Source organism: Misgurnus anguillicaudatus, chromosome 22 (assembly GCF_027580225.2).
Source record: "Misgurnus anguillicaudatus chromosome 22, ASM2758022v2, whole genome shotgun sequence".
Classification (NCBI taxonomy): Eukaryota; Metazoa; Chordata; class Actinopteri; order Cypriniformes; family Cobitidae; genus Misgurnus; species Misgurnus anguillicaudatus.
In genome coordinates this window covers 16325913-16397805 of record NC_073358.2, presented here as the reverse complement: position 1 = coordinate 16397805, position 71893 = coordinate 16325913, and the positions used below count along the sequence as shown (strand labels likewise).

Here is a 71893-nt window from a genome sequence, read left to right as displayed (position 1 = left end):
GCATGAAAAGTCATATTTCAGCCTGAAACGTTGATTTTTCACTCTAAACTGCTTTTCTGAGCTGGAAATCACTTTAAACGGCTTGTTTCATCGTTAGAATGCTCCTGTAAGCATTTTAAGCAGAGTTGTGCACTTTTGCATGAAAAGTCATATTTCAGCCTGAAACGTTGATTTTTCACTCTAAACTGCTTTTCTGAGCTGGAAATCACTTTAAACGGCTTAGAATGCTCCTGTAAGCATTTTAAGCAGAGTTGTGCACTTTTGCATGAAAAGTCATATTTCAGCCTGAAACGTTGATTTTTCACTCTAAACTGCTTTTCTGAGCTGGAAATCACTTTAAACGGCTTAGAATGCTCCTGTAAGCATTTTAAGCAGAGTTGTGCACTTTTGCATGAAAAGTCACATTTCAGCCTGAAACGTTGATTTTTCACTCTAAACTGCTTTTCTGAGCTGGAAATCACTTTAAACGGCTTAGAATGCTCCTGTAAGCATTTTAAGCAGAGTTGGGCACTTTTGCATGAAAAGTCACATTTCAGCCTGAAACGTTGATTTTTGCCTCTAAACTGCTTTTCTGAGCTGGAAATCACTTTAAACTGCTTGTTTCATCGTTAGAATGCTCCTGTAAGCATTTTAAGCAGAGTTGTGCACTTTTGCATGAAAAGTCATATTTCAGCCTGAAACGTTGATTTTTCACTCTAAACTGCTTTTCTGAGCTGGAAATCACTTTAAACGGCTTAGAATGCTCCTGTAAGCATTTTAAGCAGAGTTGTGCACTTTTGCATGAAAAGTCATATTTCAGCCTGAAACGTTGATTTTTCACTCTAAACTGCTTTTCTGAGCTGGAAATCACTTTAAACGGCTTAGAATGCTCCTGTAAGCATTTTAAGCAGAGTTGTGCACTTTTGCATGAAAAGTCACATTTCAGCCTGAAACGTTGATTTTTGCCTCTAAACTGCTTTTCTGAGCTGGAAATCACTTTAAACTGCTTGTTTCATCGTTAGAATGCTCCTGTAAGCATTTTAAGCAGAGTTGTGCACTTTTGCATGAAAAGTCATATTTCAGCCTGAAACGTTGATTTTTCACTCTAAACTGCTTTTCTGAGCTGGAAATCACTTTAAACGGCTTAGAATGCTCCTGTAAGCATTTTAAGCAGAGTTGTGCACTTTTGCATGAAAAGTCATATTTCAGCCTGAAACGTTGATTTTTCACTCTAAACTGCTTTTCTGAGCTGGAAATCACTTTAAACGGCTTAGAATGCTCCTGTAAGCATTTTAAGCAGAGTTGGGCACTTTTGCATGAAAAGTCACATTTCAGCCTGAAACGTTGATTTTTCACTCTAAACTGCTTTTCTGAGCTGGAAATCACTTTAAACTGCTTGTTTCATCGTTAGAATGCTCCTGTAAGCATTTTAAGCAGAGTTGTGCACTTTTGCATGAAAAGTCATATTTCAGCCTGAAACGTTGATTTTTCACTCTAAACTGCTTTTCTGAGCTGGAAATCACTTTAAACGGCTTAGAATGCTCCTGTAAGCATTTTAAGCAGAGTTGTGCACTTTTGCATGAAAAGTCATATTTCAGCCTGAAACGTTGATTTTTCACTCTAAACTGCTTTTCTGAGCTGGAAATCACTTTAAACGGCTTAGAATGCTCCTGTAAGCATTTTAAGCAGAGTTGGGCACTTTTGCATGAAAAGTCACATTTCAGCCTGAAACGTTGATTTTTGCCTCTAAACTGCTTTTCTGAGCTGGAAATCACTTTAAACGGCTTAGAATGCTCCTGTAAGCATTTTAAGCAGAGTTGTGCACTTTTGCATGAAAAGTCATATTTCAGCCTGAAACGTTGATTTTTCACTCTAAACTGCTTTTCTGAGCTGGAAATCACTTTAAACGGCTTAGAATGCTCCTGTAAGCATTTTAAGCAGAGTTGTGCACTTTTGCATGAAAAGTCATATTTCAGCCTGAAACGTTGATTTTTCACTCTAAACTGCTTTTCTGAGCTGGAAATCACTTTAAACGGCTTAGAATGCTCCTGTAAGCATTTTAAGCAGAGTTGTGCACTTTTGCATGAAAAGTCATATTTCAGCCTGAAACGTTGATTTTTCACTCTAAACTGCTTTTCTGAGCTGGAAATCACTTTAAACGGCTTGTTTCATCGTTAGAATGCTCCTGTAAGCATTTTAAGCAGAGTTGTGCACTTTTGCATGAAAAGTCATATTTCAGCCTGAAACGTTGATTTTTCACTCTAAACTGCTTTTCTGAGCTGGAAATCACTTTAAACGGCTTAGAATGCTCCTGTAAGCATTTTAAGCAGAGTTGTGCACTTTTGCATGAAAAGTCATATTTCAGCCTGAAACGTTGATTTTTCACTCTAAACTGCTTTTCTGAGCTGGAAATCACTTTAAACGGCTTAGAATGCTCCTGTAAGCATTTTAAGCAGAGTTGTGCACTTTTGCATGAAAAGTCATATTTCAGCCTGAAACGTTGATTTTTCACTCTAAACTGCTTTTCTGAGCTGGAAATCACTTTAAACGGCTTAGAATGCTCCTGTAAGCATTTTAAGCAGAGTTGTGCACTTTTGCATGAAAAGTCATATTTCAGCCTGAAACGTTGATTTTTCACTCTAAACTGCTTTTCTGAGCTGGAAATCACTTTAAACGGCTTAGAATGCTCCTGTAAGCATTTTAAGCAGAGTTGTGCACTTTTGCATGAAAAGTCACATTTCAGCCTGAAACGTTGATTTTTCACTCTAAACTGCTTTTCTGAGCTGGAAATCACTTTAAACGGCTTGTTTCATCGTTAGAATGCTCCTGTAAGCATTTTAAGCAGAGTTGTGCACTTTTGCATGAAAAGTCATATTTCAGCCTGAAACGTTGATTTTTCACTCTAAACTGCTTTTCTGAGCTGGAAATCACTTTAAACGGCTTGTTTCATCGTTAGAATGCTCCTGTAAGCATTTTAAGCAGAGTTGTGCACTTTTGCATGAAAAGTGACATTTCAGCCTGAAACGTTGATTTTTCACTCTAAACTGCTTTTCTGAGCTGGAAATCACTTTAAACGGCTTGTTTCATCGTTAGAATGCTCCTGTAAGCATTTTAAGCAGAGTTGTGCACTTTTGCATGAAAAGTGACATTTCAGCCTGAAACGTTGATTTTTCACTCTAAACTGCTTTTCTGAGCTGGAAATCACTTTAAACGGCTTGTTTCATCGTTAGAATGCTCCTGTAAGCATTTTAAGCAGAGTTGTGCACTTTTGCATGAAAAGTGACATTTCAGCCTGAAACGTTGATTTTTCTCTCTAAACTGCTTTTCTGAGCTGGAAATCACTTTAAACGGCTTAGAATGCTCCTGTAAGCATTTTAAGCAGAGTTGTGCACTTTTGCATGAAAAGTGACATTTCAGCCTGAAACGTTGATTTTTCACTCTAAACTGCTTTTCTGAGCTGGAAATCACTTTAAACGGCTTGTTTCATCGTTAGAATGCTCCTGTAAGCATTTTAAGCAGAGTTGTGCACTTTTGCATGAAAAGTGACATTTCAGCCTGAAACGTTGATTTTTCTCTCTAAACTGCTTTTCTGAGCTGGAAATCACTTTAAACGGCTTGTTTCATCGTTAGAATGCTCCTGTAAGCATTTTAAGCAGAGTTGTGCACTTTTGCATGAAAAGTGACATTTCAGCCTGAAACGTTGATTTTTCACTCTAAACTGCTTTTCTGAGCTGGAAATCACTTTAAACGGCTTGTTTCATCGTTAGAATGCTCCTGTGAGCTTTTTAAGCAGAGTTGTGCACTTTTGCATGAAAAGTGACATTTCAGCCTGAAACGTTGATTTTTCACTCTAAACTGCTTTTCTGAGCTGGAAATCACTTTAAACGGCTTGTTTCATCGTTAGAATGCTCCTGTGAGCTTTTTAAGCAGAGTTGTGCACTTTTGCATGAAAAGTGACATTTCAGCCTGAAACGTTGATTTTTCACTCTAAACTGCTTTTCTGAGCTGGAAATCACTTTAAACGGCTTGTTTCATCGTTAGAATGCTCCTGTGAGCTTTTTAAGCAGAGTTGTGCACTTTTGCATGAAAAGTGACATTTCAGCCTGAAACGTTGATTTTTCACTCTAAACTGCTTTTCTGAGCTGGAAATCACTTTAAACGGCTTGTTTCATCGTTAGAATGCTCCTGTGAGCTTTTTAAGCAGAGTTGTGCACTTTTGCATGAAAAGTGACATTTCAGCCTGAAACGTTGATTTTTCACTCTAAACTGCTTTTCTGAGCTGGAAATCACTTTAAACGGCTTGTTTCATCGTTAGAATGCTCCTGAGAGCTTTTTAAGCAGAGTTGTGCACTTTTGCATGAAAAGTGACATTTCAGCCTGAAACGTTGATTTTTCTCTCTAAACTGCTTTTCTGAGCTGGAAATCACTTTAAACGGCTTGTTTCATCGTTAGAATGCTCCTGAGAGCTTTTTAAGCAGAGTTGTGCACTTTTGCATGAAAAGTGACATTTCAGCCTGAAACGTTGATTTTTCACTCTAAACTGCTTTTCTGAGCTGGAAATCACTTTAAACGGCTTGTTTCATCGTTAGAATGCTCCTGTGAGCTTTTTAAGCAGAGTTGTGCACTTTTGCATGAAAAGTGACATTTCAGCCTGAAACGTTGATTTTTCACTCTAAACTGCTTTTCTGAGCTGGAAATCACTTTAAACGGCTTGTTTCATCGTTAGAATGCTCCTGTGAGCTTTTTAAGCAGAGTTGTGCACTTTTGCATGAAAAGTGACATTTCAGCCTGAAACGTTGATTTTTCACTCTAAACTGCTTTTCTGAGCTGGAAATCACTTTAAACGGCTTGTTTCATCGTTAGAATGCTCCTGAGAGCTTTTTAAGCAGAGTTGTGCACTTTTGCATGAAAAGTGACATTTCAGCCTGAAACGTTGATTTTTCTCTCTAAACTGCTTTTCTGAGCTGGAAATCACTTTAAACGGCTTGTTTCATCGTTAGAATGCTCCTGAGAGCTTTTTAAGCAGAGTTGTGCACTTTTGCATGAAAAGTGACATTTCAGCCTGAAACGTTGATTTTTCACTCTAAACTGCTTTTCTGAGCTGGAAATCACTTTAAACGGCTTGTTTCATCGTTAGAATGCTCCTGTGAGCTTTTTAAGCAGAGTTGTGCACTTTTGCATGAAAAGTGACATTTCAGCCTGAAACGTTGATTTTTCACTCTAAACTGCTTTTCTGAGCTGGAAATCACTTTAAACGGCTTGTTTCATCGTTAGAATGCTCCTGTGAGCTTTTTAAGCAGAGTTGTGCACTTTTGCATGAAAAGTGACATTTCAGCCTGAAACGTTGATTTTTCACTCTAAACTGCTTTTCTGAGCTGGAAATCACTTTAAACGGCTTGTTTCATCGTTAGAATGCTCCTGTGAGCTTTTTAAGCAGAGTTGTGCACTTTTGCATGAAAAGTGACATTTCAGCCTGAAACGTTGATTTTTCTCTCTAAACTGCTTTTCTGAGCTGGAAATCACTTTAAACGGCTTGTTTCATCGTTAGAATGCTCCTGTAAGCATTTTAAGCAGAGTTGTGCACTTTTGCATGAAAAGTGACATTTCAGCCTGAAACGTTGATTTTTCTCTCTAAACTGCTTTTCTGAGCTGGAAATCACTTTAAACGGCTTGTTTCATCGTTAGAATGCTCCTGAGAGCTTTTTAAGCAGAGTTGTGCACTTTTGCATGAAAAGTGACATTTCAGCCTGAAACGTTGATTTTTCACTCTAAACTGCTTTTCTGAGCTGGAAATCACTTTAAACGGCTTGTTTCATCGTTAGAATGCTCCTGTAAGCATTTTAAGCAGAGTTGTGCACTTTTGCATGAAAAGTGACATTTCAGCCTGAAACGTTGATTTTTCACTCTAAACTGCTTTTCTGAGCTGGAAATCACTTTAAACGGCTTGTTTCATCGTTAGAATGCTCCTGTGAGCTTTTTAAGCAGAGTTGTGCACTTTTGCATGAAAAGTGACATTTCAGCCTGAAACGTTGATTTTTCTCTCTAAACTGCTTTTCTGAGCTGGAAATCACTTTAAACGGCTTAGCTTAGAATGCTCCTGTAAGCATTTTAAGCAGAGTTGTGCACTTTTGCATGAAAAGTCACATTTCAGCCTGAAACGTTGATTTTTCACTCTAAACTGCTTTTCTGAGCTGGAAATCACTTTAAACGGCTTAGAATGCTCCTGTAAGCATTTTAAGCAGAGTTGTGCACTTTTGCATGAAAAGTCACATTTCAGCCTGAAACGTTGATTTTTCACTCTAAACTGCTTTTCTGAGCTGGAAATCACTTTAAACGGCTTGTTTCATCGTTAGAATGCTCCTGTAAGCATTTTAAGCAGAGTTGTGCACTTTTGCATGAAAAGTCACATTTCAGCCTGAAACGTTGATTTTTCACTCTAAACTGCTTTTCTGAGCTGGAAATCACTTTTAACATCGTTAGAATGCTCCTGTAAGCATTTTAAGCAGAGTTGTGCACTTTTGCATGAAAAGTCACATTTCAGCCTGAAACGTTGATTTTTCACTCTAAACTGCTTTTCTGAGCTGGAAATCACTTTTAACAGCTTAGAATGCTCCTGTAAGCATTTTAAGCAGAGTTGTGCACTTTTGCATGAAAAGTCACATTTCAGCCTGAAACGTTGATTTTTCACTCTAAACTGCTTTTCTGAGCTGGAAATCACTTTAAACGGCTTATCGTTAGAATGCTCCTGTGAGCATTTTAAGCAGAGTTGTGCACTTTTGCATGAAAAGTCACATTTCAGCCTGAAACGTTGATTTTTCACTCTAAACTGCTTTTCTGAGCTGGAAATCACTTTAAACGGCTTGTTTCATCGTTAGAATGCTCCTGTAAGCATTTTAAGCAGAGTTGTGCACTTTTGCATGAAAAGTGACATTTCAGCCTGAAACGTTGATTTTTCACTCTAAACTGCTTTTCTGAGCTGGAAATCACTTTAAACGGCTTGTTTCATCGTTAGAATGCTCCTGTGAGCATTTTAAGCAGAGTTGTGCACTTTTGCATGAAAAGTGACATTTCAGCCTGAAACGTTGATTTTTCTCTCTAAACTGCTTTTCTGAGCTGGAAATCACTTTAAACGGCTTGTTTCATCGTTAGAATGCTCCTGTGAGCTTTTTAAGCAGAGTTGTGCACTTTTGCATGAAAAGTGACATTTCAGCCTGAAACGTTGATTTTTCACTCTAAACTGCTTTTCTGAGCTGGAAATCACTTTAAACGGCTTGTTTCATCGTTAGAATGCTCCTGAGAGCTTTTTAAGCAGAGTTGTGCACTTTTGCATGAAAAGTGACATTTCAGCCTGAAACGTTGATTTTTCACTCTAAACTGCTTTTCTGAGCTGGAAATCACTTTAAACGGCTTGTTTCATCGTTAGAATGCTCCTGAGAGCTTTTTAAGCAGAGTTGTGCACTTTTGCATGAAAAGTGACATTTCAGCCTGAAACGTTGATTTTTCTCTCTAAACTGCTTTTCTGAGCTGGAAATCACTTTAAACGGCTTGTTTCATCGTTAGAATGCTCCTGTGAGCTTTTTAAGCAGAGTTGTGCACTTTTGCATGAAAAGTGACATTTCAGCCTGAAACGTTGATTTTTCACTCTAAACTGCTTTTCTGAGCTGGAAATCACTTTAAACGGCTTGTTTCATCGTTAGAATGCTCCTGTGAGCTTTTTAAGCAGAGTTGTGCACTTTTGCATGAAAAGTGACATTTCAGCCTGAAACGTTGATTTTTCTCTCTAAACTGCTTTTCTGAGCTGGAAATCACTTTAAACGGCTTGTTTCATCGTTAGAATGCTCCTGTGAGCTTTTTAAGCAGAGTTGTGCACTTTTGCATGAAAAGTGACATTTCAGCCTGAAACGTTGATTTTTCTCTCTAAACTGCTTTTCTGAGCTGGAAATCACTTTAAACGGCTTGTTTCATCGTTAGAATGCTCCTGTGAGCTTTTTAAGCAGAGTTGTGCACTTTTGCATGAAAAGTGACATTTCAGCCTGAAACGTTGATTTTTCACTCTAAACTGCTTTTCTGAGCTGGAAATCACTTTAAACGGCTTGTTTCATCGTTAGAATGCTCCTGTGAGCTTTTTAAGCAGAGTTGTGCACTTTTGCATGAAAAGTGACATTTCAGCCTGAAACGTTGATTTTTCACTCTAAACTGCTTTTCTGAGCTGGAAATCACTTTAAACGGCTTGTTTCATCGTTAGAATGCTCCTGTGAGCTTTTTAAGCAGAGTTGTGCACTTTTGCATGAAAAGTGACATTTCAGCCTGAAACGTTGATTTTTCTCTCTAAACTGCTTTTCTGAGCTGGAAATCACTTTAAACGGCTTGTTTCATCGTTAGAATGCTCCTGTGAGCTTTTTAAGCAGAGTTGTGCACTTTTGCATGAAAAGTGACATTTCAGCCTGAAACGTTGATTTTTCACTCTAAACTGCTAACTGCTTTTCTGAGCTGGAAATCACTTTAAACGGCTTGTTTCATCGTTAGAATGCTCCTGTGAGCTTTTTAAGCAGAGTTGTGCACTTTTGCATGAAAAGTGACATTTCAGCCTGAAACGTTGATTTTTCACTCTAAACTGCTTTTCTGAGCTGGAAATCACTTTAAACGGCTTGTTTCATCGTTAGAATGCTCCTGTGAGCTTTTTAAGCAGAGTTGTGCACTTTTGCATGAAAAGTGACATTTCAGCCTGAAACGTTGATTTTTCACTCTAAACTGCTTTTCTGAGCTGGAAATCACTTTAAACGGCTTGTTTCATCGTTAGAATGCTCCTGTGAGCTTTTTAAGCAGAGTTGTGCACTTTTGCATGAAAAGTGACATTTCAGCCTGAAACGTTGATTTTTCAATCTAAACTGCTTTTCTGAGCTGGAAATCACTTTAAACGGCTTGTTTCATCGTTAGAATGCTCCTGTGAGCTTTTTAAGCAGAGTTGTGCACTTTTGCATGAAAAGTGACATTTCAGCCTGAAACGTTGATTTTTCTCTCTAAACTGCTTTTCTGAGCTGGAAATCACTTTAAACGGCTTGTTTCATCGTTAGAATGCTCCTGTGAGCTTTTTAAGCAGAGTTGTGCACTTTTGCATGAAAAGTGACATTTCAGCCTGAAACGTTGATTTTTCTCTCTAAACTGCTTTTCTGAGCTGGAAATCACTTTAAACGGCTTGTTTCATCGTTAGAATGCTCCTGAGAGCTTTTTAAGCAGAGTTGTGCACTTTTGCATGAAAAGTGACATTTCAGCCTGAAACGTTGATTTTTCACTCTAAACTGCTTTTCTGAGCTGGAAATCACTTTAAACGGCTTGTTTCATCGTTAGAATGCTCCTGTGAGCTTTTTAAGCAGAGTTGTGCACTTTTGCATGAAAAGTGACATTTCAGCCTGAAACGTTGATTTTTCACTCTAAACTGCTTTTCTGAGCTGGAAATCACTTTAAACGGCTTGTTTCATCGTTAGAATGCTCCTGTGAGCTTTTTAAGCAGAGTTGTGCACTTTTGCATGAAAAGTGACATTTCAGCCTGAAACGTTGATTTTTCTCTCTAAACTGCTTTTCTGAGCTGGAAATCACTTTAAACGGCTTGTTTCATCGTTAGAATGCTCCTGAGAGCTTTTTAAGCAGAGTTGTGCACTTTTGCATGAAAAGTGACATTTCAGCCTGAAACGTTGATTTTTCTCTCTAAACTGCTTTTCTGAGCTGGAAATCACTTTAAACGGCTTGTTTCATCGTTAGAATGCTCCTGTGAGCTTTTTAAGCAGAGTTGTGCACTTTTGCATGAAAAGTGACATTTCAGCCTGAAACGTTGATTTTTCTCTCTAAACTGCTTTTCTGAGCTGGAAATCACTTTAAACGGCTTGTTTCATCGTTAGAATGCTCCTGTGAGCTTTTTAAGCAGAGTTGTGCACTTTTGCATGAAAAGTGACATTTCAGCCTGAAACGTTGATTTTTCTCTCTAAACTGCTTTTCTGAGCTGGAAATCACTTTAAACGGCTTGTTTCATCGTTAGAATGCTCCTGTGAGCTTTTTAAGCAGAGTTGTGCACTTTTGCATGAAAAGTGACATTTCAGCCTGAAACGTTGATTTTTCACTCTAAACTGCTTTTCTGAGCTGGAAATCACTTTAAACGGCTTGTTTCATCGTTAGAATGCTCCTGTGAGCTTTTTAAGCAGAGTTGTGCACTTTTGCATGAAAAGTGACATTTCAGCCTGAAACGTTGATTTTTCACTCTAAACTGCTTTTCTGAGCTGGAAATCACTTTAAACGGCTTGTTTCATCGTTAGAATGCTCCTGTGAGCTTTTTAAGCAGAGTTGTGCACTTTTGCATGAAAAGTGACATTTCAGCCTGAAACGTTGATTTTTCTCTCTAAACTGCTTTTCTGAGCTGGAAATCACTTTAAACGGCTTGTTTCATCGTTAGAATGCTCCTGTGAGCTTTTTAAGCAGAGTTGTGCACTTTTGCATGAAAAGTGACATTTCAGCCTGAAACGTTGATTTTTCACTCTAAACTGCTTTTCTGAGCTGGAAATCACTTTAAACGGCTTGTTTCATCGTTAGAATGCTCCTGTGAGCTTTTTAAGCAGAGTTGTGCACTTTTGCATGAAAAGTGACATTTCAGCCTGAAACGTTGATTTTTCACTCTAAACTGCTTTTCTGAGCTGGAAATCACTTTAAACGGCTTGTTTCATCGTTAGAATGCTCCTGAGAGCTTTTTAAGCAGAGTTGTGCACTTTTGCATGAAAAGTGACATTTCAGCCTGAAACGTTGATTTTTCTCTCTAAACTGCTTTTCTGAGCTGGAAATCACTTTAAACGGCTTGTTTCATCGTTAGAATGCTCCTGAGAGCTTTTTAAGCAGAGTTGTGCACTTTTGCATGAAAAGTGACATTTCAGCCTGAAACGTTGATTTTTCACTCTAAACTGCTTTTCTGAGCTGGAAATCACTTTAAACGGCTTGTTTCATCGTTAGAATGCTCCTGTGAGCTTTTTAAGCAGAGTTGTGCACTTTTGCATGAAAAGTGACATTTCAGCCTGAAACGTTGATTTTTCTCTCTAAACTGCTTTTCTGAGCTGGAAATCACTTTAAACGGCTTGTTTCATCGTTAGAATGCTCCTGTGAGCTTTTTAAGCAGAGTTGTGCACTTTTGCATGAAAAGTGACATTTCAGCCTGAAACGTTGATTTTTCACTCTAAACTGCTTTTCTGAGCTGGAAATCACTTTAAACGGCTTGTTTCATCGTTAGAATGCTCCTGTGAGCTTTTTAAGCAGAGTTGTGCACTTTTGCATGAAAAGTGACATTTCAGCCTGAAACGTTGATTTTTCTCTCTAAACTGCTTTTCTGAGCTGGAAATCACTTTAAACGGCTTGTTTCATCGTTAGAATGCTCCTGAGAGCTTTTTAAGCAGAGTTGTGCACTTTTGCATGAAAAGTGACATTTCAGCCTGAAACGTTGATTTTTCTCTCTAAACTGCTTTTCTGAGCTGGAAATCACTTTAAACGGCTTGTTTCATCGTTAGAATGCTCCTGAGAGCTTTTTAAGCAGAGTTGTGCACTTTTGCATGAAAAGTGACATTTCAGCCTGAAACGTTGATTTTTCTCTCTAAACTGCTTTTCTGAGCTGGAAATCACTTTAAACGGCTTGTTTCATCGTTAGAATGCTCCTGTGAGCTTTTTAAGCAGAGTTGTGCACTTTTGCATGAAAAGTGACATTTCAGCCTGAAACGTTGATTTTTCTCTCTAAACTGCTTTTCTGAGCTGGAAATCACTTTAAACGGCTTGTTTCATCGTTAGAATGCTCCTGTGAGCTTTTTAAGCAGAGTTGTGCACTTTTGCATGAAAAGTGACATTTCAGCCTGAAACGTTGATTTTTCTCTCTAAACTGCTTTTCTGAGCTGGAAATCACTTTAAACGGCTTGTTTCATCGTTAGAATGCTCCTGTGAGCTTTTTAAGCAGAGTTGTGCACTTTTGCATGAAAAGTGACATTTCAGCCTGAAACGTTGATTTTTCACTCTAAACTGCTTTTCTGAGCTGGAAATCACTTTAAACGGCTTGTTTCATCGTTAGAATGCTCCTGTGAGCTTTTTAAGCAGAGTTGTGCACTTTTGCATGAAAAGTGACATTTCAGCCTGAAACGTTGATTTTTCACTCTAAACTGCTTTTCTGAGCTGGAAATCACTTTAAACGGCTTGTTTCATCGTTAGAATGCTCCTGTGAGCTTTTTAAGCAGAGTTGTGCACTTTTGCATGAAAAGTGACATTTCAGCCTGAAACGTTGATTTTTCACTCTAAACTGCTTTTCTGAGCTGGAAATCACTTTAAACGGCTTGTTTCATCGTTAGAATGCTCCTGTGAGCTTTTTAAGCAGAGTTGTGCACTTTTGCATGAAAAGTGACATTTCAGCCTGAAACGTTGATTTTTCACTCTAAACTGCTTTTCTGAGCTGGAAATCACTTTAAACGGCTTGTTTCATCGTTAGAATGCTCCTGTGAGCTTTTTAAGCAGAGTTGTGCACTTTTGCATGAAAAGTGACATTTCAGCCTGAAACGTTGATTTTTCTCTCTAAACTGCTTTTCTGAGCTGGAAATCACTTTAAACGGCTTGTTTCATCGTTAGAATGCTCCTGAGAGCTTTTTAAGCAGAGTTGTGCACTTTTGCATGAAAAGTGACATTTCAGCCTGAAACGTTGATTTTTCACTCTAAACTGCTTTTCTGAGCTGGAAATCACTTTAAACGGCTTGTTTCATCGTTAGAATGCTCCTGTGAGCTTTTTAAGCAGAGTTGTGCACTTTTGCATGAAAAGTGACATTTCAGCCTGAAACGTTGATTTTTCACTCTAAACTGCTTTTCTGAGCTGGAAATCACTTTAAACGGCTTGTTTCATCGTTAGAATGCTCCTGTGAGCTTTTTAAGCAGAGTTGTGCACTTTTGCATGAAAAGTGACATTTCAGCCTGAAACGTTGATTTTTCTCTCTAAACTGCTTTTCTGAGCTGGAAATCACTTTAAACGGCTTGTTTCATCGTTAGAATGCTCCTGTGAGCTTTTTAAGCAGAGTTGTGCACTTTTGCATGAAAAGTGACATTTCAGCCTGAAACGTTGATTTTTCTCTCTAAACTGCTTTTCTGAGCTGGAAATCACTTTAAACGGCTTGTTTCATCGTTAGAATGCTCCTGTGAGCTTTTTAAGCAGAGTTGTGCACTTTTGCATGAAAAGTGACATTTCAGCCTGAAACGTTGATTTTTCACTCTAAACTGCTTTTCTGAGCTGGAAATCACTTTAAACGGCTTGTTTCATCGTTAGAATGCTCCTGTGAGCTTTTTAAGCAGAGTTGTGCACTTTTGCATGAAAAGTGACATTTCAGCCTGAAACGTTGATTTTTCACTCTAAACTGCTTTTCTGAGCTGGAAATCACTTTAAACGGCTTGTTTCATCGTTAGAATGCTCCTGTGAGCTTTTTAAGCAGAGTTGTGCACTTTTGCATGAAAAGTGACATTTCAGCCTGAAACGTTGATTTTTCACTCTAAACTGCTTTTCTGAGCTGGAAATCACTTTAAACGGCTTGTTTCATCGTTAGAATGCTCCTGTGAGCTTTTTAAGCAGAGTTGTGCACTTTTGCATGAAAAGTGACATTTCAGCCTGAAACGTTGATTTTTCTCTCTAAACTGCTTTTCTGAGCTGGAAATCACTTTAAACGGCTTGTTTCATCGTTAGAATGCTCCTGTGAGCTTTTTAAGCAGAGTTGTGCACTTTTGCATGAAAAGTGACATTTCAGCCTGAAACGTTGATTTTTCTCTCTAAACTGCTTTTCTGAGCTGGAAATCACTTTTAACAGCTTAGAATGCTCCTGTAAGCATTTTAAGCAGAGTTGTGCACTTTTGCATGAAAAGTCACATTTCAGCCTGAAACGTTGATTTTTCACTCTAAACTGCTTTTCTGAGCTGGAAATCACTTTAAACGGCTTGTTTCATCGTTAGAATGCTCCTGTGAGCTTTTTAAGCAGAGTTGTGCACTTTTGCATGAAAAGTGACATTTCAGCCTGAAACGTTGATTTTTCTCTCTAAACTGCTTTTCTGAGCTGGAAATCACTTTAAACAGCTTAGAATGCTCCTGTAAGCATTTTAAGCAGAGTTGTGCACTTTTGCATGAAAAGTCACATTTCAGCCTGAAACGTTGATTTTTCACTCTAAACTGCTTTTCTGAGCTGGAAATCACTTTAAACGGCTTAGAATGCTCCTGTAAGCATTTTAAGCAGAGTTGTGCACTTTTGCATGAAAAGTGACATTTCAGCCTGAAACGTTGATTTTTCACTCTAAACTGCTTTTCTGAGCTGGAAATCACTTTAAACGGCTTGTTTCATCGTTAGAATGCTCCTGTAAGCATTTTAAGCAGAGTTGTGCACTTTTGCATGAAAAGTGACATTTCAGCCTGAAACGTTGATTTTTCACTCTAAACTGCTTTTCTGAGCTGGAAATCACTTTAACAGCTTAGAATGCTCCTGTAAGCATTTTAAGCAGAGTTGTGCACTTTTGCATGAAAAGTCACATTTCAGCCTGAAACGTTGATTTTCACTCTAAACTGCTTTTCTGAGCTGGAAATCACTTTTAACAGCTTAGAATGCTCCTGTAAGCATTTTAAGCAGAGTTGTGCACTTTTGCATGAAAAGTCACATTTCAGCCTGAAACGTTGATTTTTCTCTCTAAACTGCTTTTCTGAGCTGGAAATCACTTTAAACGGCTTAGAATGCTCCTGTAAGCATTTTAAGCAGAGTTGTGCACTTTTGCATGAAAAGTGACATTTCAGCCTGAAACGTTGATTTTTCACTCTAAACTGCTTTTCTGAGCTGGAAATCACTTTAAACGGCTTGTTTCATCGTTAGAATGCTCCTGTGAGCTTTTTAAGCAGAGTTGTGCACTTTTGCATGAAAAGTGACATTTCAGCCTGAAACGTTGATTTTTCACTCTAAACTGCTTTTCTGAGCTGGAAATCACTTTTAACAGCTTAGAATGCTCCTGTAAGCATTTTAAGCAGAGTTGTGCACTTTTGCATGAAAAGTCACATTTCAGCCTGAAACGTTGATTTTTCACTCTAAACTGCTTTTCTGAGCTGGAAATCACTTTAAACGGCTTGTTTCATCGTTAGAATGCTCCTGTGAGCTTTTTAAGCAGAGTTGTGCACTTTTGCATGAAAAGTGACATTTCAGCCTGAAACGTTGATTTTTCACTCTAAACTGCTTTTCTGAGCTGGAAATCACTTTAAACGGCTTGTTTCATCGTTAGAATGCTCCTGTGAGCTTTTTAAGCAGAGTTGTGCACTTTTGCATGAAAAGTGACATTTCAGCCTGAAACGTTGATTTTTCACTCTAAACTGCTTTTCTGAGCTGGAAATCACTTTAAACGGCTTGTTTCATCGTTAGAATGCTCCTGAGAGCTTTTTAAGCAGAGTTGTGCACTTTTGCATGAAAAGTGACATTTCAGCCTGAAACGTTGATTTTTCTCTCTAAACTGCTTTTCTGAGCTGGAAATCACTTTAAACGGCTTGTTTCATCGTTAGAATGCTCCTGTGAGCTTTTTAAGCAGAGTTGTGCACTTTTGCATGAAAAGTGACATTTCAGCCTGAAACGTTGATTTTTCACTCTAAACTGCTTTTCTGAGCTGGAAATCACTTTAAACGGCTTGTTTCATCGTTAGAATGCTCCTGAGAGCTTTTTAAGCAGAGTTGTGCACTTTTGCATGAAAAGTGACATTTCAGCCTGAAACGTTGATTTTTCACTCTAAACTGCTTTTCTGAGCTGGAAATCACTTTAAACGGCTTGTTTCATCGTTAGAATGCTCCTGTGAGCTTTTTAAGCAGAGTTGTGCACTTTTGCATGAAAAGTGACATTTCAGCCTGAAACGTTGATTTTTCTCTCTAAACTGCTTTTCTGAGCTGGAAATCACTTTAAACGGCTTGTTTCATCGTTAGAATGCTCCTGTGAGCTTTTTAAGCAGAGTTGTGCACTTTTGCATGAAAAGTGACATTTCAGCCTGAAACGTTGATTTTTCACTCTAAACTGCTTTTCTGAGCTGGAAATCACTTTAAACGGCTTGTTTCATCGTTAGAATGCTCCTGTGAGCTTTTTAAGCAGAGTTGTGCACTTTTGCATGAAAAGTGACATTTCAGCCTGAAACGTTGATTTTTCACTCTAAACTGCTTTTCTGAGCTGGAAATCACTTTAAACGGCTTGTTTCATCGTTAGAATGCTCCTGTGAGCTTTTTAAGCAGAGTTGTGCACTTTTGCATGAAAAGTGACATTTCAGCCTGAAACGTTGATTTTTCTCTCTAAACTGCTTTTCTGAGCTGGAAATCACTTTAAACGGCTTGTTTCATCGTTAGAATGCTCCTGTGAGCTTTTTAAGCAGAGTTGTGCACTTTTGCATGAAAAGTGACATTTCAGCCTGAAACGTTGATTTTTCACTCTAAACTGCTTTTCTGAGCTGGAAATCACTTTAAACGGCTTGTTTCATCGTTAGAATGCTCCTGAGAGCTTTTTAAGCAGAGTTGTGCACTTTTGCATGAAAAGTGACATTTCAGCCTGAAACGTTGATTTTTCACTCTAAACTGCTTTTCTGAGCTGGAAATCACTTTAAACGGCTTGTTTCATCGTTAGAATGCTCCTGTGAGCTTTTTAAGCAGAGTTGTGCACTTTTGCATGAAAAGTGACATTTCAGCCTGAAACGTTGATTTTTCACTCTAAACTGCTTTTCTGAGCTGGAAATCACTTTAAACGGCTTGTTTCATCGTTAGAATGCTCCTGTGAGCTTTTTAAGCAGAGTTGTGCACTTTTGCATGAAAAGTGACATTTCAGCCTGAAACGTTGATTTTTCACTCTAAACTGCTTTTCTGAGCTGGAAATCACTTTAAACGGCTTGTTTCATCGTTAGAATGCTCCTGTGAGCTTTTTAAGCAGAGTTGTGCACTTTTGCATGAAAAGTGACATTTCAGCCTGAAACGTTGATTTTTCTCTCTAAACTGCTTTTCTGAGCTGGAAATCACTTTAAACGGCTTGTTTCATCGTTAGAATGCTCCTGTGAGCTTTTTAAGCAGAGTTGTGCACTTTTGCATGAAAAGTGACATTTCAGCCTGAAACGTTGATTTTTCTCTCTAAACTGCTTTTCTGAGCTGGAAATCACTTTAAACGGCTTGTTTCATCGTTAGAATGCTCCTGTGAGCTTTTTAAGCAGAGTTGTGCACTTTTGCATGAAAAGTGACATTTCAGCCTGAAACGTTGATTTTTCACTCTAAACTGCTTTTCTGAGCTGGAAATCACTTTAAACGGCTTGTTTCATCGTTAGAATGCTCCTGAGAGCTTTTTAAGCAGAGTTGTGCACTTTTGCATGAAAAGTGACATTTCAGCCTGAAACGTTGATTTTTCTCTCTAAACTGCTTTTCTGAGCTGGAAATCACTTTAAACGGCTTGTTTCATCGTTAGAATGCTCCTGTGAGCTTTTTAAGCAGAGTTGTGCACTTTTGCATGAAAAGTGACATTTCAGCCTGAAACGTTGATTTTTCACTCTAAACTGCTTTTCTGAGCTGGAAATCACTTTAAACGGCTTGTTTCATCGTTAGAATGCTCCTGAGAGCTTTTTAAGCAGAGTTGTGCACTTTTGCATGAAAAGTGACATTTCAGCCTGAAACGTTGATTTTTCTCTCTAAACTGCTTTTCTGAGCTGGAAATCACTTTAAACGGCTTGTTTCATCGTTAGAATGCTCCTGAGAGCTTTTTAAGCAGAGTTGTGCACTTTTGCATGAAAAGTGACATTTCAGCCTGAAACGTTGATTTTTCTCTCTAAACTGCTTTTCTGAGCTGGAAATCACTTTAAACGGCTTGTTTCATCGTTAGAATGCTCCTGAGAGCTTTTTAAGCAGAGTTGTGCACTTTTGCATGAAAAGTGACATTTCAGCCTGAAACGTTGATTTTTCTCTCTAAACTGCTTTTCTGAGCTGGAAATCACTTTAAACGGCTTGTTTCATCGTTAGAATGCTCCTGTGAGCTTTTTAAGCAGAGTTGTGCACTTTTGCATGAAAAGTGACATTTCAGCCTGAAACGTTGATTTTTCTCTCTAAACTGCTTTTCTGAGCTGGAAATCACTTTAAACGGCTTGTTTCATCGTTAGAATGCTCCTGAGAGCTTTTTAAGCAGAGTTGTGCACTTTTGCATGAAAAGTGACATTTCAGCCTGAAACGTTGATTTTTCTCTCTAAACTGCTTTTCTGAGCTGGAAATCACTTTAAACGGCTTGTTTCATCGTTAGAATGCTCCTGTGAGCTTTTTAAGCAGAGTTGTGCACTTTTGCATGAAAAGTGACATTTCAGCCTGAAACGTTGATTTTTCACTCTAAACTGCTTTTCTGAGCTGGAAATCACTTTAAACGGCTTGTTTCATCGTTAGAATGCTCCTGTGAGCTTTTTAAGCAGAGTTGTGCACTTTTGCATGAAAAGTGACATTTCAGCCTGAAACGTTGATTTTTCTCTCTAAACTGCTTTTCTGAGCTGGAAATCACTTTAAACGGCTTGTTTCATCGTTAGAATGCTCCTGAGAGCTTTTTAAGCAGAGTTGTGCACTTTTGCATGAAAAGTGACATTTCAGCCTGAAACGTTGATTTTTCACTCTAAACTGCTTTTCTGAGCTGGAAATCACTTTAAACGGCTTGTTTCATCGTTAGAATGCTCCTGTGAGCTTTTTAAGCAGAGTTGTGCACTTTTGCATGAAAAGTGACATTTCAGCCTGAAACGTTGATTTTTCACTCTAAACTGCTTTTCTGAGCTGGAAATCACTTTAAACGGCTTGTTTCATCGTTAGAATGCTCCTGTGAGCTTTTTAAGCAGAGTTGTGCACTTTTGCATGAAAAGTGACATTTCAGCCTGAAACGTTGATTTTTCTCTCTAAACTGCTTTTCTGAGCTGGAAATCACTTTAAACGGCTTGTTTCATCGTTAGAATGCTCCTGAGAGCTTTTTAAGCAGAGTTGTGCACTTTTGCATGAAAAGTGACATTTCAGCCTGAAACGTTGATTTTTCACTCTAAACTGCTTTTCTGAGCTGGAAATCACTTTAAACGGCTTGTTTCATCGTTAGAATGCTCCTGTGAGCTTTTTAAGCAGAGTTGTGCACTTTTGCATGAAAAGTGACATTTCAGCCTGAAACGTTGATTTTTCTCTCTAAACTGCTTTTCTGAGCTGGAAATCACTTTAAACGGCTTGTTTCATCGTTAGAATGCTCCTGTGAGCTTTTTAAGCAGAGTTGTGCACTTTTGCATGAAAAGTGACATTTCAGCCTGAAACGTTGATTTTTCTCTCTAAACTGCTTTTCTGAGCTGGAAATCACTTTAAACGGCTTGTTTCATCGTTAGAATGCTCCTGAGAGCTTTTTAAGCAGAGTTGTGCACTTTTGCATGAAAAGTGACATTTCAGCCTGAAACGTTGATTTTTCTCTCTAAACTGCTTTTCTGAGCTGGAAATCACTTTAAACGGCTTGTTTCATCGTTAGAATGCTCCTGTAAGCATTTTAAGCAGAGTTGTGCACTTTTGCATGAAAAGTGACATTTCAGCCTGAAACGTTGATTTTTCTCTCTAAACTGCTTTTCTGAGCTGGAAATCACTTTAAACGGCTTGTTTCATCGTTAGAATGCTCCTGTGAGCTTTTTAAGCAGAGTTGTGCACTTTTGCATGAAAAGTGACATTTCAGCCTGAAACGTTGATTTTTCTCTCTAAACTGCTTTTCTGAGCTGGAAATCACTTTAAACGGCTTGTTTCATCGTTAGAATGCTCCTGAGAGCTTTTTAAGCAGAGTTGTGCACTTTTGCATGAAAAGTGACATTTCAGCCTGAAACGTTGATTTTTCACTCTAAACTGCTTTTCTGAGCTGGAAATCACTTTAAACGGCTTGTTTCATCGTTAGAATGCTCCTGTGAGCTTTTTAAGCAGAGTTGTGCACTTTTGCATGAAAAGTGACATTTCAGCCTGAAACGTTGATTTTTCACTCTAAACTGCTTTTCTGAGCTGGAAATCACTTTAAACGGCTTGTTTCATCGTTAGAATGCTCCTGTGAGCTTTTTAAGCAGAGTTGTGCACTTTTGCATGAAAAGTGACATTTCAGCCTGAAACGTTGATTTTTCACTCTAAACTGCTTTTCTGAGCTGGAAATCACTTTAAACGGCTTGTTTCATCGTTAGAATGCTCCTGTGAGCTTTTTAAGCAGAGTTGTGCACTTTTGCATGAAAAGTGACATTTCAGCCTGAAACGTTGATTTTTCTCTCTAAACTGCTTTTCTGAGCTGGAAATCACTTTAAACGGCTTGTTTCATCGTTAGAATGCTCCTGTGAGCTTTTTAAGCAGAGTTGTGCACTTTTGCATGAAAAGTGACATTTCAGCCTGAAACGTTGATTTTTCACTCTAAACTGCTTTTCTGAGCTGGAAATCACTTTAAACGGCTTGTTTCATCGTTAGAATGCTCCTGAGAGCTTTTTAAGCAGAGTTGTGCACTTTTGCATGAAAAGTGACATTTCAGCCTGAAACGTTGATTTTTCTCTCTAAACTGCTTTTCTGAGCTGGAAATCACTTTAAACGGCTTGTTTCATCGTTAGAATGCTCCTGTGAGCTTTTTAAGCAGAGTTGTGCACTTTTGCATGAAAAGTGACATTTCAGCCTGAAACGTTGATTTTTCACTCTAAACTGCTTTTCTGAGCTGGAAATCACTTTAAACGGCTTGTTTCATCGTTAGAATGCTCCTGTGAGCTTTTTAAGCAGAGTTGTGCACTTTTGCATGAAAAGTGACATTTCAGCCTGAAACGTTGATTTTTCACTCTAAACTGCTTTTCTGAGCTGGAAATCACTTTAAACGGCTTGTTTCATCGTTAGAATGCTCCTGTGAGCTTTTTAAGCAGAGTTGTGCACTTTTGCATGAAAAGTGACATTTCAGCCTGAAACGTTGATTTTTCTCTCTAAACTGCTTTTCTGAGCTGGAAATCACTTTAAACGGCTTGTTTCATCGTTAGAATGCTCCTGAGAGCTTTTTAAGCAGAGTTGTGCACTTTTGCATGAAAAGTGACATTTCAGCCTGAAACGTTGATTTTTCTCTCTAAACTGCTTTTCTGAGCTGGAAATCACTTTAAACGGCTTGTTTCATCGTTAGAATGCTCCTGAGAGCTTTTTAAGCAGAGTTGTGCACTTTTGCATGAAAAGTGACATTTCAGCCTGAAACGTTGATTTTTCACTCTAAACTGCTTTTCTGAGCTGGAAATCACTTTTAACAGCTTAGAATGCTCCTGTAAGCATTTTAAGCAGAGTTGTGCACTTTTGCATGAAAAGTCACATTTCAGCCTGAAACGTTGATTTTTCACTCTAAACTGCTTTTCTGAGCTGGAAATCACTTTAAACGGCTTGTTTCATCCTTAGAATGCTCCTGTGAGCTTTTTAAGCAGAGTTGTGCACTTTTGCATGAAAAGTGACATTTCAGCCTGAAACGTTGATTTTTCTCTCTAAACTGCTTTTCTGAGCTGGAAATCACTTTAAACAGCTTAGAATGCTCCTGTAAGCATTTTAAGCAGAGTTGTGCACTTTTGCATGAAAAGTCACATTTCAGCCTGAAACGTTGATTTTTCACTCTAAACTGCTTTTCTGAGCTGGAAATCACTTTAAACGGCTTAGAATGCTCCTGTAAGCATTTTAAGCAGAGTTGTGCACTTTTGCATGAAAAGTCACATTTCAGCCTGAAACGTTGATTTTTCACTCTAAACTGCTTTTCTGAGCTGGAAATCACTTTAAACGGCTTGTTTCATCGTTAGAATGCTCCTGTAAGCATTTTAAGCAGAGTTGTGCACTTTTGCATGAAAAGTCACATTTCAGCCTGAAACGTTGATTTTTCACTCTAAACTGCTTTTCTGAGCTGGAAATCACTTTTAACAGCTTAGAATGCTCCTGTAAGCATTTTAAGCAGAGTTGTGCACTTTTGCATGAAAAGTCACATTTCAGCCTGAAACGTTGACTTTTCACTCTAAACTGCTTTTCTGAGCTGGAAATCACTTTTAACAGCTTAGAATGCTCCTGTAAGCATTTTAAGCAGAGTTGTGCACTTTTGCATGAAAAGTCACATTTCAGCCTGAAACGTTGATTTTTCTCTCTAAACTGCTTTTCTGAGCTGGAAATCACTTTAAACGGCTTAGAATGCTCCTGTAAGCATTTTAAGCAGAGTTGTGCACTTTTGCATGAAAAGTCACATTTCAGCCTGAAACGTTGATTTTTCACTCTAAACTGCTTTTCTGAGCTGGAAATCACTTTAAACGGCTTGTTTCATCGTTAGAATGCTCCTGTAAGCATTTTAAGCAGAGTTGTGCACTTTTGCATGAAAAGTCACATTTCAGCCTGAAACGTTGATTTTTCACTCTAAACTGCTTTTCTGAGCTGGAAATCACTTTTAACAGCTTAGAATGCTCCTGTAAGCATTTTAAGCAGAGTTGTGCACTTTTGCATGAAAAGTCACATTTCAGCCTGAAACGTTGATTTTTCACTCTAAACTGCTTTTCTGAGCTGGAAATCACTTTAAACGGCTTGTTTCATCGTTAGAATGCTCCTGTAAGCATTTTAAGCAGAGTTGTGCACTTTTGCATGAAAAGTCACATTTCAGCCTGAAACGTTGATTTTTCACTCTAAACTGCTTTTCTGAGCTGGAAATCACTTTAAACGGCTTGTTTCATCGTTAGAATGCTCCTGTAAGCATTTTAAGCAGAGTTGTGCACTTTTGCATGAAAAGTCACATTTCAGCCTGAAACGTTGATTTTTCACTCTAAACTGCTTTTCTGAGCTGGAAATCACTTTTAACAGCTTATAATGCTCCTGTAAGCATTTTAAGCAGAGTTGTGCACTTTTGCATGAAAAGTCACATTTCAGCCTGAAACGTTGATTTTTCACTCTAAACTGCTTTTCTGAGCTGGAAATCACTTTAAACGGCTTGTTTCATCATTAGAATGCTCCTGTAAGCATTTTAAGCAGAGTTGTGCACTTTTGCATGAAAAGTCACATTTCAGCCTGAAACGTTGATTTTTCACTCTAAACTGCTTTTCTGAGCTGGAAATCACTTTAAACGGCTTAGAATGCTCCTGTAAGCATTTTAAGCAGAGTTTTGCACTTTTGCATGAAAAGTCACATTTCAGCCTGAAACGTTGATTTTTCACTCTAAACTGCTTTTCTGAGCTGGAAATCACTTTAAACGGCTTGTTTCATCGTTAGAATGCTCCTGTAAGCATTTTAAGCAGAGTTGTGCACTTTTGCATGAAAAGTCACATTTCAGCCTGAAACGTTGATTTTTCACTCTAAACTGCTTTTCTGAGCTGGAAATCACTTTAAACGGCTTAGAATGCTCCTGTAAGCATTTTAAGCAGAGTTGTGCACTTTTGCATGAAAAGTCACATTTCAGCCTGAAACGTTGATTTTTCACTCTAAACTGCTTTTCTGAGCTGGAAATCACTTTAAACGGCTTAGAATGCTCCTGTAAGCATTTTAAGCAGAGTTGTGCACTTTTGCATGAAAAGTCACATTTCAGCCTGAAACGTTGATTTTTCACTCTAAACTGCTTTTCTGAGCTGGAAATCACTTTAAACGGCTTGTTTCATCGTTAGAATGCTCCTGTAAGCATTTTAAGCAGAGTTGTGCACTTTTGCATGAAAAGTCACATTTCAGCCTGAAACGTTGATTTTTCACTCCAAACTGCTTTTCTGAGCTGGAAATCACTTTTAACAGCTTAGAATGCTCCTGTAAGCATTTTAAGCAGAGTTGTGCACTTTTGCATGAAAAGTCACATTTCAGCCTGAAACGTTGATTTTTCACTCTAAACTGCTTTTCTGAGCTGGAAATCACTTTAAACGGCTTGTTTCATCGTTAGAATGCTCCTGTAAGCATTTTAAGCAGAGTTGTGCACTTTTGCATGAAAAGTGACATTTCAGCCTGAAACGTTGATTTTTCACTCTAAACTGCTTTTCTGAGCTGGAAATCACTTTAAACGGCTTGTTTCATCGTTAGAATGCTCCTGTAAGCATTTTAAGCAGAGTTGTGCACTTTTGCATGAAAAGTGACATTTCAGCCTGAAACGTTGATTTTTCACTCTAAACTGCTTTTCTGAGCTGGAAATCACTTTAAACGGCTTGTTTCATCGTTAGAATGCTCCTGTGAGCTTTTTAAGCAGAGTTGTGCACTTTTGCATGAAAAGTGACATTTCAGCCTGAAACGTTGATTTTTCACTCTAAACTGCTTTTCTGAGCTGGAAATCACTTTAAACGGCTTGTTTCATCGTTAGAATGCTCCTGTAAGCATTTTAAGCAGAGTTGTGCACTTTTGCATGAAAAGTGACATTTCAGCCTGAAACGTTGATTTTTCACTCTAAACTGCTTTTCTGAGCTGGAAATCACTTTAAACGGCTTGTTTCATCGTTAGAATGCTCCTGTAAGCATTTTAAGCAGAGTTGTGCACTTTTGCATGAAAAGTGACATTTCAGCCTGAAACGTTGATTTTTCACTCTAAACTGCTTTTCTGAGCTGGAAATCACTTTAAACGGCTTGTTTCATCGTTAGAATGCTCCTGTAAGCATTTTAAGCAGAGTTGTGCACTTTTGCATGAAAAGTGACATTTCAGCCTGAAACGTTGATTTTTCACTCTAAACTGCTTTTCTGAGCTGGAAATCACTTTAAACGGCTTGTTTCATCGTTAGAATGCTCCTGAGAGCTTTTTAAGCAGAGTTGTGCACTTTTGCATGAAAAGTGACATTTCAGCCTGAAACGTTGATTTTTCTCTCTAAACTGCTTTTCTGAGCTGGAAATCACTTTAAACGGCTTGTTTCATCGTTAGAATGCTCCTGTGAGCTTTTTAAGCAGAGTTGTGCACTTTTGCATGAAAAGTGACATTTCAGCCTGAAACGTTGATTTTTCTCTCTAAACTGCTTTTCTGAGCTGGAAATCACTTTAAACGGCTTAGAATGCTCCTGTAAGCATTTTAAGCAGAGTTGTGCACTTTTGCATGAAAAGTCACATTTCAGCCTGAAACGTTGATTTTTCACTCTAAACTGCTTTTCTGAGCTGGAAATCACTTTAAACGGCTTAGAATGCTCCTGTAAGCATTTTAAGCAGAGTTGTGCACTTTTGCATGAAAAGTCACATTTCAGCCTGAAACGTTGATTTTTCACTCTAAACTGCTTTTCTGAGCTGGAAATCACTTTAAACGGCTTGTTTCATCGTTAGAATGCTCCTGTAAGCATTTTAAGCAGAGTTGTGCACTTTTGCATGAAAAGTCACATTTCAGCCTGAAACGTTGATTTTTCACTCCAAACTGCTTTTCTGAGCTGGAAATCACTTTTAACAGCTTAGAATGCTCCTGTAAGCATTTTAAGCAGAGTTGTGCACTTTTGCATGAAAAGTCACATTTCAGCCTGAAACGTTGATTTTTCACTCTAAACTGCTTTTCTGAGCTGGAAATCACTTTAAACGGCTTGTTTCATCGTTAGAATGCTCCTGTGAGCTTTTTAAGCAGAGTTGTGCACTTTTGCATGAAAAGTGACATTTCAGCCTGAAACGTTGATTTTTCTCTCTAAACTGCTTTTCTGAGCTGGAAATCACTTTAAACGGCTTGTTTCATCGTTAGAATGCTCCTGAGAGCTTTTTAAGCAGAGTTGTGCACTTTTGCATGAAAAGTGACATTTCAGCCTGAAACGTTGATTTTTCACTCTAAACTGCTTTTCTGAGCTGGAAATCACTTTAAACGGCTTGTTTCATCGTTAGAATGCTCCTGTGAGCTTTTTAAGCAGAGTTGTGCACTTTTGCATGAAAAGTGACATTTCAGCCTGAAACGTTGATTTTTCACTCTAAACTGCTTTTCTGAGCTGGAAATCACTTTAAACGGCTTGTTTCATCGTTAGAATGCTCCTGTGAGCTTTTTAAGCAGAGTTGTGCACTTTTGCATGAAAAGTGACATTTCAGCCTGAAACGTTGATTTTTCTCTCTAAACTGCTTTTCTGAGCTGGAAATCACTTTAAACGGCTTGTTTCATCGTTAGAATGCTCCTGTAAGCATTTTAAGCAGAGTTGTGCACTTTTGCATGAAAAGTGACATTTCAGCCTGAAACGTTGATTTTTCACTCTAAACTGCTTTTCTGAGCTGGAAATCACTTTAAACGGCTTGTTTCATCGTTAGAATGCTCCTGTGAGCTTTTTATGCAGAGTTGTGCACTTTTGCATGAAAAGTGACATTTCAGCCTGAAACGTTGATTTTTCACTCTAAACTGCTTTTCTGAGCTGGAAATACCTTTAAACGGCTTGTTTCATCGTTAGAATGCTCCTGAGAGCTTTTTAAGCAGAGTTGTGCACTTTTGCATGAAAAGTGACATTTCAGCCTGAAACGTTGATTTTTCTCTCTAAACTGCTTTTCTGAGCTGGAAATCACTTTAAACGGCTTGTTTCATCGTTAGAATGCTCCTGTAAGCATTTTAAGCAGAGTTGTGCACTTTTGCATGAAAAGTGACATTTCAGCCTGAAACGTTGATTTTTCTCTCTAAACTGCTTTTCTGAGCTGGAAATCACTTTAAACGGCTTGTTTCATCGTTAGAATGCTCCTGTGAGCTTTTTAAGCAGAGTTGTGCACTTTTGCATGAAAAGTGACATTTCAGCCTGAAACGTTGATTTTTCACTCTAAACTGCTTTTCTGAGCTGGAAATCACTTTAAACGGCTTGTTTCATCGTTAGAATGCTCCTGTAAGCATTTTAAGCAGAGTTGTGCACTTTTGCATGAAAAGTGACATTTCAGCCTGAAACGTTGATTTTTCTCTCTAAACTGCTTTTCTGAGCTGGAAATCACTTTAAACGGCTTGTTTCATCGTTAGAATGCTCCTGAGAGCTTTTTAAGCAGAGTTGTGCACTTTTGCATGAAAAGTGACATTTCAGCCTGAAACGTTGATTTTTCACTCTAAACTGCTTTTCTGAGCTGGAAATCACTTTAAACGGCTTGTTTCATCCTTAGAATGCTCCTGTGAGCTTTTTAAGCAGAGTTGTGCACTTTTGCATGAAAAGTGACATTTCAGCCTGAAACGTTGATTTTTCTCTCTAAACTGCTTTTCTGAGCTGGAAATCACTTTAAACAGCTTAGAATGCTCCTGTAAGCATTTTAAGCAGAGTTGTGCACTTTTGCATGAAAAGTCACATTTCAGCCTGAAACGTTGATTTTTCACTCTAAACTGCTTTTCTGAGCTGGAAATCACTTTAAACGGCTTAGAATGCTCCTGTAAGCATTTTAAGCAGAGTTGTGCACTTTTGCATGAAAAGTCACATTTCAGCCTGAAACGTTGATTTTTCACTCTAAACTGCTTTTCTGAGCTGGAAATCACTTTAAACGGCTTGTTTCATCGTTAGAATGCTCCTGTAAGCATTTTAAGCAGAGTTGTGCACTTTTGCATGAAAAGTCACATTTCAGCCTGAAACGTTGATTTTTCACTCTAAACTGCTTTTCTGAGCTGGAAATCACTTTTAACAGCTTAGAATGCTCCTGTAAGCATTTTAAGCAGAGTTGTGCACTTTTGCATGAAAAGTCACATTTCAGCCTGAAACGTTGACTTTTCACTCTAAACTGCTTTTCTGAGCTGGAAATCACTTTTAACAGCTTAGAATGCTCCTGTAAGCATTTTAAGCAGAGTTGTGCACTTTTGCATGAAAAGTCACATTTCAGCCTGAAACGTTGATTTTTCACTCTAAACTGCTTTTCTGAGCTGGAAATCACTTTAAACGGCTTAGAATGCTCCTGTAAGCATTTTAAGCAGAGTTGTGCACTTTTGCATGAAAAGTCACATTTCAGCCTGAAACGTTGATTTTTCACTCTAAACTGCTTTTCTGAGCTGGAAATCACTTTAAACGGCTTGTTTCATCGTTAGAATGCTCCTGTAAGCATTTTAAGCAGAGTTGTGCACTTTTGCATGAAAAGTCACATTTCAGCCTGAAACGTTGATTTTTCACTCTAAACTGCTTTTCTGAGCTGGAAATCACTTTAAACGGCTTAGAATGCTCCTGTAAGCATTTTAAGCAGAGTTGTGCACTTTTGCATGAAAAGTCACATTTCAGCCTGAAACGTTGATTTTTCACTCTAAACTGCTTTTCTGAGCTGGAAATCACTTTAAACGGCTTGTTTCATCGTTAGAATGCTCCTGTAAGCATTTTAAGCAGAGTTGTGCACTTTTGCATGAAAAGTCACATTTCAGCCTGAAACGTTGATTTTTCACTCTAAACTGCTTTTCTGAGCTGGAAATCACTTTAAACGGCTTGTTTCATCGTTAGAATGCTCCTGTAAGCATTTTAAGCAGAGTTGTGCACTTTTGCATGAAAAGTCACATTTCAGCCTGAAACGTTGATTTTTCACTCTAAACTGCTTTTCTGAGCTGGAAATCACTTTTAACAGCTTATAATGCTCCTGTAAGCATTTTAAGCAGAGTTGTGCACTTTTGCATGAAAAGTCACATTTCAGCCTGAAACGTTGATTTTTCACTCTAAACTGCTTTTCTGAGCTGGAAATCACTTTAAACGGCTTGTTTCATCGTTAGAATGCTCCTGTGAGCTTTTTAAGCAGAGTTGTGCACTTTTGCATGAAAAGTGACATTTCAGCCTGAAACGTTGATTTTTCTCTATAAACTGCTTTTCTGAGCTGGAAATCACTTTAAACGGCTTGTTTCATCGTTAGAATGCTCCTGTAAGCATTTTAAGCAGAGTTGTGCACTTTTGCATGAAAAGTGACATTTCAGCCTGAAACGTTGATTTTTCTCTCTAAACTGCTTTTCTGAGCTGGAAATCACTTTAAACCGCTTGTTTCATCGTTAGAATGCTCCTGAGAGCTTTTTAAGCAGAGTTGTGCACTTTTGCATGAAAAGTCACATTTCAGCCTGAAACGTTGATTTTTCACTCTAAACTGCTTTTCTGAGCTGGAAATCACTTTAAACGGCTTAGAATGCTCCTGTAAGCATTTTAAGCAGAGTTGTGCACTTTTGCATGAAAAGTCACATTTCAGCCTGAAACGTTGATTTTTCACTCTAAACTGCTTTTCTGAGCTGGAAATCACTTTAAACGGCTTGTTTCATCGTTAGAATGCTCCTGTAAGCATTTTAAGCAGAGTTGTGCACTTTTGCATGAAAAGTCACATTTCAGCCTGAAACGTTGATTTTTCACTCTAAACTGCTTTTCTGAGCTGGAAATCACTTTAAACGGCTTGTTTCATCGTTAGAATGCTCCTGTAAGCATTTTAAGCAGAGTTGTGCACTTTTGCATGAAAAGTCACATTTCAGCCTGAAACGTTGATTTTTCACTCTAAACTGCTTTTCTGAGCTGGAAATCACTTTAAACGGCTTAGAATGCTCCTGTAAGCATTTTAAGCAGAGTTGTGCACTTTTGCATGAAAAGTCACATTTCACCCTGAAACGTTGATTTTTCTCTCTAAACTGCTTTTCTGAGCTGGAAATCACTTTAAACGGCTTAGAATGCTCCTGTAAGCATTTTAAGCAGAGTTGTGCACTTTTGCATGAAAAGTCACATTTCAGCCTGAAATGTTGATTTTTCACTCTAAACTGCTTTTCTGAGCTGGAAATCACTTTAAACGGCTTGTTTCATCGTTAGAATGCTCCTGTAAGCATTTTAAGCAGAGTTGTGCACTTTTGCATGAAAAGTCACATTTCAGCCTGAAACGTTGATTTTTCACTCTAAACTGCTTTTCTGAGCTGGAAATCACTTTAAACGGCTCAGAATGCTCCTGTAAGCATTTTAAGCAGAGTTGTGCACTTTTGCATGAAAAGTGACATTTCAGCCTGAAACGTTGATTTTTCACTTTAAACTGCTTTTCTGAGCTGGAAATCACTTTAAACGGCTTGTTTCATCGTTAGAATGCTCCTGTAAGCATTTTAAGCAGAGTTGTGCACTTTTGCATGAAAAGTCACATTTCAGCCTGAAACGTTGATTTTTCACTCTAAACTGCTTTTCTGAGCTGGAAATCACTTTTAACAGCCTAGAATGCTCCTGTAAGCATTTTAAGCAGAGTTGTGCACTTTTGCATGAAAAGTCACATTTCAGCCTGAAACGTTGATTTTTCACTCTAAACTGCTTTTCTGAGCTGGAAATCACTTTAAACGGCTTGTTTCATCGTTAGAATGCTCCTGTAAGCATTTTAAGCAGAGTTGTGCACTTTTGCATGAAAAGTCACATTTCAGCCTGAAACGTTGATTTTTCACTCTAAACTGCTTTTCTGAGCTGGAAATCACTTTAAACGGCTTGTTTCATCGTTAGAATGCTCCTGTAAGCATTTTAAGCAGAGTTGTGCACTTTTGCATGAAAAGTCACATTTCAGCCTGAAACGTTGATTTTTCACTCTAAACTGCTTTTCTGAGCTGGAAATCACTTTAAACGGCTTGTTTCATCGTTAGAATGCTCCTGTAAGCATTTTAAGCAGAGTTGTGCACTTTTGCATGAAAAGTCACATTTCAGCCTGAAACGTTGATTTTTCACTCTAAACTGCTTTTCTGAGCTGGAAATCACTTTAAACGGCTTAGAATGCTCCTGTAAGCATTTTAAGCAGAGTTGTGCACTTTTGCATGAAAAGTCACATTTCAGCCTGAAACGTTGATTTTTCACTCTAAACTGCTTTTCTGAGCTGGAAATCACTTTAAACGGCTTAGAATGCTCCTGTAAGCATTTTAAGCAGAGTTGTGCACTTTTGCATGAAAAGTCACATTTCAGCCTGAAACGTTGATTTTTCACTCTAAACTGCTTTTCTGAGCTGGAAATCACTTTAAACGGCTTAGAATGCTCCTGTAAGCATTTTAAGCAGAGTTGTGCACTTTTGCATGAAAAGTCACATTTCAGCCTGAAACGTTGATTTTTCTCTCTAAACTGCTTTTCTGAGCTGGAAATCACTTTAAACGGCTTAGAATGCTCCTGTAAGCATTTTAAGCAGAGTTGTGCACTTTTGCATGAAAAGTCACATTTCAGCCTGAAACGTTGATTTTTCACTCTAAACTGCTTTTCTGAGCTGGAAATCACTTTAAACGGCTTGTTTCATCGTTAGAATCGTCCTGTAAGCATTTTAAGCAGAGTTGTGCACTTTTGCATGAAAAGTCACATTTCAGCCTGAAACGTTGATTTTTCACTCTAAACTGCTTTTCTGAGCTGGAAATCACTTTAAACGGCTTGTTTCATCGTTAGAATGCTCCTGTAAGCATTTTAAGCAGAGTTGTGCACTTTTGCATGAAAAGTCACATTTCAGCCTGAATCGTTGATTTTTCACTCTAAACTGCTTTTCTGAGCTGGAAATCACTTTAAACGACTTAGAATGCTCCTGTAAGCATTTTAAGCAGAGTTGTGCACTTTTGCATGACAAGTCACATTTCAGCCTGAAACGTTGATTTTTCACTCTAAACTGCTTTTTTGAGCTGGAAATCACTTTAAACGGCTTGTTTCATCGTTAGAATGCTCCTGTAAGCATTTTAAGCAGAGTTGTGCACTTTTGCATGAAAAGTCACATTTCAGCCTGAAACGTTGATTTTTCACTCTAAACTGCTTTTCTGAGCTGGAAATCACTTTAAACGGCTTAGAATGCTCCTGTAAGCATTTTAAGCAGAGTTGTGCACTTTTGCATGAAAAGTCACATTTCAGCCTGAATCGTTGATTTTTCACTCTAAACTGCTTTTCTGAGCTGGAAATCACTTTAAACGACTTAGAATGCTCCTGTAAGCATTTTAAGCAGAGTTGTGCACTTTTGCATGACAAGTCACATTTCAGCCTGAAACGTTGATTTTTCACTCTAAACTGCTTTTTTGAGCTGGAAATCACTTTAAACGGCTTGTTTCATCGTTAAGGTCTTTACACACCGGGACGTTTTTCGTGCGCGTTTATCGTCGACGTTTAACGCCTCGTGACTCAAGAACGAGCGCCAATGTGAGTGCGCACACCCACGCGAAAAGCGCGACGCGCAAAAGCGTCATTTTCAGAAAAACGCCTCGGACGCGTTTTTTTGGTTTGACGCGGCGCGTTAAAAGTTCGCCGACCAATGAGATTGGCGCTTTTGTTCACGTGCCTGGCGCTGCTGAAGTTCCAGTAAAACACGACTTGGCGGCGCTCATGCACAGAATGGTCTTGCGGAGCACGTGGAACAGGTAAACACACAAAGAAGATGCATCAAGGCTGTGGAGGTTTATGAAGGTGTCGGAGTTCTTCACCTCATCGACTGAATTTCGAAGGTAACGTGATATACATTAGAACATTACAAACCATAGCCGTGTGGGCTATATGATTAGATTAAACTTTATTGTCATTACACAAGTACAAGGCAACGAAATGCAGTTTAGGTGCAAAAGCAGTATAAAAAGTGCAGGATATCAATAATAATTGCATAGGTGCAGGATTATGTAATATACAGAAATGTACAAGTGGATATGTACATAATAAACTAAACAGAACAGTAGTGAAATTAATATTTAAGTAGTGCATGAATGAATTTGGATTGTAGTCAGTTAATAGTGCAATGGCTTAAGTTATTGTGAATAGTTATTCTAATATTCAGTAGACAGGGGTGCAGACGATGCAATTCAAGTAGTCCAGCAATGCAAATGAACAGGGAGTATGAAATAGACAGTCCAGTAGTGTATTGAACAGACCAGTAGTGCAAATCTAAATGCACTGACCTTGAACACTTCATACCATGGCATGTTCCCTGTACACCGTGATATCACATGTTTTGTTGTTTGCACCATAGTACTTTATTGTGTGTAACTGGAACCTGTTGTACACAAACGTGGACAATAACACTGCTTCGTGTTCAAAGAAAAATATTTGGTTATTATATTCATTGCTTCTTCCTAACCCCAAATAGCCTGGAGAAATCTAAAATGCAAGCCAAACCAAAGGTGGGGTTTTAGGAGGTTAATTTGTGTTCTGTGTATAGGTAACATCTGCTGCATTTGTTCAGCCAGATAAAATACCATGAATCTAAATTACATTTGTAATCAAATATTGACCTCATGGATATCGTGGCCCTCAGTGTGAAAGATTGTTTCTGATGAAAACTACATTTATCTTTACAGTGTTCACAGCAATATTTCTGCTAAAAATTATGTGAGCAAAAGTGAGGAGGCCCCAGCAAGCACGTCTTCAGGATCATCCAGCACCAGCCGTGACAAGGTCCAATCTAAACAAAAGAAAACAGTCCGAGACGAACCTCTGGAGATGTACCTCTTATCAAAAGATGCTACAGGGAAAAAATTGAAAGCGAAGCACAGAAGAGAGAAAGAGGAGCACAGAAGGAGCGCTCTGCCAGTTTTGGGTCACACCTATAGATGTTTATTATATACCATTTTATTTAGTTTTTTTATGTTTATACATTCAAGAAATAAAGTTGAAAATGTACATTTCATAGATATGTTTATTTGCACTACAGTTCACTTAGACTTCTATCATTGTGACTTATTTGCTCTACAGCTCTGCCAGTTCTTGTTCACACAAATTAATGTTTATTATATACCATTTTACTTATGTATTTTAAGTGTTTATACATTTAAGAAATACATTTGAAAATGTCTAATTTCCAAATGTTGATTTGCACTACCGTTCAGTTGCACTACAGTCATTGTGACTTTTCTGGAGTGGACCAACATTTCTGAATCCTGTTTTATTTGATTTTACTGTCATGTCTCTGATTATTATTGCAAACTGCAAATTTAATGTTTGATTAAAAAAAAAGAATTACGTGACATTTTGGCACTATGCATATATTTGTACATCAGTATTGTTGACCTCTTATTGTAATAACTACATACCTAATTATTGCATCATTATATTTATAGGCAACACTTACCAATTTGCAGGAGTAATAAAATTTTTGGGCACAACAAAAATGGTGGTTCCTTGTTCTACCCACCCACCATCTATAAAACGAGTATATTGGTAAAAATGATCTTAAATCTTTAGCCAAATCACAAAATACAATACATTTGGCAGGAAATTTGAGAAAATTGTTAACAGAGAAAGTGCTTGTAAAAGATTGGTTAAAAGTACACACATCGGATCACCCATTACCATTACCTTATATTTTGTGAAAGAGTTTTAATTTTGATATAACGTGTTCTATTAAAAATAGTTAATTTTATGTGGAGATGCTAATATATTAACTGATGATAAAAGAATCGGATCAAATAGATTTCATTTAAAAATGTATTCAAGTTCACAGAGATATTGTTTGTACAAAGATTATATATTTATTCAAGAGCCATGTTTGTTTGTTTGCCCGTTAACCAAAAATCATATATTTATGAATGGTGACTACACGCGAGTGTAAATACCGTCTCTCTTCTTCTGTGTGACAAGTGAGTGTCAGAACAGACGCATAACGTCTCGCAGCGCCACCCTGTGTACCGGCATATATCTGTTTTGTTTTAGGCGCCATCTAGTGTCCAGGGAGTGAAATTGCACCTCACTCGGCTCAGCACCAGTAAAAATCGTTTGGGTGTGAAAGCAGAAAAACGTGACGTTAAACGTCGACGATAAACGCGCACGAAAAACGTCCCGGTGTGTAAAGACCTTTAGAATGCTCCTGTAAGCATTTTAAGCAGAGTTGTGCACTTTTGCATGAAAAGTCACATTTCAGCCTGAAACGTTGATTTTTCACTCTAAACTGCTTTTCTGAGCTGGAAATCACTTTAAACGGCTTAGAATGCTCCTGTAAGCATTTTAAGCAGAGTTGTGCACTTTTGCATGAAAAGTCACATTTCAGCCTGAAACGTTGATTTTTCACTCTAAACTGCTTTTCTGAGCTGGAAATCACTTTAAACGGCTTAGAATGCTCCTGGAAGCATTTTAAGCAGAGTTGTGCACTTTTGCATGAAAAGTCACATTTCAGCCTGAAACGTTGATTTTTCACTTTAAACTGCTTTTCTGAGCTGGAAATCACTTTAAACGGCTTAGAATGCTCCTGTAAGCATTTTAGGCAGAGTTGTGCACTTTTGCATGAAAAGTCACATTTCAGCCTAAAACGTTGATTTTTCACTCTAAACTGCTTTTCTGAGCTGGAAATCACTTTAAACGGCTTGTTTCATCGTTAGAATGCTCCTGTAAGCATTTTAAGCAGAGTTGTGCACTTTTGCATGAAAAGTCACATTTCAGCCTGAAACGTTGATTTTTCTCTCTAAACTGCTTTTCTGAGCTGGAAATCACTTTAAACGGCTTAGAATGCTCCTGTAAGCATTTTAAGCAGAGTTGTGCACTTTTGCATGAAAAGTCACATTTCAGCCTGAAACGCTGATTTTTCACTCTAAACTGCTTTTCTGAGCTGGAAATCACTTTAAACGGCTTGTTTCATCGTTAGAATGCTCCTGTAAGCATTTTAAGCAGAGTTGTGCACTTTTGCATGAAAAGTCACATTTCAGCCTGAAACGTTGATTTTTCACTCTAAACTGCTTTTCTGAGCTGGAAATCACTTTAAACGGCTTGTTTCATCGTTAGAATGCTCCTGTAAGCATTTTAAGAAGAGTTGTGCACTTTTGCATGAAAAGTCACATTTCAGCCTGAAACGTTGATTTTTCACTCTAAACTGCTTTTCTGAGCTGGAAATCACTTTAAACGGCTTGTTTCATCGTTAGAATGCTCCTGTAAGCATTTTAAGCAGAGTTGTGCACTTTTGCATGAAAAGTCACATTTCAGCCTGAAACGTTGATTTTTCACTCTAAACTGCTTTTCTGAGCTGGAAATCACTTTAAACGGCTTAGAATGCTCCTGTAAGCATTTTAAGCAGAGTTGTGCACTTTTGCATGAAAAGTCACATTTTAGCCTGAAACGTTGATTTTTCACTCTAAACTGCTTTTCTGAGCTGGAAATCACTTTAAACGGCTTGTTTCATCGTTAGAATGCTCCTGTAAGCATTTTAAGCAGAGTTGTGCACTTTTGCATGAAAAGTCACATTTCAGCCTGAATCGTTGATTTTTCACTCTAAACTGCTTTTCTGAGCTGGAAATCACTTTAAAAACGACTTAGAATGCTCCTGTAAGCATTTTAAGCAGAGTTGTGCACTTTTGCATGACAAGTCACATTTCAGCCTGAAACGTTGATTTTTCACTCTAAACTGCTTTTTTGAGCTGGAAATCACTTTAAACGGCTTGTTTCATCGTTAGAATGCTCCTGTAAGCATTTTAAGCAGAGTTGTGCACTTTTGCATGAAAAGTCACATTTCAGCCTGAAACGTTGATTTTTCACTCTAAACTGCTTTTCTGAGCTGGAAATCACTTTAAACGGCTTAGAATGCTCCTGTAAGCATTTTAAGCAGAGTTGTGCACTTTTGCATGAAAAGTCACATTTCAGCCTGAAACGTTGATTTTTCACTCTAAACTGCTTTTCTGAGCTGGAAATCACTTTAAACGGCTTAGAATGCTCCTGTAAGCATTTTAAGCAGAGTTGTGCACTTTTGCATGAAAAGTCACATTTCAGCCTGAAACGTTGATTTTTCACTCTAAACTGCTTTTCTGAGCTGGAAATCACTTTAAACGGCTTAGAATGCTCCTGTAAGCATTTTAAGCAGAGTTGTGCACTTTTGCATGAAAAGTCACATTTCAGCCTGAAACGTTGATTTTTCTCTCTAAACTGCTTTTCTGAGCTGGAAATCACTTTAAACGGCTTAGAATGCTCCTGTAAGCATTTTAAGCAGAGTTGTGCACTTTTGCATGAAAAGTCACATTTCAGCCTGAAACGTTGATTTTTCACTCTAAACTGCTTTTCTGAGCTGGAAATCACTTTAAACGGCTTGTTTCATCGTTAGAATCGTCCTGTAAGCATTTTAAGCAGAGTTGTGCACTTTTGCATGAAAAGTCACATTTCAGCCTGAAACGTTGATTTTTCACTCTAAACTGCTTTTCTGAGCTGGAAATCACTTTAAACGGCTTGTTTCATCGTTAGAATGCTCCTGTAAGCATTTTAAGCAGAGTTGTGCACTTTTGCATGAAAAGTCACATTTCAGCCTGAAACGTTGATTTTTCACTCTAAACTGCTTTTCTGAGCTGGAAATCACTTTAAACGGCTTAGAATGCTCCTGTAAGCATTTTAAGCAGAGTTGTGCACTTTTGCATGACAAGTCACATTTCAGCCTGAAACGTTGATTTTTCACTCTAAACTGCTTTTCTGAGCTGGAAATCACTTTAAACGGCTTGTTTCATCGTTAGAATGCTCCTGTAAGCATTTTAAGCAGAGTTGTGCACTTTTGCATGAAAAGTCACATTTCAGCCTGAAACGTTGATTTTTCACTCTAAACTGCTTTTCTGAGCTGGAAATCACTTTAAACGGCTTAGAATGCTCCTGTAAGCATTTTAAGCAGAGTTGTGCACTTTTGCATGAAAAGTCACATTTCAGCCTGAAACGTTGATTTTTCACTCTAAACTGCTTTTCTGAGCTGGAAATCACTTTAAACGGCTTAGAATGCTCCTGTAAGCATTTTAAGCAGAGTTGTGCACTTTTGCATGAAAAGTCACATTTCAGCCTGAAACGTTGATTTTTCACTTTAAACTGCTTTTCTGAGCTGGAAATCACTTTAAACGGCTTAGAATGCTCCTGTAAGCATTTTAAGCAGAGTTGTGCACTTTTGCATGAAAAGTCACATTTCAGCCTGAAACGTTGATTTTTCACTCTAAACTGCTTTTCTGAGCTGGAAATCACTTTAAACGGCTTGTTTCATCGTTAGAATGCTCCTGTAAGCATTTTAAGCAGAGTTGTGCACTTTTGCATGAAAAGTCACATTTCAGCCTGAAACGTTGATTTTTCACTCTAAACTGCTTTTCTGAGCTGGAAATCACTTTAAACGACTTAGAATGCTCCTGTAAGCATTTTAAGCAGAGTTGTGCACTTTTGCATGAAAAGTCACATTTCAGCCTGAAACGTTGATTTTTCACTCTAAACTGCTTTTCTGAGCTGGAAATCACTTTAAACGGCTTGTTTCATCGTTAGAATGCTCCTGTAAGCATTTTAAGCAGAGTTGTGCACTTTTGCATGAAAAGTCACATTTCAGCCTGAAACGTTGATTTTTCACTCTAAACTGCTTTTCTGAGCTGGAAATCACTTTAAACGGCTTGTTTCATCGTTAGAATGCTCCTGTAAGCATTTTAAGCAGAGTTGTGCACTTTTGCATGAAAAGTCACATTTCAGCCTGAAACGTTGATTTTTCACTCTAAACTGCTTTTCTGAGCTGGAAATCACTTTAAACGGCTTAGAATGCTCCTGTAAGCATTTTAAGCAGAGTTGTGCACTTTTGCATGAAAAGTCACATTTCAGCCTGAAACGTTGATTTTTCACTCTAAACTGCTTTTCTGAGCTGGAAATCACTTTAAACGGCTTGTTTCATCGTTAGAATGCTCCTGTAAGCATTTTAAGCAGAGTTGTGCACTTTTGCATGAAAAGTCACATTTCAGCCTGAAACGTTGATTTTTCACTCTAAACTGCTTTTCTGAGCTGGAAATCACTTTAAACGGCTTAGAATGCTCCTGTAAGCATTTTAAGCAGAGTTGTGCACTTTTGCATGAAAAGTCACATTTCAGCCTGAAACGTTGATTTTTCACTCTAAACTGCTTTTCTGAGCTGGAAATCACTTTAAACGGCTTGTTTCATCGTTAGAATGCTCCTGTAAGCATTTTAAGCAGAGTTGTGCACTTTTGCATGAAAAGTCACATTTCAGCCTGAAACGTTGATTTTTCACTCTAAACTGCTTTTCTGAGCTGGAAATCACTTTAAACGGCTTGTTTCATCGTTAGAATGCTCCTGTAAGCATTTTAAGCAGAGTTGTGCACTTTTGCATGAAAAGTCACATTTCAGCCTGAAACGTTGATTTTTCACTCTAAACTGCTTTTCTGAGCTGGAAATCACTTTAAACGGCTTAGAATGCTCCTGTAAGCATTTTAAGCAGAGTTGTGCACTTTTGCATGAAAAGTCACATTTCAGCCTGAAACGTTGATTTTTCACTCTAAACTGCTTTTCTGAGCTGGAAATCACTTTAAACGGCTTGTTTCATCGTTAGAATGCTCCTGTAAGCATTTTAAGCAGAGTTGTGCACTTTTGCATGAAAAGTCACATTTCAGCCTGAAACGTTGATTTTTCACTCTAAACTGCTTTTCTGAGCTGGAAATCACTTTAAACGGCTTGTTTCATCGTTAGAATGCTCCTGTAAGCATTTTAAGCAGAGTTGTGCACTTTTGCATGAAAAGTCACATTTCAGCCTGAAACGTTGATTTTTCACTCTAAACTGCTTTTCTGAGCTGGAAATCACTTTAAACGGCTTGTTTCATCGTTAGAATGCTCCTGTAAGCATTTTAAGCAGAGTTGTGCACTTTTGCATGAAAAGTCACATTTCAGCCTGAAACGTTGATTTTTCACTCTAAACTGCTTTTCTGAGCTGGAAATCACTTTAAACGGCTTAGAATGCTCCTGTAAGCATTTTAAGCAGAGTTGTGCACTTTTGCATGAAAAGTCACATTTCAGCCTGAAACGTTGATTTTTCACTCTAAACTGCTTTTCTGAGCTGGAAATCACTTTAAACGGCTTGTTTCATCGTTAGAATGCTCCTGTAAGCATTTTAAGCAGAGTTGTGCACTTTTGCATGAAAAGTCACATTTCAGCCTGAAACGTTGATTTTTCACTCTAAACTGCTTTTCTGAGCTGGAAATCACTTTAAACGGCTTAGAATGCTCCTGTAAGCATTTTAAGCAGAGTTGTGCACTTTTGCATGAAAAGTCACATTTCAGCCTGAAACGTTGATTTTTCACTCTAAACTGCTTTTCTGAGCTGGAAATCACTTTAAACGGCTTGTTTCATCGTTAGAATGCTCCTGTAAGCATTTTAAGCAGAGTTGTGCACTTTTGCATGAAAAGTCACATTTCAGCCTGAAACGTTGATTTTTCACTCTAAACTGCTTTTCTGAGCTGGAAATCACTTTAAACGGCTTAGAATGCTCCTGTAAGCATTTTAAGCAGAGTTGTGCACTTTTGCATGAAAAGTCACATTTCAGCCGGAAACGTTGATTTTTCACTCTAAACTGCTTTTCTGAGCTGGAAATCACTTTAAACGGCTTGTTTCATCGTTAGAATGCTCCTGTAAGCATTTTAAGCAGAGTTGTGCACTTTTGCATGAAAAGTCACATTTCAGCCTGAAACGTTGATTTTTCACTCTAAACTGCTTTTCTGAGCTGGAAATCACTTTAAACGGCTTGTTTCATCGTTAGAATCGTCCTGTAAGCATTTTAAGCAGAGTTGTGCACTTTTGCATGAAAAGTCACATTTCAGCCTGAAACGTTGATTTTTCACTCTAAACTGCTTTTCTGAGCTGGAAATCACTTTAAACGGCTTGTTTCATCGTTAGAATGCTCCTGTAAGCATTTTAAGCAGAGTTGTGCACTTTTGCATGAAAAGTCACATTTCAGCCTGAATCGTTGATTTTTCACTCTAAACTGCTTTTCTGAGCTGGAAATCACTTTAAACGGCTTAGAATGCTCCTGTAAGCATTTTAAGCAGAGTTGTGCACTTTTGCATGAAAAGTCACATTTCAGCCTGAAACGTTGATTTTTCACTCTAAACTGCTTTTCTGAGCTGGAAATCACTTTAAACGGCTTGTTTCATCGTTAGAATGCTCCTGTAAGCATTTTAAGCAGAGTTGTGCACTTTTGCATGAAAAGTCACATTTCAGCCTGAAACGTTGATTTTTCACTCTAAACTGCTTTTCTGAGCTGGAAATCACTTTAAACGGCTTGTTTCATCGTTAGAATGCTCCTGTAAGCATTTTAAGCAGAGTTGTGCACTTTTGCATGAAAAGTCACATTTCAGCCTGAAACGTTGATTTTTCACTCTAAACTGCTTTTCTGAGCTGGAAATCACTTTAAACGGCTTAGAATGCTCCTGTAAGCATTTTAAGCAGAGTTGTGCACTTTTGCATGAAAAGTCACATTTCAGCCTGAAACGTTGATTTTTCACTCTAAACTGCTTTTCTGAGCTGGAAATCACTTTAAACGGCTTGTTTCATCGTTAGAATGCTCCTGTAAGCATTTTAAGCAGAGTTGTGCACTTTTGCATGAAAAGTCACATTTCAGCCTGAAACGTTGATTTTTCACTCTAAACTGCTTTTCTGAGCTGGAAATCACTTTAAACGGCTTGTTTCATCGTTAGAATGCTCCTGTAAGCATTTTAAGCAGAGTTGTGCACTTTTGCATGAAAAGTCACATTTCAGCCTGAAACGTTGATTTTTCACTCTAAACTGCTTTTCTGAGCTGGAAATCACTTTAAACGGCTTGTTTCATCGTTAGAATGCTCCTGTAAGCATTTTAAGCAGAGTTGTGCACTTTTGCATGAAAAGTCACATTTCAGCCTGAAACGTTGATTTTTCACTCTAAACTGCTTTTCTGAGCTGGAAATCACTTTAAACGGCTTAGAATGCTCCTGTAAGCATTTTAAGCAGAGTTGTGCACTTTTGCATGAAAAGTCACATTTCAGCCGGAAACGTTGATTTTTCACTCTAAACTGCTTTTCTGAGCTGGAAATCACTTTAAACGGCTTGTTTCATCGTTAGAATGCTCCTGTAAGCATTTTAAGCAGAGTTGTGCACTTTTGCATGAAAAGTCACATTTCAGCCTAAAACGTTGATTTTTCACTCTAAACTGCTTTTCTGAGCTGGAAATCACTTTAAACGGCTTGTTTCATCGTTAGAATGCTCCTGTAAGCATTTTAAGCAGAGTTGTGCACTTTTGCATGACAAGTCACATTTCAGCCTGAAACGTTGATTTTTCACTCTAAACTGCTTTTCTGAGCTGGAAATCACTTTAAACGGCTTGTTTCATCGTTAGAATGCTCCTGTAAGCATTTTAAGCAGAGTTGTGCACTTTTGCATGAAAAGTCACATTTCAGCCTGAAACGTTGATTTTTCACTCTAAACTGCTTTTCTGAGCTGGAAATCACTTTAAACGGCTTGTTTCATCGTTAGAATGCTCCTGTAAGCATTTTAAGCAGAGTTGTGCACTTTTGCATGAAAAGTCACATTTCAGCCTGAAACGTTGATTTTTCACTCTAAACTGCTTATCTGAGCAGGAAATCACTTTAAACGGCTTGTTTCATCGTTAGAATGCTCCTGTAAGCATTTTAAGCAGAGTTGTGCACTTTTGCATGAAAAGTCACATTTCAGCCTGAAACGTTGATTTTTCACTCTAAACTGCTTTTCTGAGCTGGAAATCACTTTAAACGGCTTGTTTCATCGTTAGAATGCTCCTGTAAGCATTTTAAGCAGAGTTGTGCACTTTTGCATGAAAAGTCACATTTCAGCCTGAAACGTTGATTTTTCACTCTAAACTGCTTTTCTGAGCTGGAAATCACTTTAAACGGCTTGTTTCATCGTTAGAATGCTCCTGTAAGCATTTTAAGCAGAGTTGTGCACTTTTGCATGAAAAGTCACATTTTAGCCTGAAACGTTGATTTTTCACTCTAAACTGCTTTTCTGAGCTGGAAATCACTTTAAACGGCTTGTTTCATCGTTAGAATGCTCCTGTAAGCATTTTAAGCAGAGTTGTGCACTTTTGCATGAAAAATCACATTTCAGCCTGAAACGTTGATTTTTCACTCTAAACTGCTTTTCTGAGCTGGAAATCACTTTAAACGGCTTAGAATGCTCCTGTAAGCATTTTAAGCAGAGTTGTGCACTTTTGCATGACAAGTCACATTTCAGCCTGAAACGTTGATTTTTCACTCTAAACTGCTTTTCTGAGCTGGAAATCACTTTAAACGGCTTGTTTCATCGTTACAATGCTCCTGTAAGCATTTTAAGCAGAGTTGTGCACTTTTGCATGAAAAGTCACATTTCAGCCTGAAACGTTGATTTTTCACTCTAAACTGCTTTTCTGAGCTGGAAATCACTTTAAACGGCTTAGAATGCTCCTGTAAGCATTTTAAGCAGAGTTGTGCACTTTTGCATGAAAAGTCACATTTCAGCCTGAAACGTTGATTTTTCACTCTAAACTGCTTTTCTGAGCTGGAAATCACTTTAAACGGCTTAGAATGCTCCTGTAAGCATTTTAGGCAGAGTTGTGCACTTTTGCATGAAAAGTCACATTTCAGCCTAAAACGTTGATTTTTCACTCTAAACTGCTTTTCTGAGCTGGAAATCACTTTAAACGGCTTGTTTCATCGTTAGAATGCTCCTGTAAGCATTTTAAGCAGAGTTGTGCACTTTTGCATGACAAGTCACATTTCAGCCTGAAACGTTGATTTTTCACTCTAAACTGCTTTTCTGAGCTGGAAATCACTTTAAACGGCTTGTTTCATCGTTAGAATGCTCCTGTAAGCATTTTAAGCAGAGTTGTGCACTTTTAAATGAAAAGTCACATTTCAGCCTGAAACGTTGATTTTTCACTCTAAACTGCTTTTCTGAGCTGGAAATCACTTTAAACGGCTTAGAATGCTCCTGTAAGCATTTTAAGCAGAGTTGTGCACTTTTGCATGAAAAGTCACATTTCAGCCTGAAACGTTGATTTTTCACTCTAAACTGCTTTTCTGAGCTGGAAATCACTTTAAACGGCTTAGAATGCTCCTGTAAGCATTTTAAAGCGTAACTAAACCCCCGGTCAGAGCCTGACTTCACCCACTAGCAATATTTGAAAAATGCAAGAAAAGTGGGCAGATCCCAACGGAGAGAGAGAGGACGAACTGAGCTCGTACAAAGTGTGTGGTGAGATCGTAACAAGGGCGTGGTGAGCTTGAACCTGCTTACGTCACGAGTCATTTTTTGGACCCAACATCCAATAGGAAAATTCATCTGCAGTAGCCACCGTTCAACCTGAAGAGGGCAGTACTTAGACGTTTTTACACCATATATTGCAGTATTGAAACACTTTATATATTAATGTCAAAAAACTTACTAAAATCAATGAACAGCACTAATAAAGCATCATTTTTACAGATCATTAACTTAAAAAAGTTGGTTTAGGGTTTAGTTACTCTTTAAGCAGAGTTGTGCACTTTTGCATGAAAAGTCACATTTCAGCCTGAAACGTTGATTTTTCACTCTAAACTGCTTTTCTGAGCTGGAAATCACTTTAAACGGCTTGTTTCATCGTTAGAATGCTCCTGTAAGCATTTTAAGCAGAGTTGTGCAATATTGCATGAAAAGTCACATTTCAGCCTGAAACGTTGATTTTTCACTCTAAACTGCTTTTCTGAGCTGGAAATCACTTTAAACGGCTTGTTTCATCTTTAGAATGCTCCTGTAAGCATTTTAAGCAGAGTTGTGCACTTTTGCATGAAAAGTCACATTTTAGCCTGAAACGTTGATTTTTCACTCTAAACTGCTTTTCTGAGCTGGAAATCACTTTAAACGGCTTGTTTCATTGTTAGAATGCTCCTGTAAGCATTTTAAGCAGAGTTGTGCACTTTTGCATGAAAAGTCACATTTCAGCCTGAATCGTTGATTTTTCACTCTAAACTGCTTTTCTGAGCTGGAAATCACTTTAAACGGCTTAGAATGCTCCTGTAAGCATTTTAAGCAGAGTTGTGCACTTTTGCATGACAAGTCACATTTCAGCCTGAAACGTTGATTTTTCACTCTAAACTGCTTTTCTGAGCTGGAAATCACTTTAAACGGCTTGTTTCATCGTTAGAATGCTCCTGTAAGCATTTTAAGCAGAGTTGTGCACTTTTGCATGAAAAGTCACATTTCAGCCTGAAACGTTGATTTTTCACTCTAAACTGCTTTTCTGAGCTGGAAATCACTTTAAACGGCTTAGAATGCTCCTGTAAGCATTTTAAGCAGAGTTGTGCACTTTTGCATGAAAAGTCACATTTCAGCCTGAAACGTTGATTTTTCACTCTAAACTGCTTTTCTGAGCTGGAAATCACTTTAAACGGCTTAGAATGCTCCTGTAAGCATTTTAAGCAGAGTTGTGCACTTTTGCATGAAAAGTCACATTTCAGCCTGAAACGTTGATTTTTCACTCTAAACTGCTTTTCTGAGCTGGAAATCACTTTTAACAGCTTAGAATGCTCCTGTAAGCATTTTTAGCAGAGTTGTGCACTTTTGCATGAAAAGTCACATTTCAGCCTGAAACGTTGATTTTTCACTCTAAACTGCTTTTCTGAGCTGGAAATCACTTTAAACGGCTTAGAATGCTCCTGTAAGCATTTTAAGCAGAGTTGTGCACTTTTGCATGAAAAGTCACATTTCAGCCGGAAACGTTGAATTTTCACTCTAAACTGCTTTTCTGAGCTGGAAATCACTTTAAACGGCTTGTTTCATCGTTAGAATGCTCCTGTAAGCATTTTAAGCAGAGTTGTGCACTTTTGCATGAAAAGTCACATTTCAGCCTGAAACGTTGATTTTTCACTCTAAACTGCTTTTCTGAGCTGGAAATCACTTTAAACGGCTTGTTTCATCGTTAGAATGCTCCTGTAAGCATTTTAAGCAGAGTTGTGCACTTTTGCATGAAAAGTCACATTTCAGCCTGAAACGTTGATTTTTCACTCTAAACTGCTTTTCTGAGCTGGAAATCACTTTAAACGGCTTGTTTCATCGTTAGAATGCTCCTGTAAGCATTTTAAGCAGAGTTGTGCACTTTTGCATGAAAAGTCAAATTTCAGCCTGAAACGTTGATTTTTCACTCTAAACTGCTTTTCTGAGCTGGAAATCACTTTAAACGGCTTGTTTCATCGTTAGAATGCTCCTGTAAGCATTTTAAGCAGAGTTGTGCACTTTTGCATGAAAAGTCACATTTCAGCCTGAAACGTTGATTTTTCACTCTAAACTGCTTTTCTGAGCTGGAAATCACTTTAAACGGCTTAGAATGCTCCTGTAAGCATTTTAAGCAGAGTTGTGCACTTTTGCATGAAAAGTCACATTTCAGCCTGAAACGTTGATTTTTCACTCTAAACTGCTTTTCTGAGCTGGAAATCACTTTAAACGGCTTAGAATGCTCCTGTAAGCATTTTAAGCAGAGTTGTGCACTTTTGCATGAAAAGTCACATTTCAGCCTGAAACGTTGATTTTTCACTCTAAACTGCTTTTCTGAGCTGGAAATCACTTTAAACGGCTTAGAATGCTCCTGTAAGCATTTTAGGCAGAGTTGTGCACTTTTGCATGAAAAGTCACATTTCAGCCTAAAACGTTGATTTTTCACTCTAAACTGCTTTTCTGAGCTGGAAATCACTTTAAACGGCTTGTTTCATCGTTAGAATGCTCCTGTAAGCATTTTAAGCAGAGTTGTGCACTTTTGCATGACAAGTCACATTTCAGCCTGAAACGTTGATTTTTCACTCTAAACTGCTTTTCTGAGCTGGAAATCACTTTAAACGGCTTGTTTCATCGTTAGAATGCTCCTGTAAGCATTTTAAGCAGAGTTGTGCACTTTTAAATGAAAAGTCACATTTCAGCCTGAAACGTTGATTTTTCACTCTAAACTGCTTTTCTGAGCTGGAAATCACTTTAAACGGCTTAGAATGCTCCTGTAAGCATTTTAAGCAGAGTTGTGCACTTTTGCATGAAAAGTCACATTTCAGCCTGAAACGTTGATTTTTCACTCTAAACTGCTTTTCTGAGCTGGAAATCACTTTAAACGGCTTAGAATGCTCCTGTAAGCATTTTAAAGCGTAACTAAACCCCCGGTCAGAGCCTGACTTCACCCACTAGCAATATTTGAAAAATGCAAGAAAAGTGGGCAGATCCCAACGGAGAGAGAGAGGACGAACTAAGCTTGTACCAAGTGTGTGGTGAGATCGTAACAAGGGCGTGGTGAGCTTGAACCTGCTTACGTCACGAGTCATTTTTTGGACCGAACATCCAATAGGAAAATTCAACTGCAGTAGCCACCGTTCAACCTGAAGAGGGCAGCACTTAGACGTTTTTACACCATATATTGCAGTATTGAAACACTTTATATATTAATGTCAAAAAACTTACTAAAATCAATGAACAGCACTAATAAAGCATCATTTTTACAGATCATTAACTTAAAAAAGTTGGTTTAGGGTTTAGTTACTCTTTAAGCAGAGTTGTGCACTTTTGCATGAAAAGTCACATTTCAGCCTGAAACGTTGATTTTTCACTCTAAACTGCTTTTCTGAGCTGGAAATCACTTTAAACGGCTTGTTTCATCGTTAGAATGCTCCTGTAAGCATTTTAAGCAGAGTTGTGCAATTTTGCATGAAAAGTCACATTTCAGCCTGAAACGTTGATTTTTCACTCTAAACTGCTTTTCTGAGCTGGAAATCACTTTAAACGGCTTGTTTCATCGTTAGAATGCTCCTGTAAGCATTTTAAGCAGAGTTGTGCACTTTTGCATGAAAAGTCACATTTCAGCCTGAATCGTTGATTTTTCACTCTAAACTGCTTTTCTGAGCTGGAAATCACTTTAAACGGCTTAGAATGCTCCTGTAAGCATTTTAAGCAGAGTTGTGCACTTTTGCATGACAAGTCACATTTCAGCCTGAAACGTTGATTTTTCACTCTAAACTGCTTTTCTGAGCTGGAAATCACTTTAAACGGCTTGTTTCATCGTTAGAATGCTCCTGTAAGCATTTTAAGCAGAGTTGTGCACTTTTGCATGAAAAGTCACAATTCAGCCTGAAACGTTGATTTTTCACTCTAAACTGCTTTTCTGAGCTGGAAATCACTTTAAACGGCTTGTTTCATCGTTAGAATGCTCCTGTAAGCATTTTAAGCAGAGTTGTGCACTTTTGCATGAAAAGTCACATTTCAGCCTGAAACGTTGATTTTTCACTCTAAACTGCTTTTCTGAGCTGGAAATCACTTTAAACGGCTTGTTTCATCGTTAGAATGCTCCTGTAAGCATTTTAAGCAGAGTTGTGCACTTTTGCATGAAAAGTCACATTTCAGCCTGAAACGTTGATTTTTCACTCTAAACTGCTTTTCTGAGCTGGAAATCACTTTAAACGGCTTAGAATGCTCCTGTAAGCATTTTAAGCAGAGTTGTGCACTTTTGCATGAAAAGTCACATTTCAGCCTGAAACGTTGATTTTTCACTCTAAACTGCTTTTCTGAGCTGGAAATCACTTTAAACGGCTTAGAATGCTCCTGTAAGCATTTTAAGCAGAGTTGTGCACTTTTGCATGAAAAGTCACATTTCAGCCTGAAACGTTGATTTTTCACTCTAAACTGCTTTTCTGAGCTGGAAATCACTTTTAACAGCTTAGAATGCTCCTGTAAGCATTTTTAGCAGAGTTGTGCACTTTTGCATGAAAAGTCACATTTCAGCCTGAAACGTTGATTTTTCACTTTAAACTGCTTTTCTGAGCTGGAAATCACTTTAAACGGCTTAGAATGCTCCTGTAAGCATTTTAAGCAGAGTTGTGCACTTTTGCATGACAAGTCACATTTCAGCCTGAAACGTTGATTTTTCACTCTAAACTGCTTTTCTGAGCTGGAAATCACTTTAAACGGCTTGTTTCATCGTTAGAATGCTCCTGTAAGCATTTTAAGCAGAGTTGTGCACTTTTGCATGAAAAGTCACATTTCAGCCTGAAACGTTGATTTTTCACTCTAAACTGCTTTTCTGAGCTGGAAATCACTTTAAACGGCTTAGAATGCTCCTGTAAGCATTTTAAGCAGAGTTGTGCACTTTTGCATGAAAAGTCACATTTCAGCCTGAAACGTTGATTTTTCACTCTAAACTGCTTTTCTGAGCTGGAAATCACTTTAAACGGCTTAGAATGCTCCTGTAAGCATTTTAAGCAGAGTTGTGCACTTTTGCATGAAAAGTCACATTTCAGCCTGAAACGTTGATTTTTCACTCTAAACTGCTTTTCTGAGCTGGAAATCACTTTAAACGGCTTAGAATGCTCCTGTAAGCATTTTAAGCAGAGTTGTGCACTTTTGCATGAAAAGTCACATTTCAGCCGGAAACGTTGATTTTTCACTCTAAACTGCTTTTCTGAGCTGGAAATCACTTTAAACGGCTTGTTTCATCGTTAGAATGCTCCTGTAAGCATTTTAAGCAGAGTTGTGCACTTTTGCATGAAAAGTCACATTTCAGCCTGAAACGTTGATTTTTCACTCTAAACTGCTTTTCTGAGCTGGAAATCACTTTAAACGGCTTGTTTCATCGTTAGAATGCTCCTGTAAGCATTTTAAGCAGAGTTGTGCACTTTTGCATGAAAAGTCACATTTCAGCCTGAAACGTTGATTTTTCACTCTAAACTGCTTATCTGAGCTGGAAATCACATTAAACGGCTTGTTTCATCGTTAGAATGCTCCTGTAAGCATTTTAAGCAGAGTTGTGCACTTTTGCATGAAAAGTCACATTTCAGCCTGAAACGTTGATTTTTCACTCTAAACTGCTTTTCTGAGCTGGAAATCACTTTAAACGGCTTGTTTCATCGTTAGAATGCTCCTGTAAGCATTTTAAGCAGAGTTGTGCACTTTTGCATGAAAAGTCACATTTCAGCCTGAAACGTTGATTTTTCACTCTAAACTGCTTTTCTGAGCTGGAAATCACTTTAAACGGCTTGTTTCATCGTTAGAATGCTCCTGTAAGCATTTTAAGCAGAGTTGTGCACTTTTGCATGAAAAGTCACATTTTAGCCTGAAACGTTGATTTTTCACTCTAAACTGCTTTTCTGAGCTGGAAATCACTTTAAACGGCTTGTTTCATCGTTAGAATGCTCCTGTAAGCATTTTAAGCAGAGTTGTGCACTTTTGCATGAAAAATCACATTTCAGCCTGAAACGTTGATTTTTCACTCTAAACTGCTTTTCTGAGCTGGAAATCACTTTAAACGGCTTAGAATGCTCCTGTAAGCATTTTAAGCAGAGTTGTGCACTTTTGCATGAAAAGTCACATTTCAGCCTGAAACGTTGATTTTTCACTCTAAACTGCTTTTCTGAGCTGGAAATCACTTTAAACGGCTTGTTTCATCGTTAGAATGCTCCTGTAAGCATTTTAAGCAGAGTTGTGCACTTTTGCATGAAAAGTCACATTTCAGCCTGAAACGTTGATTTTTCACTCTAAACTGCTTTTCTGAGCTGGAAATCACTTTAAACGGCTTAGAATGCTCCTGTAAGCATTTTAAGCAGAGTTGTGCACTTTTGCATGAAAAGTCACATTTCAGCCTGAAACGTTGATTTTTCACTCTAAACTGCTTTTCTGAGCTGGAAATCACTTTAAACGGCTTAGAATGCTCCTGTAAGCATTTTAAGCAGAGTTGTGCACTTTTGCATGAAAAGTCACATTTCAGCCTAAAACGTTGATTTTTCACTCTAAACTGCTTTTCTGAGCTGGAAATCACTTTAAACGGCTTGTTTCATCGTTAGAATGCTCCTGTAAGCATTTTAAGCAGAGTTGTGCACTTTTGCATGAAAAGTCACATTTCAGCCTGAAACGTTGATTTTTCACTCTAAACTGCTTTTCTGAGCTGGAAATCACTTTAAACGGCTTGTTTCATCGTTAGAATGCTCCTGTAAGCATTTTAAGCAGAGTTGTGCACTTTTAAATGAAAAGTCACATTTCAGCCTGAAACGTTGATTTTTCACTCTAAACTGCTTTTCTGAGCTGGAAATCACTTTAAACGGCTTAGAATGCTCCTGTAAGCATTTTAAGCAGAGTTGTGCACTTTTGCATGAAAAGTCACATTTCAGCCTGAAACGTTGATTTTTCACTCTAAACTGCTTTTCTGAGCTGGAAATCACTTTAAACGGCTTAGAATGCTCCTGTAAGCATTTTAAGCAGAGTTGTGCACTTTTGCATGAAAAGTCACATTTCAGCCTGAAACGTTGATTTTTCACTCTAAACTGCTTTTCTGAGCTGGAAATCACTTTTAACAGCTTAGAATGCTCCTGTAAGCATTTTTAGCAGAGTTGTGCACTTTTGCATGAAAAGTCACATTTCAGCCTGAAACGTTGATTTTTCACTCTAAACTGCTTTTCTGAGCTGGAAATCACTTTAAACGGCTTAGAATGCTCCTGTAAGCATTTTAAGCAGAGTTGTGCACTTTTGCATGAAAAGTCACATTTCAGCCTAAAACGTTGATTTTTCACTCTAAACTGCTTTTCTGAGCTGGAAATCACTTTTAACAGCTTAGAATGCTCCTGTAAGCATTTTAAGCAGAGTTGTGCACTTTTGCATGAAAAGTCACATTTCAGCCTGAAACGTTGATTTTTCACTCTAAACTGCTTTTCTGAGCTGGAAATCACTTTAAACGGCTTGTTTCATCGTTAGAATGCTCCTGTAAGCATTTTAAGCAGAGTTGTGCACTTTTGCATGAAAAGTCACATTTCAGCCTGAAACGTTGATTTTTCACTCTAAACTGCTTTTCTGAGCTGGAAATCACTTTAAACGGCTTGTTTCATCGTTAGAATGCTCCTGTAAGCATTTTAAGCAGAGTTGTGCACTTTTGCATGAAAAGTCACATTTCAGCCTGAAACGTTGATTTTTCACTCTAAACTGCTTTTCTGAGCTGGAAATCACTTTAAACGGCTTAGAATGCTCCTGTAAGCATTTTAAGCAGAGTTGTGCACTTTTGCATGAAAAGTCACATTTCAGCCTGAAACGTTGATTTTTCACTCTAAACTGCTTTTCTGAGCTGGAAATCACTTTAAACGGCTTAGAATGCTCCTGTAAGCATTTTAAGCAGAGTTGTGCACTTTTGCATGAAAAGTCACATTTCAGCCTGAAACGTTGATTTTTCACTCTAAACTGCTTTTCTGAGCTGGAAATCACTTTTAACAGCTTAGAATGCTCCTGTAAGCATTTTAAGCAGAGTTGTGCACTTTTGCATGAAAAGTCACATTTCAGCCTGAAACGTTGATTTTTCACTCTAAACTGCTTTTCTGAGCTGGAAATCACTTTAAACGGCTTAGAATGCTCCTGTAAGCATTTTAAGCAGAGTTGTGCACTTTTGCATGAAAAGTCACATTTCAGCCTGAAACGTTGATTTTTCACTCTAAACTGCTTTTCTGAGCTGGAAATCACTTTAAACGGCTTAGAATGCTCCTGTAAGCATTTTAAGCAGAGTTGTGCACTTTTGCATGAAAAGTCACATTTCAGCCTGAAACGTTGATTTTTCACTCTAAACTGCTTTTCTGAGCTGGAAATCACTTTAAACGGCTTGTTTCATCGTTAGAATGCTCCTGTAAGCATTTTAAGCAGAGTTGTGCACTTTTGCATGAAAAGTCACATTTCAGCCTGAAACGTTGATTTTTCACTCTAAACTGCTTTTCTGAGCTGGAAATCACTTTAAACGGCTTGTTTCATCGTTAGAATGCTCCTGTAAGCATTTTAAGCAGAGTTGTGCACTTTTGCATGAAAAGTCACATTTCAGCCTGAAACGTTGATTTTTCACTCTAAACTGCTTTTCTGAGCTGGAAATCACTTTAAACGGCTTAGAATGCTCCTGTAAGCATTTTAAGCAGAGTTGTGCACTTTTGCATGAAAAGTCACATTTCAGCCTGAAACGTTGATTTTTCACTCTAAACTGCTTTTCTGAGCTGGAAATCACTTTAAACGGCTTAGAATGCTCCTGTAAGCATTTTAAGCAGAGTTGTGCACTTTTGCATGAAAAGTCACATTTCAGCCTGAAACGTTGATTTTTCACTCTAAACTGCTTTTCTGAGCTGGAAATCACTTTTAACAGCTTAGAATGCTCCTGTAAGCATTTTAAGCAGAGTTGTGCACTTTTGCATGAAAAGTCACATTTCAGCCTGAAACGTTGATTTTTCACTCTAAACTGCTTTTCTGAGCTGGAAATCACTTTAAACGGCTTGTTTCATCGTTAGAATGCTCCTGTAAGCATTTTAAGCAGAGTTGTGCACTTTTGCATGAAAAGTCACATTTCAGCCTGAAACGTTGATTTTTCACTCTAAACTGCTTTTCTGAGCTGGAAATCACTTTAAACGGCTTGTTTCATCGTTAGAATGCTCCTGTAAGCATTTTAAGCAGAGTTGTGCACTTTTGCATGAAAAGTCACATTTCAGCCTGAAACGTTGATTTTTCACTCTAAACTGCTTTTCTGAGCTGGAAATCACTTTAAACGGCTTGTTTCATCGTTAGAATGCTCCTGTAAGCATTTTAAGCAGAGTTGTGCACTTTTGCATGAAAGGCATATTTCAGCCTGAAACGTTGATTTTTCACTCTAAACTGCTTTTCTGAGCTGGAAATCACTTTAAACGGCTTGTTTCATCGTTAGAATGCTCCTGTAAGCATTTTAAGCAGAGTTGTGCACTTTTGCATGAAAAGTCACATTTCAGCCTGAAACGTTGATTTTTCACTCTAAACTGCTTTTCTGAGCTGGAAATCACTTTAAACGGCTTAGAATGCTCCTGTAAGCATTTTAAGCAGAGTTGTGCACTTTTGCATGAAAAGTCACATTTCAGCCTGAAACGTTGATTTTTCAATCTAAACTGCTTTTCTGAGCTGGAAATCACTTTAAACGGCTTAGAATGCTCCTGTAAGCATTTTAAGCAGAGTTGTGCACTTTTGCATGAAAAGTCACATTTCAGCCTGAAACGTTGATTTTTCACTCTAAACTGCTTTTCCGAGCTGGAAATCACTTTAAACGGCTTGTTTCATTGTTAGAATGCTCCTGTAAGCATTTTAAGCAGAGTTGTGCACTTTTGCATGAAAAGTCACTTTTCAGCCTGAAACGTTGATTTTTCACTCTAAACTGCTTTTCTGAGCTGGAAATCACTTTAAACGGCTTAGAATGCTCCTGTAAGCATTTTAAGCAGAGTTGTGCACTTTTGCATGAAAAGTCACATTTCAGCCTGAAACGTTGATTTTTCACTCTACACTCTAAAAAATGCTGGGTTGTTTCTGTAAACACATTGTTGGGTTGTTTATGCTGGGTCAAAATTCTGGGTTGTTTGGAGTACTTTAAACACACTGTTGGGTTGCTCATGCTGGGTCAAATGAAATGTAGTGGGTAATTTACAAATGAACACATGGTTGGGTAAATTTGACCCAGCAAATGGTTTATTTTCCTTTCATTGGCTGGCCGTTTCTCAAGGCAGCCTTCACAATGTTCAAAATATTATCATTTAAATATTACCAAATGTAGTTTTAGACTTCATTTCCTCTGAAGCGAGGTGCACGCCACTCAAAGCGGGCAGTATTTTATGGTAAGTTCATGTCAATTTTTATATTATAAATGTTGTAGTTGTGGTAGGGGCAAGCTCATTGCTATTTTCATTCGCTTTTCCACAGATATGGGTAACGTTATTGTATGTAGGCTATGTTTGATAAAGTGCATTTCATATTTAATCCAGAACGAGGATCGTAAGTGGTTTCGGAAGCGCGTTGTCACAGTAACACAATTTCAGCGTAGTAGTGCGCTTAGCTATGTGGTGTGAACTAAGGTAATTTATTTTTTATATAAATTGTTTGTTATCAGACATAATCTACTCTCAGTTGACTATTTTGTCAATAATTATATGCGAAGTCTACCGGAAGTTTAAAAGTAGTTCGGATCACAAAAGCCTGTTTATGTCCGTTTCTGCCTGCAGCCTTCGGAGGCCGCATTTGTTAGTGTTTGGAGTCGTATTTGTAAGCTGCATACGTCATTATGACTGTCTTATTATAAAGTTGACTATTATTAACTGTAAACTGTTATAATATGCTTATGACTTGCGAACGTAATGCTCAGTTAACTTAAATAAACAAGGCTTGATGACGTATACAGCCTGCATATGCGACCTCCGCAGGCTGCAACCTTCGGATTGAGAAACGGCCTATGTTGTTGATGAAACGAAACCATCCCGTTAGCACACTTGTAATTCCGGAGGTAAACATAATATTCACTACAGTTGTGTGCGGAAAGTATGTTGGCATATCTTATAGTTGTCAGAGGAAGCGATTGGGGCACGTTTAATGACAGTGTCTTCTGTTTCTGTCAAAGCCAGGATCATTTTGAAAAACAAACATCTGGTTGGGTTATTTTGACCCAGCAATTGGTTTATTAATTGCCGCACTTTCTGGATTCTTCGCTTCTGACTGGATCACGCTACTCAGGCCAGGCGGTATTTCATGGTGAGTTAATGTGAATTTTTACTTATTTTTGTAAGAAGTTGTCGTAGGACAAAGCATATTTCATTGTTCAGAATACATGCTTTGATGTGGGGGAGTGGGGTTAATGTTTTTTATTCTGTGCCAACAGTTGTTATGAGAAACATGCCTCATCGTTAAGTCGTAGTCGAGCTATATCTGCATTCTTTTGAAATATTCAGTAAGTTATACGTTGTAAATTAATCACTAAAATCGTATTCATCTATGAATAATTTAAAATTTGAAAGGGGGATTCGTGTTTCATATTAAATCTAGACGGAGCGCTGTAAATTACCCCTTGCCGTCACACGTTAAATCCTGAGGTAAATTAACAGTCAGAAATATACACTGACGTTCATGTTCACCATAGTTTTGTTTTGTATTTAGTTACAAGGCGAAAACACGTTTCGTATTAAATCCACAAGTATTCACCTTATTTTTCACGACAACAAGGGCGGCGCCATTTCGCTCATTTTGTCAACGTTCTTCCGGCCGCATAGACGATGAGCAGCTGATGCAGTGACTGAAGGCGACGCGTTAAGCTTAAAAAGCTCACTCGAGCGCCTTTATGTTTCTTTCTTACCAATTTTAAGCAAACTGAGGAACACCCTTATCCCAAGTAATGGTTCGACCACGATGTTCCGGAAACTTTAAACCACGCCGGGTGTTGAAAAGGTGGCCAGTTTCAGGTAAGCTATCTTAGCTAACTTTGTGCTCATTCACCTAAAGTTAGATTTGTGAAGTCCGTTCTACAAATACACTTAAGATCAGTAACGTTAGTTTATAAAATGCAACTATTTGAATGGTTTTAATTGTCCACCTATATTTTTATATTTACGATAGTACAACGAGATATTATAGTACATTGCATTCTTACAGTAGCCCACGTGATTCCTACAAGTTACTGAGATTTCAGATGCTAGAATGTCAGTTCATTTCTCATTCAGATATTGATAATGACCTATTAAACAACGTATTATTTAACACTGAAGTTAAAGGTTGTGTGTATAATGTTACTGTCTCTATTTAATACATCTCTCTCTTACACACTGTTCTGTTTAAGTATGGGCGCCATTTATATATTAATTCTCATGATGCAAGTTTATTTTAAATACTAACATAAAAATGTTTATGGTTATATTGTTTTCACAGATGCATTGATGTGTAGTGATGCAGTGGACAACTGTGAGGATGGATGATACAATCAACATGTTCCTAAACTGTGATGCAGAAACACAATGGGAGGATCCATCCGTCTCTGACCACAACTACACTTTAAAATCACAACTCAACCTGAAGCAACCTACATCTGATATGGGAAAACAATGGTGCAGTTTCCCTGACAGGGCTTATGCTGGTCCCAGGCTAAAATGCATATTTGAGCTACAATAATTTAAAAACACCTTTTACTGACATACCTCAACATATAAGAGTGCCATTGTTTTGTCACAAGATGCGCACCAGTCTTGTTTTTTTGTAGGGTTTGTTTGTAAAAACTAAAATGTCCTAATATAATTAAATCCTAGTCCTGTAAACCCTGTCCGAGAAACTGCTTCAATGTGTTGAGCTGGCACAAATGTACATATCTCTGCTGAGAAACAACCATCTTTGTGTCAGCTTTACAGAGGGTTGATATTGCATCCATTACACAGTCGCCAAGCACTTTACCAGTACATACACCAACAGCTTCCAGATAAACACTTGGGATCAGCTCCTGATGACTCCGATAAAGCTGTGTCTTAATTTATTGCAGGGTGGTCTTGCTTTACCTGTTGTAAAGTTACATTAAACCTTCATATGTGATCAGATGTCATGCAGTGATATTAAACATTTACAGTGTGATCAGATGTTGTGCATTTATATTAAACATTTACAGTGTGATCAGATGTTGTGTATTTATATTAAACCTTTACAATGTGATCAGATGTTGTGCAGTTATATTAAACATTTACAGTGTGATCAGATGTTATGTATTTATATTAAACCTTTACAATGTGATCAGATGTTGTGCAATTATATTAAACCTTTACAATATGATCAGATGTTGTGCAGTTATATTAAACATTTACTATGTGATCAGATGTAACCTGCCATGCAGTTATATAAACCTTTACAGTGTGATCAGATATTATCTGTAAGGAATTTCTTAAACCATATGTAAGCTTTGTAGATTCCACTTAAAATGATTTAAGTCTCCTGATTTGAAGGAATAATTGTTGGCAAGTTTGCAAATGAATTCTATCATGGTACCACATAAAAACGAAATAGTTATTGGACTGGCTAAGGTGCACATTTGCTTTAAAAAAGATGAAATCACTGTGTAAATATTGGTAGGCATAAGTACTTTAATAATTTCCAATGCTGATCCATCAACTCCTGACAGGACGAGGTAATATGTCCCATAGGTTACTTGCCGCGGCCGCTTCATATCGTCTAACCACGAGACGATTGATGGGACCATATAAGACTATCCGAGCGTCTTATGAAGTTTTCTCCGTGCTCCTAATTTAAAACATTAACAGCAGTAGCGATATTTGTCATTTGGCTAAAGTTATAGTGAACTACAAACAATCTTCTAACCCCCAAACTAACCACCGAATGCACTGTGCCATATTAGCAGCGGAAGTCGGTTGACAAAATGCGGAAGAGCGAAGAATTAAAAAGGGGCGTGGCGGAATAAGGTGAATAGCTACTTATTTTAAATCGGGCGGGAAACTAGACTCAATAATAGTGAGTTGTGTGTGGAAAGTATTTGGGGAGTTTGATTGACAGGTGCCTGACCAATCATAACACTGATATTATTTGCCCCCGTTGCAATTCGCATTTTGGCCGACAATCAAACCACAAAGTAGAGTTACACCGACTGCACGCTGAAGTATGTGATTTTAAAGGGACACTCCACTTCAACCAAAAATTCAACCTAAATGGGCGTGGACGCTGTGAGAAGAAAGGTGATGAGTGAGCAGGGCAACTGATATAGTGTAACAAATATTAAGATTAACTAGGAATAGCAGTAGGCCTATTACAAAAATAATTAAACTGAATATAATATTTTATTTAAACAAAGGTCAAGTAAAACTGTTATAGTTGAAATAAGAGCGTGTTTGAAGATAAGGAAAAGTCCTCAGGACATATCAAAGTCAACCTGCCTCCCGAAGCTTTCCTGAGCAAATTCAGTTGATGGTGAGTCTAGCCCTGACAGCATCGCTGGGAAAATCATCCAACGTATTTACAGAGTGTGCGTAATGGCGCAGTCACATTTACTTTACTATACAGAACCGTATCCATGTGTGATCCTGAGCCCACTACTACAGCCAGTGACGTTTATGCAATATGGAGTTTAAACCCGGAAGACAAAAATATCACAAAAAAAGCTAAAAATTAACTAGTTTTGACCTAATGTTCAAAATTAACAGATACTAACATTGTCTTCTATGATGTGCAACACAACTAACTCTTTAAACATCTAAAAAAGTGTTGGTTAGTGTTTCATGATGCTTTAAACATTTGATTCTTACCGTTTTGAAATCGATTCAGCCGATCTCCGAGTCTGGCGCTGCCACTTTTGGCATGGCTTGGCACAATTCATTGAATCTGATTAAACCATTTAGCATCGCGCTCAAAAATAAAAATAAGCAGAGTTTCAATATTTTTCCTATTTAAATACTTGACTCTTCTCTAGTTACATCGTGTACTAAGACTGACGGAAAATTTAAAGTTGCTATTTTCTAGGCAGATGGCTAGGAACTATACTCTCATTCTGGAGTAATATTCAAAGAATTTGCTGCCGTAACATGGCTGCATGTTTGCAATGATATAACGCAGTGCCCGAAAATAGTCCCCTGCTATTGAAAGATACTATAGGGACTATTTTCGGCTGCTGTGTAATATCATTGCGCCTCCTGCAGCCACGTTACGGCAACAAAGTCCTTGATTATTACGCCAGTATGAGAGTATAGTTCCTATCCTATTCAATGGATTGTGCTAAGCTATGCTAAAGGTGGTAGCGCCGGAGATCGGCTGCTGGATTCCAGAACATTAAGAATCAAATGTTTAACTCCAGGGGAGCTGGGAAATTAGCATATTTTCAAAAAAAGTGGAGTGTCGCTTTAAATATTCTTTCTTGATTTTTGTTCAATCCACCAACAGAGTTCAGTAGAATCCACTGAATTGACCCCAACAGATCATATCACCATGACAGTGGAACTTTTTTCAGCCTTTGTAAGTATCGACTTTATTTGTATTGGATATTAACTGAATAAAATTTCAGTTCTAATGGACCTAAAAAGACATTGATGATTGTTCTGTTTTTATAGGCAGTTTGTCAGATTTTGGAAAGCACCCCTGAGAGGAAATCCGTATTAAACCATTAAAGTGCAAGCAATTACCAACAAGCAGAGGAGGCTGCTTGTGAGACTCCTTGCATCCCATCTGCTGGAAACCAATGGTGAAACCTGAGTAAGCTACATTTAAATAAGCCTGCAAACATATAGTAGCAAGCAAATGCTTAGAAAACATAAATGACCATTCTCTTTTTTTATAGCGAGTCTTATAGGGGCGTACACACCAAACGCAAATTCAAAGATTTGCGCAAGTAAATTACATACAAAGTCAATGCAAGACACAAACTTGCGCTGGGTGATGCAAATGACGCGAATAGGGCGGTGTGATTGCCGCAAACATGTGCTATTTGTTTCAAACTTATTTGCCACAATATATTCAAAAAATGCGCAGGACACAAAGTTAAATCTTGTAAGTAATCGTGAGTAAAGAGCTAGGAGCGCAATGCTTCAAGTGTGGTGTGTACGCAACATTAGTGTTTGAACATGAAAATACCAACATTATTTTTAAGTAAATTCTAAGATCACACAGGCTTCTGCAATAGCTTACCATATTGCTTACCATATTGCATAAGTTCTTCATCAACTGCTGTTGTCTACATAACAGGCCATCATCAGACACTAAGAAGGTATGTGACAAGGCATTGGTGTATGAATTTCCTTGCCTGAAGGATATACAGGTAAAACTGAAACTTAATATTTACGCTTACACTTTTGGCACGGTTTTTGCGCTGAAATACTGCCAAAAGCATTGCAGGTCTGCAAACAGTGCCGTGCAATCAAACACAGTTTCATGAGCGGCAAATACGAATTAATCACGCATAATCTGTTTCTTTTTGTAAAATAAACCAGTTTTAAGTTTTATGTGTAAGTGACTTGTTGCGTACAGAGGGCAAAACAGTTTTCTCAAAAAAACTAGGGGTAGGAATCGATTGGACCCTCATGAATCGATTCAGAATCGATTCTTGACATACTAATTTGCATATCTGTGACGTCATTCCATCACATTTGCTCTCAAAGCCAGGTTAATGTTTGTGCTTTTGCTACTAGTCTCTGAACTGTCATATATGTATATAAGAATGACATTATTTATCCCTTAGTTGCATTAAAGTACAGTATATGTCCTGTTTCTTATGTAAGACATTAAAACCAGTAAAAATAGTAATTAAACCTGACATATTAATTCTATATGTTAACAGGCATTAACTTCCACGAACTGAGTAACGTTAGGCGTCTAATCATCATCATTATACACAGTGATTGGCAGTATTACTGTATTTATATAATGCAGCGCACCCAGCGACTGAATAACAAACTATGTGCATATTTTTACAGAAGTATATGCATGTTAAACAGTCAACGGATGGTTTAGGGCAGGGGTGTCCAATTCGTTGATCATAAGTTAGATCGCACATAAAAGACCATTGTCATTATGGTCGTTTAGAGTAATTGTGAAACACGCAGGTCTTTTTGATTTGCTGCGCCTTTCTTCTCAAATGTGGTTTTATAAATCTTATAACAGGCCACTGCAGCTCAGTCGTCTTTAACTTCCAAAATTCACAAGGATGCGCATTCTTGTCCCACGCAGGAGCTGATCCACGCGCACGGTGTGTGTGTGTGTGTGTGTGTGAGCAAACGAGAGAGAGAGAGAGAGAGAGAGGCAGCGTAGCACTGATTTGTATGCTTCTGATAGTGTTGTAATTTGTTTTTTTTTTCACTAAACCGCATCTCCGCTATTTTACTCAAGATGTTCTCAAGAAATTTTTTGAAACTCCTCATAAAGAATAGAGTAATGGTGACAGCCCTAAATTCAATGTAGAGATATATGCAGTATAGTAAGTCCTACAAGCATTTAAAATGTTCTTTCTCTTCTGCTCTTGTAAGCTCCACTATGTGCTCTTGCAGTGCGCGCTCTCTTAAGTTGTCCGTGTGGAGCACCGCTCCCCCAGTTGAGTTCCGCCTTTTGGTTCTGATAACGTCACGTTATTATTTTGTAAACTACCATTTAAGAATCGATTCTTGACATTTGTGAATTGATTCAAAATCAGCCCATGTCCGAATCGCGACTCATCTAAGAATCTATTTTTTTGCCCCACCCCTAGAAATAACCCAACATCTACTGGTCCCTCTGTGCTTACAGTTTTGTCACGATTCTCTCACTCATTTGAGTTTGGAAGTGCGATTGGGAGGGCGGGCTATCAAATAAGGCTCCTGATGACTTTACACAGGGCGAAAGTGTTAACGCTTCTCATTTACTTTAAATGGGTGACGTCATGCATTTGCCGAACTTAATTGTGGATCCACCAACTTTGCATCACTGCCGTTTCTCACGGCAGAAGTTGAACATTTCTCAACTTTTTAAGCGTCATCGTGTGTGTGAGCCAATCAGATCACCTTATGCAAATAACCTAGTGCGAGCCAGCCAATTATGTTTATGCAAGACAAGAGCATGCGTTGCGGCCACTGTGATTGGCTGTTGGCCACGCTTCAGACAAGCCTTCCGTCAAGCTTTGACCCTTTCGCCCCGTGTGAATGCACCTTTATTGTTTCTCTTTTCTTTGTTATTTACAGCAAACTATTTAAATGTTATTGAAACACTGTATTTGCTCAAAATTATTTAGCTGCTAAAGGGGAAACAGCACTGAAGATGCCAACTCTGCTAGCTCCATCCATTTACAGGGGAGGAGGAGAAGTCTTCAGACCTACCACTGTGGAGGCCCAGAGGTCCTTTATTGACATGCAACCTGTAAGTTTTTGCTTTAGTGTTTCTACTTTGAAAAGGGTGGATGTTAGGGCTGTAACAATAAATCACGTGTCCTTTTAAAAAGACCTGTCTAAAATCGATTCTGAATCGCAAGGCTGCGATTCTGTGTTTCATGTGCAGCTTGTGCGTGTACTATGGGGTTTTGGTCAGTAGGAAGTCCTCATCAATCTAAAATCATTTTGAGTCGGAGTCGTTTATAACGTGCATTACAAAATTATTCAAAATATTCTTTATTATCATGAAAATACCTGAAACAATCTGAAGAACGGTGATATTCTTTAGACATTTCCTGGAATAGGGTTTGTAATGCTACTTCTTCTGTGGCACAATTGGAGTTTCTGCATGAGAGCGCCCTCTGGCTTTGGATGTGGCGGCATTTTACCGTAATTCATTCAAATTCATTCGCGCATTTGCACGATTTATCGTTACAGTCCGTGGATGTTTGTAGTTATTGATATGTTTCGCATAATAGCCTGTAGGGGTGGCACGGTTCACAAAACCCTCGGTTCGGTTCGTATCACGGTTTTATGGTCACGGTTCTCGGTTCTGTACGGTTCTTGTTGTTTTTTTTCTTTTAATTTTTTAACACTCCAGAAATGTATTATCTTATTAATGTATTAATTATCCATAATTTAGAATGCAGTATTAAAAAAGTTATATCATGTAATCATGCACAAACTGAATTTGACTTAGCACATTATTGGGACCATCTCTGAGGAAAGCCAGGTGGGATTTTTATACAGCAAGAGGGAAGACATTGATGATTTTAACATGCTTTACATTTATTTGGCAAAAAAATTGAATGTGTATTGCCATCTACATGAACTTATGTGCCTTTTTAGCACACAAAGAGAACTTTCATTTATCAAACTGCAAACTTCAGTGTAGCTCTAAGATTTATCACAGAGAGGCTGCTTAAATACTGCAGAGTATATGTGGACGAGAGAGAAACATAAGTTTTACACCTGTAATATTTAAATCCGTCTCTTTTGTCCACTTTTGACCAATTCTGTCCTGATTACTTTGAGGGGCAATTTATGAAATAAGATCGCGCAACTTTCAAAAGCTAGCAAAATGAAACTACGCGGAAATCAGCCGCTTTCTTTTTGTCAATGAAAGACTAAAAATAGCGCGGCAGAAGTCAGAAAAGAGGTAAAACATTGTGTTCAGTACCTCAGATCAGATAAATGGTCGGAGAGAAGGTGGTCTCCTGTGGCTGTTCGAACACATTCAGCCCATAGACTGCAGTTCTATCTATTGTTTTATTTCCGCTGTCATCATAGGTAACATGAAATAAAAACTGTTTCCACACACCAAACTTATACGATGCTGGCGCATCCTCCAACCCCGGGCAGACTTCCTTAGTTCCCACTTGCCATTTCTAAACGTAACATGACCTGCAGCACTCACTCTCCACACCAGTCACCTCTTCTTTCGCGCGATTCGCGAAAGGGAAACGTGCTATCTGAGGTCACATACAGAGCCGAGGCTACATACATTTCGCATGCCATGAACCGTCGAACCCTGCGGCGCACACACGCTCCGAACCGAGACAAGCGAACCGAACGGTTCTGATCTTTTTCATGAACCATGCCACCCCTAAAATGATAATAAATCCATGATTTACTCACCTCAAGCCATCCAAGATGCATATATCTATTTATCGGATGATCACATTTTTATTTTTTATTTTTAGAAAATGTTCTAGCTTTGAGAGTGTACGCACTTTGCAGTCTTTGCTGATGCTCTGTGCCTCCGCATTTGTCTTACGTCACAAATAAAAGTGCATAGACTACGCTAATACTCTCTCCTGAATGCAGAGGCGTGGTGTTACCAGAAGCTATTTATCTTAGTTTGTAAAGTTTTAAATATGGATATTTCTATCACAAAACCGCATGGATTACCCTCAGAAGGTCTTTGTTTATCCTCATGGAGCCGGATGGATTACTTTTGTAAAGGATGGATGCACAATCTTTATGCTTGAGGTGTTTTAACTAAAATCTTTTAATTGTCTTCTAATTATAGTTTCACTGTAATATTAAGATAATATTACATGTATTGTGATTATATTAATAATCCATAATATCATAATATGAGCAGTGAAATATACTACTTAATTACTAGAACTATTTTAATAAAAAAGTTTGAATGAATGTCTGCAGTTATTTTATTTGTATTTTTTGATACTTTCACAAAAATGCTTGACTTAAATCATCACTAAGTTGTGGTGTGTACTCAACAGGTGGGGACCAACATGGTGGAATATCTGCAAAATCAGAGATGTTGCACGTTTTGTGACTTGGGGACGAGCCAAGAAGGACCTGCCAGACCTTTGCCATTGTTGGAGGCAATGCCTCTGAGACAAAATCTTTGGTGAAGGATGTTGATAAGTTTTTTTTGTCTTTGATGTTAACTACACAAAGCAATAGGTGTGTTCGACTTCATGCAGCGCTGCGCAGACCGATCGGCGGCTGACTTGAAGCAGTGCATTTTGGTTAGTACTTTTGTCCGACTTCAGCTGGCACTGCAGGCACGTGACTGTGTCATATGGTTTTTAAGTACCGCGAGAGCGTTTCGAGAGTAGCCAGCTGGCTCAGCCGGTGCAGCTTCTCCAGAGCGGCTGCCTGGAGTTGTGATGACGTAACAGCTTTACTTGATTGGTCGCTTCATTGATGACAACGATCACGTGCGTTTCAAGTTTAATCCAACCTTTAGTTTCACTAATAAACATTATAAATTCATGTTTTAAAACAGGAAAAAAACACTTTAATATCCTAAAATATGTTATATTGTGTCGTGTAATAAAATAAAAATGAAAATAACAAACTCTATTGGTATTTTAATAATATAGGCTTGTTTCCCGTTATTTTCGGGTATACAGTTTAAGCAGCAATTAAAATATTCGATATAAAATGTTTCTGGTTGCAACTTTTTATCAAAAGGTTTGTTTTTATCAAATTCAGCATCTAATTCACTTAATTTGCGATTATAAACAAGGAAACACGGCGCACACGTCACTACGGCAAGCAGCAGGTGTCCGGCTTGACGGCTCCGTCTTCAGTTCCAGGGCCGGTTTTTGCTATGGGCAATGTGGGCGAACGCCCAGGGCGCAATCTATGTGAGGGCGCACGAGCGCACTCAAAAAAAAAAAAAAAATCAAAGCGGTTTTTTAGACAAACGCTCATTTCCATGTCAAGTTAGTGCTGAGAGTAATACACAGGTTGTGTGCGTGTCAGAAGAGGCACGGGAGAAAGGGGCGGGGAAACAACTTGCGACTGCAAATCGCTCGCTCACCTTAAGGGGGCGAGCGAGGGATAGACTGATCCCAGACCAGAGAGGCCATACAACACAAACTGCTGCGTCTGTTTCCAAAATCATTTTATTTTACATTCCTAAAATTAACATAGACCCATATACCTACGAACATGTTATCAATTGGATTTTGTGAGAAAAAAAAATCTGTAGAGTCATCTACGTGACTCACGTCACGTGACACCGGTTGATTGACGGGCGAACGGACGTTGTTGTTGACAAAATGTAATGCAAAGTTAATGATGTCGAATCTTCATCATCATCCTGCCATGGATCAAATTAAAAGACCAAAAAAAGCCATAAGTTGCCCAGATCAGAAAAATAAGAAAAGAAGATGAGGAAAAATGGGCAAAAGATAAAGGTATGCCGATTTCCACGAGCTAATGTTATTTATATTAGCCTCGCTCTCTTGCTAATATGTTGCTATTAGCCACAGAACACGACTGTTTTTTTTTTTTTTGGGTTTTAGTTTTGCTGAACTAGCAACTATTAGAATTGAGGCATTCACCCATAAGCAACACACAGTCTAGTTTGTGTTTGCAACACAACAAGTGCAAACTCACACAGACCTCCTGACTGTGTCATTTTTTATTGCTATACGCTATATGTGAACTTAAATAACTTCTAATCAAAATTGACATGCCATTTTGTAAGCTACACAGTGATAGCTTTTTAAATAATTTGTAGTGTATTGCTTAGCATTTGTTAACATCCTATAAACTAATAAAATGTGTGTTATGGTCATTTTAATTGGGTAACTGATGCATGTGTGATGTAAGTGTATCTAACTTACATATTGTATCTTAATTGTAAATTCAGGGGCATTTCTGAAATATTTTGGTGTTAGAGCACCCACTGGCAAAAATGAGGAGTCAGATACTTCCACAGCAGCCACAGACATGGTTGTGGAGTCTGATGAGGAGGTGTGTGTGTGTGTGTGTGTGTGTGTGTGTGTGTGTGTTTATATACTGTATTACATTTATTTATCTTGTTTTTCTCTGTTCTTGTTACCTTTTTGTATTTAAGATTATATATAATAAAATAATACATGTTGGTGGCGGGATTTGGGGGTAATTCTTTTTTTTCTGGGGGCGGCCAAGGGATGGTTCGCCCAGGGCGTAAATCTAGCCAGGACCGCCACTGTTCAGTTCCTCCCTCGACTGCAAGCGGCAAACCTCGTCGATCGGTCTGCGCAGCGCCGGATGATCTCGAACACACCTATTGTCTTCCCACCTGGGAGTTTCACCAGGATGCCATTTATCAGATTGATGGACATCAGTCCTCCTCTGTTAACATTTTGAGGACAACATTTAATCACTAATAATTAACTATTTCAGTGCTATGTTTAAAAGATTCGCCCACAATGCAATGCCAACAGGAGTTTACTTACAGGCTGTGAGGTCAAGTGGGAGGAATTATGATAATTTCGGTCTTGTCTACGTCACCAATCCCAGGAAGTAAACTGTTGCCTACAATCTGTGTTTGTTGTAGTCCAAGAAAAGAGATCACTCGCATTATCGTTTACTTTGGGGTTTGTACCTTTTGCATATCGTTAACATGAATTAATACACAATTACACACCAAAGGAAATGTAAAAATGTGAATCGGACCATAGCTGCTCTTTAAAAAAAAATTTGTTTCAGGGCTTCTTGTTTTTAATAACATTTTGATGAATGAAAATGTAAAGTTAATGAAATGCTAATCATCATAGTTTAAATATTAAGAGTTATAAAGTCCGTGGGGATTGTTTGATGTCATATGGGAGTTGTAACTTTTGTATTATACAAATATACAAAAATGTAATTAAATCATTGTATTAAATGTGAAAAAAATTAAATGCAATTTAAATCACATTAACAGGGGGCTCTCAGTTTTGTTTTACAGGGGGTATTTGTTACATTTATTTTATATCTAACAATTTGTCACATTGGAATTTTAAGGTTCAATCTGACATTTTTGTCAAAATTCAGTTATTCACATATTTTTAATCTGTAACAATTTATTTACATTATGTGAAGTTATGTACATTTTTGGGATGTTTTTTAGAAAACAAAAAGTTTCTTTCCAGTAAAACAAATGGAATGAGACAGCAAGAGTGTTAATTTTACCCACTGGTTGTGTCAAATTAAATAACCCAGCACTTGAGTAACATTTAACCCAGCAAGAGTGTTAATTGTACCCACTGGTTGGGTCAAATTAAATAACCCAGCACTTGAGTAACATTTAACCCAGCAAGAGTGTTAATTGTACCCAAATGGTTGGGTCAAATGAACAACCCAGAATTCTGGGTTAAATGGTCTAACCCAGCAGTTGGGTCAAGCCAACCCAGCGCGTGTTCTGTCCAATAGTGACCCAGCAGTTGGGTTATGGTTGGGTTGTTTTTTAACCCAGCAGTTTTTAGAGTGTAAACTGCTTTTCTGAGCTGGAAATCACTTTAAACGGCTTGTTTCATCGTTAGAATGCTCCTGTAAGCATTTTAAGCAGAGTTGTGCACTTTTGCATGAAAAGTCACATTTCAGCCTGAAACGTTGATTTTTCACTCTAAACTGCTTTTCTGAGCTGGAAATCACTTTAATCGGCTTAGAATGCTCCTGTAAGCATTTTAAGCAGAGTTGTGCACTTTTGCATGAAAAGTCACATTTCAGCCTGAAACGTTGATTTTTCACTCTAAACTGCTTTTCTGAGCTGGAAATCACTTTAAACGGCTTAGAATGCTCCTGTAAGCATTTTAAGCAGAGTTGTGCACTTTTGCATAAAAAGTCACATTTCAGCCTGAAACGTTGATTTTTCACTCTAAACTGCTTTTCTGAGCTGGAAATCACTTTAAACGGATTGTTTCATCATTAGAATGCTCCTGTAAGCATTTTAAGCAGAGTTGTGCACTTTTGCATGAAAAGTCACATTTCAGCCTGAAACGTTGATTTTTCACTCTAAACTACTTTTCTGAGCTGGAAATCACTTTAAACGGCTTGTTTCATCGTTAGAATGCTCCTGTAAGCATTTTAAGCAGAGTTGTGCACTTTTGCATGAAAAGTCACATTTCAGCCTGAAACGTTGATTTTTCACTCTAAACTGCTTTTCTGAGCTGGAAATCACTTTAAACGGCTTGTTTCATCGTTAGAATGCTCCTGTAAGCATTTTAAGCAGAGTTGTGCACTTTTGCATGAAAAGTCACATTTCAGCCTGAAACGTTGATTTTTCACTCTAAACTGCTTTTCTGAGCTGGAAATCACTTTTAACAGCTTAGAATGCTCCTGTAAGCATTTTAAGCAGAGTTGTGCACTTTTGCATGAAAAGTCACATTTCAGCTTGAAACGTTGATTTTTCACTCTAAACTGCTTTTCTGAGCTGGAAATCACTTTTAACAGCTTAGAATGCTCCTGTAAGCATTTTAAGCAGAGTTGTGCACTTTTGCATGAAAAGTCACATTTCAGCCTGAAACGTTGATTTTTCACTCTAAACTGCTTTTCTGACCTGGAAATCACTTTAAACCGCTTGTTTCATCGTTAGAATGCTCCTGTAAGCATTTTAAGCAGAGTTGTGCACTTTTGCATGAAAAGTCACATTTCAGCCTGAAACGTTGATTTTTCACTCTAAACTGCTTTTCTGAGCTGGAAATCACTTTAAACGGCTTGTTTCATCGTTAGAATGCTCCAGTAAGCATTTTAAGCAGAGTTGTGCACTTTTGCATGAAAAGTCACATTTCAGCCTGAAACGTTGATTTTTCACTCTAAACTGCTTTTCTGAGCTGGAAATCACTTTAAACGGCTTGTTTCATCGTTAGAATGCTCCTGTAAGCATTTTAAGCAGAGTTGTGCACTTTTGCATGAAAAGTCACATTTCAGCCTGAAACGTTGATTTTTCACTCTAAACTGCTTTTCCGAGCTGGAAATCACTTTAAACGGCTTGTTTCATCGTTAGAATGTGTCACACCCAGGGGCTGGCTGTGCTTTGACTAAAGCCACGCCCCTTCTCAACTTCCACCTCGAGGAGGTCCCCAAAGCCAACCCAATGACCAGACAACAACGAGAGCAGGTAAAAGTTAAAAGAAATCTTTATTTATTAAATATTTAAAAGGAATGGGGAATTGGGGAAAGGGCAATTTTAAACTAAATGTTTCTCTGGCTCCTCCCTCCAGGGAGTCTGTAGTACTCGGCCAGGCAGGGACAAGGGGCAACGGGGGTGTAAACCACCGTAAGCCGGGGGAAGGGAACGTCAGGCTCCGGCCTGGTCCCTGCTATCCGTGGCGCCCTCCTTCTTCCTTCCTGGAGGCAGAATAAATATTTCTGTGACTGGTGAATGGACTCTTCGCTGCTTGCGTACCTTTCTCTGTTCGTTTCCTCTGGTGTTCACTTTCTCCCTTTCTCTCTCCACAGACAACAGCTGGGACACAAGACACAGTTAGTTCAACTTGGCTTTCTCACCTCTTCGCTGCATACAGCCTACGGTAAGTATGAGGTTTGTTCTGTTCGTTTTCTCTGGCGTTCACTTTCTCTCTTTCCCTCTCCACAGACAGCGGCTGGGACACAAGACACAGTTAGTTCAACTTGGCTTTCTCACCTCTTTGCTGCATACAGCCTACGGTAAGTATGAGGTTTGTTCTGTTCGTTTTCTCTGGCGTTCACTTTCTCTCTTTCTCTCTCCACAGACAGCGGCTTGGTGCGGTGCCCTCCTGTTCAAAATGGATCACAGACCTGAGGGTTATTTAGTTGAATCAGGTAAACTCGGCGGACTTACGGTACTTGATTTCTCTCAATGGGTCAGATGGGACATGTAGTTTTCCATGTAACGTCGGGGGCGAACCCTCTCGACGGGCGCGTTAGTCACAGAGGGGTGTACACGTCGCACCGTCACACCAAGGCCGAGCGCTGCCCTCTCACGTCACCGTTAGGCGATCTTCCACTGGACAGGGGCGCCCTTTTGTAGGGACCTCGAGACGGGCGGGATTCCCTACACCACGTTCTCTGCAACAGTAAGTATTTCGTAGATCAAAACATCCACAATAACATTCCCTAGTCGTACTCACATATCCACTAATTTCCCAGCTCTTCACCGCCGCTCTTCAGCAACCCCCAGATGTCTAAACAGGACTCGTTTCAGGGCACCACTCCGTCACTCGTAGCTAGAAGCACACTCACAACGTACAGTATAATAATTTTCCACCAGGGCCGACAGCCTCTTCGTTCTCCCACTCCCACTGTCTCACTTCCAAATGTTTCCACAATTTCTTCACAGTTGGCACAACTCCGCTTCTTCTCCTCTTAATGTATTTTCATATGCATAGTTTCCGTTCGTCTTTCAGCCCTTAAGGTTCACACTTACTTCCAATGTATAACTTCAGCTGGAGGGAGAGAGAGTCCGACCGCCACCAATAGCGCGTCGAGTGAACCCACACAATGACAACAGTCACAACGCCCAACAGTCACAAAAAGCACGCCAACCGTAATTTAAGTTGATCTTAAATACCATCTTGTTCGGCGTATCCTCCAATCACCAACCGCTGTTGTTAACTAGGCACAGCTGTACTCAATTCGCCGAATTTCCTCCTCGCGGCGCTACCGGAAGTTCCGGTGTTCTCTCTTTCCGGTCCGGGTGGAACACTTCCGGGCGGAACCAAACTTCCCAAATTTTGGTTCCGCCCCTAAAAGATCATCACCTTGTGACAAATGCTCCTGTAAGCATTTTATGCAGAGTTGTGCACTTTTGCATTAAAGGTCACATTTCAGCCTGAAACGTTGATTTTTCACTCTAAACTGCTTTTCTGAGCTGGAAATGCCTTTAAACAACTTGTTTCATCGTTAGAATGCTCCTGTAAGCATTTTAAGCAGAGTTGGGCACTTTTGCATGAAAAGTCACATTTCAGCTTGAAACGTTGATTTTTCACTCTAAACTGCTTTTCTGAAAATTATCGTGCTTGGCAGTCTTCATATAAAAATGCTACACAAGGGCTGGGTCTCACTCTAAACAGCTGCCTACGTCGTCTCAATCCTATCTTGCAGAATGACTTAATCTGCATTGGTGGCCGTCTGAAAAACGCAGATGTAGAGATTGAGCAAAAGTATCCTGTAATTCTCCCAAAAGACAACCATGTTTCCTTACTGTTCATCAGACACCATCATACCCAAGTAAAACACCAGGGCCGCCATTTAACAGAAGGTGCTGTGAGAGCTGCAGGACTCTGGATCTTGGAAGGTAAAAGGCTCATTAACTCAACTCTTCACAAATGCGTGACCTGTCGTAGACTCAGAGGTCGGATGCAGGAGCAACTAATGGCAGATTTGCCACCTGAGCGTCTCAAGGCCTGCCCTCCCTTCACGTATGTAGGACTAGATGTCTTCAGACCATGGCACTTCACTACCAGACGTACAAGAGGAGTTCAGCCTGAGAGCAAACGGTGGGCCATATTATTC

The 71893-nt window shown here is 38.5% G+C and overlaps 2 long non-coding RNA genes across 5 annotated transcripts; both read left to right on the top strand.

The window, feature by feature from the left end:
- The first annotated feature begins 54652 nt into the window (after positions 1–54652).
- LOC141358862 (uncharacterized) lies at positions 54653–65256 on the top strand. 4 transcript variants are annotated; one of them, XR_012365363.1, is made up of 5 exons: positions 54653–55052; positions 59217–59288; positions 59384–59525; positions 62029–62153; positions 64414–65256. It is a non-coding gene; the product is annotated as an uncharacterized lncRNA (long non-coding RNA). The 4 variants fall into 4 exon arrangements; XR_012365361.1 differs by lacking the exon at positions 54653–55052 and adding an exon at positions 55059–55248; XR_012365362.1 differs by lacking the exon at positions 54653–55052 and adding an exon at positions 60015–60087 and having other exon boundaries at positions 59003–59288.
- LOC141358882 (uncharacterized) lies at positions 55303–56948 on the top strand. The gene is made up of 2 exons (XR_012365402.1): positions 55303–55756; positions 56220–56948. It is a non-coding gene; the product is annotated as an uncharacterized lncRNA (long non-coding RNA).
- Positions 65257–71893: the final 6637 nt, after the last annotated feature.